The sequence below is a fragment of the Schistocerca americana genome, chromosome 2 (assembly GCF_021461395.2).
Source record: "Schistocerca americana isolate TAMUIC-IGC-003095 chromosome 2, iqSchAmer2.1, whole genome shotgun sequence".
Classification (NCBI taxonomy): domain Eukaryota; kingdom Metazoa; phylum Arthropoda; class Insecta; order Orthoptera; family Acrididae; genus Schistocerca; species Schistocerca americana.
Genome location: NC_060120.1, coordinates 1015044776 through 1015116864, shown reverse-complemented (window position 1 = coordinate 1015116864; position 72089 = coordinate 1015044776). Strand labels below are relative to the sequence as shown.

Sequence of the window (72089 nt, the reverse complement as noted above, 5' to 3'; positions counted from 1 at the left end):
GTTGTTGCCTCCACCACGGCCGCCATCTACACCCTGACATGGCTTCACCAGCTTCCTCCAAATGGAAGAGGAATGCCGTGTACCTCCGGTGCCTGATTTTCAAGCACACCCGCCACACAGTGATGCCCAGCGGGTTGCCGTCCCACCAGACTTCTGCAGCCGGCGCTGTTCGACTTACAGGGTGTTTCAAAAATGACCGGTATATTTGAAACGGCAATAGAAACTAAACGAGCAGCCATAGAAATACACCGTTTGTTGCAATATGCTTGGGACAACAGTACATTTTCAGGCAGACAAACTTTCGAAATTACAGTAGTTACAATTTTCAACAACAGATGGCGCTGCGGTCTGGGAAACTCTATAGTACGATATTTTCCACATATCCACCATGCGTAGCAATATAGTCTCTGAATGAAATTACCCGAAACCTTTGACAACGTGTCTGGCGGAATGGCTTCACATGCAGATGAGATGTACTGCTTCAGCTGTTCAATTGTTTCTGGATTCTGGCGGTACACCTGGTCTTTCAAGTGTCCCCACAGAAAGAAGTCACAGGGGTTCATGTCTGGCGAATAGGGAGGCCAATCCACGCCGCCTCCTGTATGTTTCGGATAGCCCAAAGCAATCACACGATCATCGAAATATTCATTCAGGAAATTAAAGACGTCGGCCGTGCGATGTGGCCGGGCACCACCTTGCATAAACCACGAGGTGTTCGCAGTGTCGTCTAAGGCAGTTTGTACCGCCACAAATTCCCGAAGAATGTCCAGATAGCGTGATGCAGTAATCGTTTCGGATCTGAAAAATGGGCCAATGATTCCTTTGGAAGAAATGGCGGCCCAGACCAGTACTTTCTGAGGATGCAGGGACGATGGGACTGCAACATGGGGCTTTTCGGTTCCCCATATGCGCCAGTTCTGTTTATTGACGAAGCCGTCCAGGTAAAAATAAGCTTCGTCAGTAAACCAAATGCTGCCCACATGCATATCGCCGTCATCAATCCTGTGCACTATATCGTTAGCGAATGTCTCTCGTGCAGCAATGGTAGCGGCGCTGAGGGGTTGCCGCGTTTGTATTTTGTATGGATAGAGGTGTAAACTCTGGCACATGAGACAATACGTGGACGTTGGCGTCATTTGGACCGCAGCTGCAACACGGCGAGCGGAAACCCGAGGCCGCTGTTGGATCACCTGCTGCACTAGCTGCGCGTTGCCCTCTGTGGTTGCCATACGCGGTCGCCCTACCTTTCCAGCACGTTCATCCGTCACGTTCCCAGTCCGTTGAAATTTTTCAAACAGATCCTTTATTGTATCGCTTTTCGGTCCTTTGGTTACATTAAACCTCCGTTGAAAACTTCGTCTTGTTGCAACAACACTGTGTTCTAGGCGGTGGAATTCCAACACCAGGAAAATCCTCTGTTCTAAGGAATAAACCATGTTGTCTACAGCACACTTGCACGTTGTGAACAGCACACGCTTACAGCAGAAAGACGACGTATAGAATGGCGCACCCACAGACTGCGTTGTCTTCTATATCTTTCACATCACTTGCAGCGCCATCTGTTGTTGAAAATTGTAACTACTGTAATTTCGAAAGTTTGTCTGCCTGAAAATGTACTGTTGTCCCAAGCATATTGCAACAAACGGTGTATTTCTATCGCTGCTCGTTTAGTTTTTATTGCCGTTTCAAATATACCGGTCATTTTTGAAACACCCTGTACCTGCGCCATACGCTGCAGTATGGAGAGCGCCACATCACTGGACACTATTTCTCATCAGCGTAGCCACGTGACGCCGGCCTTTTCTGGTATCCCTTCGCCGGGCGGCCTGTATAGTAGAGTGTGCCGCCGAGTAAACGACGAGTCGCGATACAGCGCCACCGGAAGAAGACAACACCACTGTGCCACAACCGATTCCGACCTTTGAAAGTAATTGGCGGTGACAACGTGTCTACTCTCTCTTGTACCTTCTTAGAACTGTAGTCATAGTTATTCTTATCAGGTCAGGACGATCTGTGTGGCGCCTTTCTACTGATCTCAGGTTTCGATAATCGGACGGCTGTATAGAAGCTGTCGTGGTTGATCACACTGGTTTTGGCCTTCGAACGTTGGGGGTTCTGGGGCTCCGATTAAGGTGCCGTCGGGCGTTGTGGTTGTCCCTTTTAAACCTTACGGCAACGTCGTCGCTCACGATGCTGAAATGTGGAAGACGTCCGAAACCTACCGTGTTCTCTGTGGCGTCCGTCACATAAAAAACTGAACATGCTCTCCAACCAGCTGCAGGGCTGTCGTCATGTATGATGGCCAGCCGCGCACTTGTCCAGGCTGTGGCCAGGAAGGCTACGTCCATTCTGAATGTTTCCGTCTTAGACTGGTTCAGACGCTGACTAGAGACGTCGCTCTCCCTGAGGCGCCCACTATGTTACCTCTGTGTTACGCGTCCATTGGAGGAGGGGGGGGGGGGGGGAGGCTTCCTGTTGCGCCCACAATGAATCAGTCAGCACCGGCGTCGGCTCGTCTCGACGACGCGATGGACGTTTTGTCTGTCTCTCCTACTTTGCCACCAGAGGCAGTACCAACGGGCGATGGCCTTCATTAGCCCCAAGTTCGCTGTCCAGACTCCGTGGTTGTTGAAGCTGTATCGACCTCCTCTTTTCTGCCATGTGGCCGCTTGTAGGGCGTTACCGATCCGCCATCCAACACGGAACAATATGTTAGGAAACAACCGTCGCCGAGGAAACGGAAGAGACACAGCATAACTATCCTCCTACTCGTGACTCGCTGTCCTCTGACGCCCTGGCACCTAAGGACACGTCGTCTCTCCGCGCCACCATATCCTGCCAGCATCCACCTACCGACGTCGACCTTCCCCCGCCTGTGTCTGATGTGGTGGCCCCCACTGTCTGTTTCTGACGCTACCTGTGGGCCACCTCTTATAGTGTTCCACTGATTCGGCCCGCTGAGACGTCTGACTCCTGGGCGCACGAAGTCGATGCTGAGGATGGAGATAGGGTCGGCTCCCTCCCCGTCGCAGTGATGTGCCCCTCCACAAGAGCCTAACGGGGAGCTCCTTATGAATCCTCTGTGTTTGCATCACCCCCACCCTCCTGGTGATGGCAGCTTTTCAATCTTACCGCACAGCTTCAGTCCACGGGTCTTTCGTATGTCAAATTAGAAGTAAGGTTTGCTATCAGCGGCTTTATTTGAATCAAGGGGCTTCTTAGACTTTTTCTTACGTAACAATTCTTACGTAACACCACTTTACTTTTCTTTAATCTGTTTCTTTGTGCTTGTTACCAAGTACATGACAGGATCTGTCACATGTGAAAACCAAAAAACGTTTACAGAAAAGGAGTCATGTCAGACGAACAGCTTCTGATGACCCCAGCATGTCTGCCTTTTTAAATTAAAATTTGAAACATCCTGGCACATTAAAACTGTGTGCTGGACCGAGAATCGAACTCGGCACCTTTGCCTTTCGCGGGCAAGAGCTCTATCAACTGAGCTACCCAAGCACGACTCACTCCCCGTCCTCACAGCTTACTTCTGCCAGTATCTCGTCTTCTAAATTAAAATTTATTTGAACTGGCCATGAACAATTTTCATGTTGTTGTTGTTGTTGTGGTCTTCAGTCCTGAGACTGGTTTGATGCAGCACTCCATGCTAATCTATCCTGTGCAAGCTCCTTCATCTCCCAGTACCTACTGCAACCTACATCCTTCTGAATCTGCTTAGTGTATTCATCTCTTGGTCTCCCTCTAGGATTTTTACCCTCCACGCTGCCCTCCAATGCTAAATTTGTGATCCCTTGATGCCTCAGGACATGTCCTACCAACCGATCCCTTCTTCTAGTCAAGTTGTGCCACAAATTTCTCTTCTCCAGAATCCTATTCAATACCTCCTCATTAGTTACGTGATCTACCCACCTAATCTTCATGCAGCTTTACAATTTTCATATTTCATATAAAATAACAAATTCCAGTTTTAAAGTAGAGAAAATTAAATAAAAGCATAATAACAACCAATGGAATAGAATATTATATGCAAAGTAGCAAGGGGATTTGTTTAAAGAGTTTCTAACGAACGTCCCTCTTGTTTCACAACTAATATATAAAACCAACGTACGTATCGTTAACGTCTTTACCGTCTGGGAGTCTTCAGCTTCTGGCAAATTTTGTGTTCGAGATTTTAGTATCCGAGATTTTAGCATCTGAGTCCTGAGTATTCGCATCTCTAAGTTCATGCGCAACTGCGTGAAATAGTTAACTTCATCGGAAGCCAGGCTAATTAACAGTAAATTTCTATTCGTTTAATTTATTGTCAAAAGTACGAAAACTGACAGAACTGAGATAAAGCTAAGATCCAGCGAACATCTCAATCGATAAAGGATCGATAGCATTAATTCAACTGTTGACGAAGCTACTATTCAGACATCGCGTCGAAACTTGACTTTCGATTATAGGCCCTGTTTGGACATTTATTATCGGGCTAACACGTGACCATTCATAGTAGTAAATCATATCAAAGAAAGTGTTAGCAAACGGAGTTAAGGAAAAACTGTAGTGTCCTACTGTTTTGAACAATCACGAGAAGTGAACAGTGTATTGCATTATCTCTGGACAATAATAATAATAATAATAATAATAATAATAATAATAATGATTCATTCCACCTTAATACTAAAGGGAATAATTTTCAACGGAGAAAATGTGTTAAATGAACCCTGTGACTTTTGAAGGAATCAATTCGGTGCACGTGTGCTACGCAAATCGAAGATACCAGTTCATTTTGGAACACGAATCGACCGTCTAGTAACTTTTAATGACCATCTTTGGCGGCAACGGTACAACAACGCAGCTAGCCGATAGTAATAATTTGAATCTAAACTTGTTGACGAAAGAGTCTGATACAAATTAGTACAAAGAGCGGACATAATCAAAAAAAAATTGAACGCAATAACAGATGGTGTTGCGTCGCCTCGCTTTCACGTACCTAGACGAGGCGAAGAATACTGGCTGTGCATAGAAAACGTCCATTTCACTTTCGTCGATCGTGGAAGTGTCAGGAGGCAGCAATAGGAGGCGGCACATCAGATGCGATAACGCTGTAGTCGACTAATACAGTCGGTACTGCGTACAGTCAATCCTCCGGCAGCAGCCACAGCGTCCGTGGTCGTGGTGTGCAAGTCACAGCACACAGCGCTGCGGTTGCGGGCACTATTGTACGTCCGCGCGATGGCCTTCTCACGTGATGCCGCACATGCGTCGTTCGACAGGCGTGTACTTAGGTCCAGGATGGGCTGGTTCCGTCTCGAGCTCCAAGCAACCAAAAACCGCATCAAGTCTCCGCGACAAGTCTTCGCTACGGACCCCGCCAGCCGCTGCCGCTACCGTTACCCGCCAAGGCGTCGTGCCTCCATCGCCCTGAGACACATCCGACGCTGTACTCCAGTCAGGAGGGCATCGCTTCACGGTATTCGTCGTGGCTGCCCACGAGCCCATCGCCTGCTCGAATCGTGGCGATATGGTATCACCTCACCAACTGACTACGTACGAACTCAACTCCGTAGCGCTTCGTAGGACCATGTCGTTACCAGCTACTGTCTACATGCTCCCAACCTCGTACTGCCTTATAGGACCATTCTTTCCCAGCTGACTGCCTACAAGATCCCGGCCTTGTAGGACCCGGTCGTCACCAAATTTGCTGCTCATGATACTGCCTACGATTTCCCAGCCTCGTGGCTGCTCTCCAAAACATTGCTGTTCCCAAGTCGTCTACACATTATTCTCAGAAATATTTAGTTTGGACCTTCGCAGAAGTATTTAGTTTGGTCCTCATAATAAATAGTTGTTACTGCAAAATGTGTGTCTCTCCTTAACAAGTCTCACTCCCCAAGTCTCACTCTGCTTAACGGTTAGAAACACGTCTTGTGTGAGGACGAAATGAGAAGACATGGATCCTCGCCGTGGCCGCCACGCAATCTACGAGGTTGGACGAGGAGGAACTTTTCAGTCAGAAATGTGGTGCGTTCTTTTTAGTAACTGTCAAGCACTATATATCAGAGATGTGGAAGGTAATCAAACAGTGTTGAGCACAGCTTCACACACAGCTCTAAGGAGAGGTAGACTACGGATTATTGTGGCAATTTTCGTTGTAGGAAAGCTGGACAGGAGCAGAAAATACCAGGGAACAAGTTAACACAATAAACAGAAGATTTGCTTAACATGTATTTCTCCAAAGTTACGAAGACTTATTGCAAATAATGCAGCAAGAATTACAGTCCAGTTCTAAATGTCAACACGGAAGAGGATATCTGAAGCACAAATTATGGTCTCTCAGCCGTGACTAGGAGCCTGCATAGCGTCGTGTAGCGAAGAGGTTGCAACTGCGAGTGGGTCGTGTGGCTGCCTCCAAGTGTCCTACATCTCGGTGGCAGAGAGCTCTTGTGGTACGGAGACACTGGAGGCGTGGCACAGCTGGCGCGCTCCACTGGGTCCGCTGGATCCCACACGACTGCTATCGGAGTCTGATGCAATTCTGTTGCCAAATTCGACAGTTGTGGGATGGTACTCATACGTGGTACCACAAACAGAATGGGTAATGTCTTGAAAAGATGTTAAATGTGAACATCAACGAAAGTAATGGAATGTGCTATAGTTAAATCAGGAGATGCTGGGAGAATTAGATTAGGAACTTAGATGATGAAGGTTTTCTATTTGGGGACCAAATAGCTGACGAATGTAGAAGTAAAGACTCTATAAAACCAAATTTACAACAGCAAGAAAACGAGTTTTTTTAACATCTATTATACGAGGGCCAATCAGACAGTAGGGAACGTTTCCGTCTGACGCCGCTAGGCGCGCGCCGATCGCGTATATTTTGATATGTGCGTGCTCGGCAGCTCAGTCTGCATCCATCCGTGACAGCGGGAATGTCTCTGCGCGTCTGGTTTTCTCGATATTCGAATTTGAAATGGGCGCTGCAATCGAAACTCCCGCCAGTTGTGAAGTGCGGTCTGTGATACGGTTTTTGTGGGCAAAAGACCTAAAACTTATAGAAATTTATCGTGAACTGTGCGAAGTGTACGGGAACAACGTAATGAATGAATGTTCCGTCCGAAAAGGGTGCATTCGGTTTAAAAATGGCCGAACCAAAGTTCATGATGAAGAGAAGAGTGGACGCCTGAGCATTGTGACTGACGATCTTGCCGCTAATGTTGATGACACCATTCGTGAAAACCTTCGCTTCACAATAACGGAGCTTTCGCTTTCTTTTCCACAAGTTTCACGAACTTTGTTGTTTGAAATTGTCACTCAAAAGCTAGGTTACCACAAATTTTGTGGACTATGGGTACCGAAAATGCTTACAGAGCACCATAGAGAACAGCGAATGGGGGCAACGTTGACATTTCTGGAGGTCTACCACAAACATTGCGTTTCATTACTGGATCGAATCGTAACCGGTGTCGAGGCTTGAGTGAAACACGTCAATTGCGAGACAAAATTACAGCTCCTGGATTGGGAGCACACAAGGTCCCCCCAAAAACCAAGAAAATGTTTGCAAACCTTGTCAGCAAGGAAGTTGATGGCGACAGTGTTTTGCGATAGGCTAGGTGTGCTTCTTATTGATTTTCTCGAACGTGGAGCAATAATAAATTCTGCCCGGTACTGTCAAACTTTGCACAGTCTTAGAAGAGCAGTTCAAAACAAATGCCGAGGAAAGCTGACGTCTAAAATTTTGATTTTGCACTACAATTCCCGACCTCAAACGGCAAACCGCACTAAAGAACTCCTTAATTCATTCAAATGGGAAATTCTCCCTCATCCACCCTACAGCCCCGATCTTGCACCAAGAGACTTCCACTTGTTTCGAAAGACGAAGAACTGGTTTGCAACGCAGCACTTTGATGCCGACGCGGAACTCCAGGAGGGCGCGACTCACTGGCGGCAGAATTTTACGGCGAAGGTCTTTCAGAGCTTGTCCATCGCTACTCAATGTGTTTGGTGACTATGTGGAAAGGTAGTATGTCAGTCGCTCTTTCAGATGTATATAATAAAATGTATTTATTCTACTTACTTTTTTTTAGTGCCAAAATGTTCCCTACTTTCTGAATAGCCCTCGCAAATTTGATTGCTACCAAATCTTTTCTGAAAATGTTTGCCCCGAGCATAGTAATGTATGGAAGTGAAACATGGACAACAAACAGTACAAAGAGGATTTTTTTTTCTTTATTGATTTTCAATTCCCCCCGAAGGGGGCGGGCTGGCAGCAGCTTACTACGCTGCTCTACAGCCTACAGACTTTTTTTAAAAAAAAGGAAGAAGAAAGAAACAAGAAAAAACAGGCGATAAAATGGTGATTTAAAGTGGAAAATGGCGTAAAAATGCGGAAAGTTAAAACAGAAAGCAAAAGGGGACGGCAATGTTGATAAAATACACAGGAATCAGACAAGTAACATAGTAGACACACAATTAAAAAAACATGGCGACAGTCTGGCTTCTGTTCGCAAGTGATAAAAAGCACACCCAGCGACAGTATGATGGCTGTTCGCTACACTCCCAAAAAGACACAACACGGAGCACACACTGGAAAAACACACTGTAAAACACTGCACGAAAAAGGTGGCACAAAGATGGCACTCCCGATCCAAGGCAGATGGGGGGGGGGGGACCTGGAGTAGGGGAAAAAATAAGGAGGGAGGAAAGGAAAAAACGAAAAGGGGGGGGGGGAACCAAGGAGGGAGAGGACTAATAAAGGGGGAGAAGGGCAGACGCGAGACGGAATGAGAGGAGGCAGAGGAGGGAAATGTAAAAGGACTCGGGGGAGTGAAGGGGGCAAAGAGAGGGGATACAAAGAGGAAGCGAAAAGAAACTTTTAAAATGAGGCGGCGGAGTAGAATTGTGCTGAGTAGATAACTGCTGAAGGGGTACGCCATCGACATGAGCGTAAAAAAAGTTTTATGACACAACTGTACTAAAGGAGGCACCGGTTGTTGGGACAGCTAGAGGTATGAAGAAATAATAGAGGAAGTGTTGTGTACATAGTCCCGCGAAGTCAGCGCGTACACAACTTTCCCAATAGAGCGCGCCCCGCTAAGCACAACAGCGCAGGCGCAGCGCTCGTCCGTCTCCGCACTACGAGATGGCGCTGTCTTAGAGACGGACAAAATTCTGCTTCCGCCGATCTGCGTATTAATATGTAACGCAGCCAATGAGATTGCTGCTAACATAGAACCTTTTCTCCTCGCGGATAACACTCGCGCAGTGATACCTGAACGCACGAGGTATTATAACGAGTGTACAAACCTCCGATTAGTCAGTCTGCATTTGTCTGCACCAGTCTGTACCAGTCTGGATTAGTCTGCATCAGTCTGCATTAGTCTGTAGTCAAGTTTCAGTCTGCGCCTAATAAGATTATCATATTCCAGTACATAGCCATGAAGAGAAATGTATAGACACTTTGTCAAGTATCAGAGATGTGAGAATAAGATTAACGTACCAAGACCCAAAGGAACTTCAGATTGTCAATTGTAAATAACATCTAGAACCAAGTTATTTTTATGCTTGTTATTATTTTAATATATGTGTGTGAAAATTAATCAAGTTCTGTTTAAAGTTGGTCACCGTCAATCTGCTACTCTAAGCGTGCAAGTGGCATTTCTATCGTCTGACCTAATCGCAAAAGATAAACACGCCACGATAAAACCACGAGACATATTTGCTGACACACGCCTACTCCGCTAGAGTGACAAGTCAAATAATCTGATGGTGTGTGTACCGAAGGTCTTACAGTACGCACACCACAGGAAGTAGACGGGAAGGGGGGGGGGATTAAATTGTGGAGGGAGACTATGCCTTGATTACTGTAAGAAGGTGCAGTGGCTTGCACGTTTGGCTAGGAGGAGGAGGTGCATCAAACTAGTCTACGGAATCAAGAACACAACATGTCTGAGTTTTCAGAATGAAATAAAAGCTTGTCGATTCATCGGAGTCTCCCACAAAATCCATATTTAATCTGCAAAATCAGAGAATCTTGCTTGATCTAAAAGAGTTTATATTAAGTAGTTAGATAACGGGAGCTGGAGGTCTGCATTTGGAAGGGTCAGCACTCTGGTGTGCACCGTAGTGTAGAACGACCGCGAATATAAGTCCAGTTCGTTCAGATCACATTCAGTAATCGATATAGCTTTTTTCACAACTCTTCTCGCGATGTAACTTTGTGCATCTGTCCAGCGCACCGCGTTTTGACGCAATTTTCGCAAAGGGATGAGACTCTTTTTTTTTCACGTCTGCCATCAGACGAAGGATTCTAGACGTTTTTCGCTGTTGGCTGTCAGTAAAGTTAAGGTAGGTGGGTAAAGTCGAAATTATGTACAACAGCTCATACGCGCTGGTGATTGCAGCGGTCGCCGTCATGTGACGCTGTCGGAAGTGGGATAGCCTCGACGAGGGCTCATCACACTGCAGCACGAGGCACTTTAGAGACAGGAATGAACTATCGGCAGAAGTCGTGGGTCTGGTGCAGCGCAGCACTGCCTGCAGTTCCACCCGCCTACGCGACGTCACTCACTCCAAACGGTTCCTTCACACCAACGCCCCTTTTTTGTAAAGTTGTTTCGGCTGGTCCCGGCGGAGGTTCGAGTCCTCCCTCGGGCATGGGTGTGTGTGTGTTTGTCCTCAGGATAATTTAGGTTAAGTAGTGTGTAAGCTTAGGGACTGATGACCTTAGCAGTTAAGTCCCATAAGATTTCACACAGATATGAACATTTTTTTGTAAAGTTGTTTGGTATGCAAGCCATTGAAAAAAAACTAGAATGTTTTACGTAAGATTCTCTACGATTGGTACAATGAAAGAGACAAACTGGCGACTCTGATAACAACTCGTAGAAGCGTTCTCTGTTGATCCATTGTGGTCATGGGACACCGGCTGACCAAGTATTTAACACTGAAATTCACCAACAGCCTGCAATCAAGTCTTCGAAGGAAGCACTTGGGATACGTTTTAGAATACACAACATCTAGCCACATATGGCCCAGTACGCCAATGTCATTTATTTTTGAGACATGCATATGAGGCCTGAAGATGGCGCCTGAAGATGTCATAATGGAATACTGAAAGTGATAGTAAAAATAAAAATAAATTAAAATAACACCTCAACTACATGGCTGTTGGTGAATTTCATTGTTAAAAACGTACAAGCGTTTGTCGGTTACGTGAATTTGGGGGTCTGATTATGTAGTGGCTTTCAAAGTGCCGGTTCCTTTATAGCCTTGGCGCTGCCATTTCATTTACACCCTGTTCCATAGCTATGGCCCTTTTCCAAATCAACTAGTAGCTCAGAAATATGACAAAAGTAGCAGAGTACCCGGTGTTGTCCTGGTACGTATTTATTTCAGTTCTATTAGTCCATCTCCTCCTTCTCCATCTCTCTGTCCATCTCCTTCTCCCTCGTGTCTCTGTGTCATCAGTGAATCGTATAATTGATACCCTTTTACCATGAATTTTAATTCCACTCTTGAACCTTTCTTTTATTTCCATCATTGCTTCTTCGATGTACAGATTGAACAATAGGGCGAAAGACTATATCCCTGTCTTACATTCTTTTTAATGCGAGCATTCCTTACATGGTCGTCCAATCTTATTATTCCTTCTTGGTTCTTGTACATATTGTATATTACTCGTCTCTCCCTATAGCTTACCCTATTTGTCTCAGAATTTCGAACATTTTGCGCCATTTTACATTGTCAAACGCTTTTTCCAGGTCGACAAATCCTATGAAAGTGTCTCGATTTTTCTTTAGTCTTGCTTCCATTATCAACCGCAATGTCAGAATTGCCTCTCTGGTGCCTTTTCCTTTCCTAAAGCCAATCTAATCTTACATATCCTCAATTTTCTTTTCCATTCTTCTGTATATTATTCATGTCAGCAACTTGGATGCATGAGCTGTTAAGATGACTGTGTGATAATTCTGGCACTTGTCTTCTCTTGAAATTGCCTATAACAATAATAGATCTTCTCATTTAAATTTCATGACGATATGGGAGAAATGACGGCGAAAATTCAACTGCTGCCACATCTGAAGCAGGTGCTTCACTTTTCAGAGGAGATGTTTGGTAACATCTTCATCCAGCACCGAAAAACTGTCTTACAGAGTGATCGCTAGGTAAGATACAGACAGACTTCTTTTTCTGAAAACACGAGAAGTGTGTAACCGAGACCCCAGTCAACATCCCAATGATGTCTCTCCTTGCTTTGATTTTTCTGACTTCAAAGAGTGCATAGCTATAGATCATTCTCGGACGCTAGAACGAGTGTGGTCGTCCACAGTTTATCGTGAACATCAGATGGCATAGACCACGATCCTCACTGATAATATGTGGATGAATGTACCTTTTTATGGATGATAGCATAAATTATGTCTGCTATGTTAATCAGTACGTTATTTCTGTCACTTTTCAAACCGAAAGACACTTAGCGTCCCGAAGATGTAAGGAAATGTGATGTTCTGAAAATTTGGGACGTGGTTAACTTTGGTGTGTGCTCTTTTCGTTATAGTTGATCAGGTACAGCAGACGCGTCTGAAGAATATCATACGGCTGCTGACTCGCTACCGACAGCCACCGCTATATGAAGACATGGCTGCCACTGCCGGAAACTACACCCTCCAGCCCGAAAACTACCAGGTAATTGTACAGAAACATAACAATAGTCGGCGAATTCAAAGCAGTGTTTCCACTACAGTTCCGCAATTGTTCCATGGATACGACTGTCGTTCACATTGGAAGAAACATCGACTGTTAAAACCTGAAATATGAATACGCTGTGGTCTAGTTGTAATATCTTCGACTACAAATATAAATATCCGGCTTAGATTTAGAATAAAAATCACGAGAAACAACGAAGAAGACATCCGCGATTAGGAATGATAACGCGCGTTCAAAATCCTCTGTGACTCTAGATATTGCGATAAGGAAAACAACAGAAGGTAGCTGAGTTGAGGAGGAAAGCGGGAAATACGAAAATTTTAAGGAAAAATAAAAGTGTTGCAACGTAAGTCACTTAGAAATGGAATAAATTGGGCGCCAAAGAAAGGAAGGATTCAACATACAAAAAAGTCAAAATAAATTTTAGAGAAAATTTAGAGTAAAGGCATTAAATTAGCGTGAATTCCACAGTAAGTCGGGGATGAGAGAGGTGTTTCTTGGAAAGAGTACATTGACGGCAGAAATACACTGAACAGCCAGAACATCGTGACCACCTGCCTAACAGCAAGTATATCTACCTTCGGTACGGATAACAGCGACGACACGTCGTGGCATGGAAACAATGAGGCCTTGGTAGGTCGTTGGACGCAATTGCCACCAAATCGGCAAACGCAGGTCACCCAATCACATCCCAGATGTGTTCGATTGGGTTCACATCTGGCGAGTGGGGGGCCAGCACATAAACTGGAATTTACCACCGTGTTCCTCGAACCACTCCATCATACTTCTGGTTTTGTGATATGGCACATAATATTGTTGAGACTACCACTGCCGTCTGGAAACATTATTGTCTTGAACGGGTGTACTTCGTCTGCAACCAGTGTACCATACTCCTTGGCCATCATGGTGCCCTGCACGAGCTCCAGTGGTCCCATGAACGCCCACATGTATGTTCACCTGAGCATAATGGAGCCGCCGCCAGCTTGTCTCCATCCCTTAGTACAGGAGTCAAGGCCGGTGTGGCCGTGCGGTTAAAGGCGCTTCAGTCTGGAACCGCGTGACCGCTACGGTCGCAGGTTCGAATCCTGCTTCGGGCATGGATGTGTGTGATGTCCTTAGGTTAGTTAGGCTTAAGTAGTTCTAAGTTCTAGGGGACTGATGACCACAGACGTTAAGTCCCATAGTGCTCAGAGCCATTTGAATCATTTTTTAACAGGAGTCAAGGAGCTGATCCCGTGGAAGACGACGGATTCGCACCCTCCCATTGACGATAAGATATTATCGCGATTCATCAGACCATGCAACACTCTGTCATGCGTCAGCGTCCAGTGCCGATGCTCACATGTCTATTCCAGTCGTAGTTTCCAATGTCGTGGTGTTAACATTGGCACATGCATGGGTCGTCTGCTGCAGAGGCCCAACGTTGCACTTTGTGTTCAGACAAACTTGTACTCTGCCCAGGATAAAAGCCTGATGTTAGTTCCGGCGCAGGTCGCCACTTGTCTTGTTTCACCAGTCTGCCCAGCCTACAACATCCGACTTCTGTAAAGACGGGGGGCCGCCCAACCCACGACGTCTGGACGTGGTTTCACCTTGGTTTCGCCAAGTGCTGAAGACACAGTAGTCCCGCCCTCGACACCTGAAAAATCGTGCAGTTTCCGAAATGCTCGAGCCGAGCCTCTGGGCCATAACAATGTGCCTTCGGTCACACTCAGACAGATCGCGCGCCTTCCTCATTCTACACACGCACAGCACGCTCACTAATACTACATGCACCGTACGTTTACCGGACTGGCAGTAATTCCTCGCCAGGTGAAGTTACTATAGGCTGGACCGGTTTATATCGCTAGTACTGCGAGCTAACATCCCAAAGATATTCGGGCTCACATGCGGTTCCTCTTCGTCGACATGTCTTCGCTGAAACTCATCTAGGGATTGAAGCGCACGCATCGCATTACAAGCCCTAAATTAGACACTTGAAGCCCTTTTGTTAAATTGTCTGGCTGATGGCAAGTTTGCGAAATACAGAGTTAATATAACATATAATAACAGCAATAATAATATCGGGAACTAAATTAGCGACCCATAAATGACATAGGCCACATAGTTGTGATTAGGTTAGAGTAATGTTTATTCAGAAAGCAAACTAGTAGCCAAAGTGCTCGTATTTAGAGTTATTGTTACACTCGAGCGCATATCCATTTGATAGAGTTCGATCATTCACAATCTCATCGCGAATTACAAGTCCAGTACTTCACCTCGTCAACTATGCGAAAAGTTAAGAGTTCACACCAGGCGCGCGGCTGCTCACCACTCAGAGACTAAGTCCCTCGATAGCACACAACGCGAAATTTCTAAGTCGTTTCACTTCCTAGCTGCCTAAAGACCGAACCGTCCGCTTTCGCGTCTCCACCAACACTGTACCCTTTGGTGTCTAGACCAGAACTGCCTCTCTGCCCGTCTTCGTCCGCGTCCCCCGCGTGCCGTACATCTTCGCTCAACTGACTAGGGCAGTTTCCTTTCCTGAAGCCGTCCATCTGATTGGCTACAGCTTATTCTGCATTATTTTACATTTTAACATATTTAAATAATCATAGCTTGACCACTTTCACGTTCTAAATAAAGTAACAATAACATCCATTACATAATAAACGTTAAATTCGTTTACATAAAACCAATACAATTTCCTTCTTAACGTTGAATGCCACGGTCAGTAGCCTTGCACCAGTGTGCTTTCTGATAAATAACTAATTATGCACTAAACTTTGCAGCAAATATTCTATTACCTAATGATTCAATAAAGTGTGATGCTGTCATCGTTCAATGTGTTTTGTGTACATGAAATGATGATCTGATGCTCAACTGAAAATACTGATAGTTTAAATTTACTATATCTTTTAAATTAATAAAGTTACAGAGTCGATATTTACGTTTCGCATTTTAATGATGCGATTTAATGATGTGAAATATCGATCGTTAAGATCGACCAAAGCTTTCAGATTTTAGCATTCGGGTCTTTGTTACAAAACTTGTTAATTTCACTTTAACAGCAAATTCTGAACTATTATAGATATAATCAATATTCAAGTTTTATTGGGATCACCATGAAAATTTGTGAAGGATGGTAGATTAAAATTACTGTGGCTTCATTCCATCAATTACTACAGAATTAAATGGTTTTCATAAATGTTTTCCTTTATGGCCGATCTTAGTTCCGCTCCGCCATATTTAACACTGCTACATCTCCCTGGCCACAAGCGGCTTCTACGGGGTTTACCTATGACGTAGGTTCTCGTCTGTCTCACTCGCACACTGCAACGCTTAGGCCTCATTGAGCACAATAGATGCCTGTGAATTTCCCTATCTCGCAGCGAATATGCGCTCTTTGTGGCACACGGTCCTGGACGACAGGGTTAGTTTCACAATTCCTGAAGGCTGACTGCATCGGACATATACAGGGTTATTACAAATGAATGAAGCGATTTGACAGCTGTACAATAACTTTATTATTTGAGATATTTTCACAATGCTTTGCACACACATACAAAAACTCAAAAAGTTTTTTTAGGCATTCACAAATGTTCGATATGTGCCCCTTTAGTGATTCGGCAGACATCAAGCCGATAATCAAGATCCTCCCACACTCGGCGCAGCATGTCCCCATCAATGAGTTCGAAAGCATCGTTGATGCGAGCTCGCAGTTCTGGCACGTTTCTTGGTAGAGGAGGTTTAAACACTGAATCTTTCACATAACCCCAGAGAAAGAAATCGCATGGGGTTAAGTCGGGAGAGCGTGGAGGCCATGACATGAATTGCTGATCATGATCTCCACCACGACCGATCCATCGGTTTTCCAATCTCCTGTTTAAGAAATGCCGAACATCCTGATGGAAGTGCGGTGGAGCACTATCCTGTTGAAAGATGAAGTCGGCGCTGTCGGTCTCCAGTTGTGGCATGAGCCAATTTTCCACCATGTCCAGATACACGTGTCCTGTAACGTTTTTTTCGCAGAAGAAAAAGGGGCCGTAAACTTTAAACCGTGAGATTGCACAAAATACGTTAACTTTTGGTGAATTGCGAATTTGCTGCACGAACGAGTGAGGATTCTCTACCGCCCAGATTCGCACATTGTGTCTGTTCACTTCACCATTAAGAAAAAATGTTGCTTCATCACTGAAAACAAGTTTCGCACTGAACGCATCCTCTTCCATGAGCTGTTGCAACCGCGCCGAAAATTCAAAGCGTTTGACTTTGTCATCGGGTGTCAGGGCTTGTAGCAATTGTAAACGGTAAGGCTTCTGCTTTAGCCTTTTCCGTACGATTTTCCAAACCGTCGGCTGCGGTACGTTTAGCTCCCTGCTTGCTTTATTCGTCGACTTCCGCGGGCTACGCGTGAAACTTGCCTGCACGCGTTCAACCGTTTCTTCGCTCACTGCAGGCCAACCCGTTGATTTCCCCTTACAGAGGCATCCAGAAGCTTTAAACTGCGCATACCATCGCCGAATGGAGTTAGCAGTTGGTGGATCTTTGTTGAACTTCGTCCTGAAGTGTCATTGCACTGTTATGACTGACTGATGTGAGTGCATTTCAAGCACGACATACGCTTTCTCGGCTCCTGTCGCCATTTTGTCTCACTGCGCTCTCGAGCGCTCTGACGGCAGAAACCTGAAGTGCGGCTTCAGCCGAACAAAACTTTATGAGTTTTTCTACGTATCTGTAGTGTGTCGTGACCATATGTCAATGAATGGAGCTACAGTGAATTTATGAAATCGCTTCAATCATTTGTAATAGCCCCGTACTTAAATGAGAGCGAAATGCTCGTTAACTCTACATAGGTGGTCATAATGTTCTGGCTGATCGGTGTATGGCTATTAATGGCGCAGGTGAAGTGGGAGTCGATTTGAATGATATTGTTGGGGTTTTACAGAGTTGTGTATGACTTGCAGTCAAACAAGGGCGGACAAAGGGACCGATAAAATTCTTTCGGAATTTGTAAAATCACTGGGAAAATGCCAACTTCACAATTATTATATAGACTAGGCAGTTAAATGAAAAAAAAAGACAGGAAAAATTGAGTGCTGATTATTTAAAAAGTAATCGCCTAACTCCAGAATGAGATTTTCACTCTGCAGCGGAGTGTGCGCTGAATTGAAACTTCCTGGCAGATTAAAACTGTGTGCCCGACCGAGACTCGAACTCGGGAACTTTGCCTTTCGCGGGCAAGTGCTCCACCATCCGAGCTACCGAAGCACGACTCACGCCCGGTCCTCACAGCTTTACTTCTGCCAGTATCTCGTCTCCTACCTTCCAAACTTTACAGAAGCTCTAGTTCTGCAAGGTTCGCAGGAGAGCACTGCGTAGGATCCTACGGTCTTGGCGTGCATCCGTGCGTCGCTGCGGTCCGGTCCCAGGTCGACGGGCACGTGCACCTTCCGCCGACCACTGGCGACAACATCGATGTACTGTGGAGACCTCACGCCCCACGTATTGAGCAATTCGGCGGTACGTCCACCCGGCCTCCCGCATGCCCACTATACGCCCTCGCTCAAAGTCCGTCAACTGCACATACGGTTCACGTCCACGCTGTCGCGGCATGCTACCAGTGTTAAAGACTGCGATGGAGCTCCGTATGCCACGGCAAACTGGCTGACACTGACGGCGGCGGTGCACAAATGCTGCGCAGCTAGCGCCATTCGACGGCCAACACCGCGGTTCCTGGTGTGTCCGCTGTGCCGTGCGTGTGATCATTGCTTGTACAGCCCTCTCGCAGTGTCCGGAGCAAGTATGGTGGGTCTGACACACCGGTGTCAATGTGTTCTTTTTTCCATTTCCAGGAGTGTATTTCTGCATTCCTGATTTTCCCGGAACATGTTTGTACTTCCTCCTTTCATCAATCAACTGAAGTATTTCTTCTGTTACCCATGGTTTCTTCGCAGCTACCTTCGTTGTACCTATGTTTTCCTTCCCAACTCCTGTGATGGCCCTTTTTAGAGATGTCTATTCCTCCTCAACTGTACTGCCTACTGCGCTATTCCTTATTGCTGTATCTATAGCGTTAGAGAACTTCAAACGTATTTCGTCATTCCTTAGTACTTCCGTATCCCACTTCTTTGCGTATTGATTCTTCCTGACTAATGTCTTGAACTTCAGCCTACTCTTAATCACTACTATATTGTGATCTGAGTCTATATATGCTCCTGGGTACGCCTTACAATCCAGTATCTGATTTCGGCATCTCTGTCTGACCATGATGTAAGCCGGCCGCGGTGGTCTCGCGGTTCTAGGCGCGCAGTCCGGAACCGTGCGACTGCTACGGTCGCAGGTTCGAATCCTGCCTCGGGAATGGATGTGTGTGATGTCGTTAGGTTAGTTAGGTTTAAGTAGTTCTAAGTTCTAGGGGACTAATGACCACAGCAGTTGAGTCCCATAGTGCTCAGAGCCATTTGAACCATTTTGAACCATGATGTAATCTAATTGAAATCTTCCCGCATCTCCCGGCCTTTTCCAAGTATACCTCCTCCTCTTGTGATTCTTGAACAGGGTATTCGCTATTACTAGCTGAAACTTGTTACAGAACTCAATTAGTCTTTCTCCTCTTTAATTCCTCGTCCCAAGCCTATATTCTCCTGCAACCTTTTCTTCTACTCCTTCCCCTGCAACTGCATTCCAGTCGCCCATGACTATTAGATTTTCGTCCCCCTTTACATACTGCATTACCCTTTCAATATCCTCATACACTTTCTCTATCTGTTCATCTTCAGCTTGCGACGTCGGCATGTATACCTGAACTATCGTTGTCGGTGTTGGTCTGCTGTCGATTCTGATTAGAACAGCCCGGTCACTGAACTGTTCACAGTAACACACCCTACCTTCCTATTCATAACGAATCCTACACCTGTTATACCATTTTCTGCTGCTGTTGATATTACCCGATACTCATCTGACCAGAAAACCTTGTCTTCCTTCCACTTCACTTCACTGACCCCTACTATATCTAGATTGAGCCTTTGCATTTCCCTTTTCAGATTTTCTAGTTTCCCTAGCACGTTCAAGCTTCTGACATTCCACGCCCCGACTCGTAGAACGTTGTCCTTTCGTTGATTATTCAATCTTTTTCTCATGGTAACCTCCCCCTTGGCAGTCCCCTCCCGGAGATTCGAATGGGGAACTATTCCGGAATCTTTTGCCAATGGAGAGATCATCATGACACTTCTTCAATTACAGGCCACATGTCCTGTGGATACACGTTACGTGTCTTTAATGCAGTGGTTTCCATTGCCTTCTGCATCCTCATGTCGCTGTCATAACAATACCAACACTCAAACTCTGGCTTGGCCATTACTACAAGAACCACGACATTTAGATGCTGCTTGCTATCACTGTTTTCTCTGAGACCTGGAAACAGGGACTAGTTAAGTCACTACCAAAGGAGGACGATGCGCACCATCTGCATTCTTCGTGCACTGTCCAGAGCCTTAGAACACAGGGTGAGTCACGTAACGTTACCGCTGGATATATTTCGTAAACCACATCAAATACTGACGAACCGATTCCACAGACCGAACGTGAGGAGAGGGGCTAGTGTAATTGTTTAATACAAACCATACAAAAATGCACGGAAGTATGTTTTTTAACACATACCTACGTTTTTTTAAATGGAAACACGTTAGTTTTGTTAGCACATCAGAACATATAAACAAATACGTAATCATTGCCGTTTGTTGCATTGTAAAATGTTAATTACATCCGGAGATATTGTAACCTAAAGTTGACGCTTGAAACCTCCGACGTTCAGTTGCGTGTTGTAACAAACACGGGCCACGGTCGGCGAGCAGCATCTGCAGGGACATGTTTACGATGACGACCGTATTTACGAGTGTTGTGGTTTGGTCTAGCTGTCGCAGTGTGTGCATGTAGCGCTTGCTGCTTTTGTTATTCTGCATTCGTCTCCGCACGCAGACCAACTGTAGTGCACCGTGTTACCAGACGTCTGTGATAGTGTAGTGTTGTAGGAACTGTGACCATGGTGTATTCGAACTCTGAAAAGGCGGAGATGATACTCATCTGTGGCGAGTGTCGACGAAATGCAGCTGAAGCCTGCAGGGTGTATGCAGAACGGTACCCGGACAGAGAGCATCCAACGTGCCGCACACTGCAAAACATCTACCGCCAACTGAAAGCAACAGGTATGGTCGTAGCACGCAAACGGGTCCGTAACAGGCCCGTCACAGGAGAAGCGGGTGCAGTTGGTGTGTTAGCTGCTGTTGCCATCAACCCACACATGAGTACACGGGACATTGCGAGAGCCGGTGGACTGAGTCAAAGTAGTGTCATGCGCATACTACAACTTCACCGCTTTCACCCGTTTCATGTGTCGCTACATCAGCCATTATATGGTGATGACTTTAATCATCGAGTGCAATTCTGTCAATGGGCATTAACAGAGAATGCGTTGCAGTTCTACCTGTTTACCGATGAAGCGGGTTTCACAAACCACTGGTCTACGGAACATGCATTACTGATCCGTGGACAATCCTCGCTGGCTCGGACAGGTAGAGCGACAGCGACCGTGGACTGTAAATGTATGATGCGGAATCATTGGCGACCACCTCATTGGTTCTCATTTCATTGCAGGAGCCCAAACAGCTGCAACATACATCGCGTTTCTACAGAATGATCTGCCAACGTTGCTCGAAAATGTCCCACTGGACACGCGTCGACGTATGTGGTATCAGCATGATGGTGCACCTGCACATTCCGCAATTAACACTAGGCTGACCCTTGACAGGATGTTTGACGGGCTTTTCATAGGACGTGGAGGACGCATAAATTGGCCAACCCGTTCTCTTGGTCTTACACCTCCGGACTTCTTCCTGTGAGGTACGTTAAAGGAGAATGTGTACCGTGATGTGCCTACAACCCCAGAGGATATGAAACAACGTATTGTGGCAGCCTGCGGCGACATTACACCACATGTACTGCGGTGTGTTCGACATTCATTACGCCAGAGATTGAAATTGTGTGCAGCAAACGATGGCCACCACATTGAACATCTATTGGCCTGACATGTCGGGACACACTCTATTCCACTCCGTAATTGAAAACGGAAACCACGTGTGTACGTGTACCTCACCCCTCATGGTAATGTACATGTGCGTCAGTGAAAAAGACCAATAAAAAGGTGTTAGCATGTGGACGTAATTTGCTGTTCCAGTCTCTTCTGTACCTAAGGTCCATCACCGTTCCCTTTGGATCCCTACGTAATTCAGTGCTCTCCGATACACACGATCGAACAGCGGAGGATTGGTACTCAAGCTTCAACTTTAAGTTACAATATCTCCGTATGTAATTAACATTTTACAATGCAACAAACGGCACTGATTACGTATTTGTTTATATGTTCAGATGTGCTAAGAAAACTAACGGGGTTCCATTTAAAAAAACGTAGGTTTGTGTTAGAAAACATACTTCCGTGCATTTTTGTATGGTTTGTATTAACCAATTACACGAGCCCCTCTCCTCAGGTTCGGTCTGTGGAATCGGTTCGTCAGTATTTGATGTGGTTTACGAAATATATCCAGCGGTAATGTTAGGTGACTCACCCTGTATAGTTCCTTGTTGTTGTTGTGGTCTTCAGTCCAGAGACTGGTTTGATAGAGGTCTCCATGCTACTCTACCCTGTTCAAGCTTTTTCAACTCCCAGTACCAACTGCAACCTACATCCTGCTGAATCTGCTTAGAGTACTCATCTCTACGATTTTTACCATCCACGCTGCCCTCCAATACTAAACTGGTGATCTCTTGATGCCTCAGAACGTGTCCTACCAACCGACCGCTTGTTCTAGTCAAGTTGGGCCACAAATTTCCCTTCTCCCAAACTCTAGTCACTACCTCCTCATTAATTATGTGATCTACCGATCTAATCTTCAGCATTCTTCTGTAGCACCACATTTCGAAAGTTTCTGTTCTATTCCTGTCTAAACTATTTGTGGTCCAAGTTTCACTTCCATACATGGCTACACTCCATATAAATACTTTCAGGAACGACTTCCTGACAAATCTACACTCCATGTTAACAAATTTCTCTTCGTCAGAAACGCTTTCCTTGCCGGTCTACATTTTATATCCTCTCTTCTTCGACCATCATCAGTAATTTTGCTCCCCAAATAGCAAAACTCCTTTACTACTTTAAGTGTCTCATTTCCTAATCTAATTCCGTCAGCATCACCTGATTTAATTCGACTACATTCCCTTATCCTCGTTTTGATTTTGTTGATGTTCATCTTATATCCTCCTTTCAAGACACTGTCTATTCCGTTCAACAGCTCTTCCAAGTCCTTTGCTGTCTGACAGAATTACAATGTCATCGGCGAACCTCAAAGTTTTTATTTCTTCTCCATGGATTTTAATACCTACTTCGAATTTTTCTTTTGTTTCCCTTACTGCTTGCTCAATATACAGATTGAATAACATCGGGGAGAGGCTACAATCCTGTCTCACTCCCTTCCAGACCACTGCTTCCCTTTCGTGTACCGAGCGGGGTGGCGCAGTGGTTAGACACTGGAGTCGCATTCGGGAGGACGACGGTTCAATCCCGCGTCCGGCCATCCTGATTTAGGTTTTCCGTGATTTCCCTAAATCACTCCAGGCAAATGCCGGGATGGTTCCTCTGAAAGGGCACGGCCGACTTCCTTCCCAATGCTTCCCTAATCCGATGAGACCGATGACCACGCTGTCTGGTCTCCTTCCCCAAAACCAACCAACCAACCAACCCTTTTGTGCCCCTCGAATCTTATAACTGCCATATGGTTTCTGTACAAATTGTAAGTAGCCTTACGCTCCCTGTATTTTACCCCTGCCACCTTCAGAATTTGAAAGAGTGTATTCCAGTCAACATTGTGAAAAGTTTTCTCTAAGTCTACAAACACTAGAAAGGTGGGTTTGCCTTTCCTTAATCTATCTTCTAAGATAAGTCGTAGTGTCAGTATTGCCCCACGTGTTCCAACATTTGTACGGAATCCAAACTGATCTTCCCCGAGGTCGGCTTCTACCAGCTTTGCCATTCGTCTGTAAAGAATTTGTGTTAGTATTTTGCAACCGTGACTTATTAAACTGAGAGTTGGGTAATTTTCACATCTGTCAACACATGCTTTCTTTGGGATTGGAATTATTATATTCTTCTGGAAGTCTGAGGGTAATTTAGCCTGTCTCATATATCTTGATCACCAGATGGTAGAGTTTTGTCAGGGCTGGCTGCCCCGAGGCTATCAGTAATATTGTCTACTCCGGGCGCCTTATTTCGTTTTAGGTTTTGCAGTGCTCTGTCAAACTCTTCACGCAGTATCATATCTTCCATTTCATCTTCATCTACATCATCTTCCATTTTCATAATATTGTCCTCAAGTAAATCACCCTTTGTATAGACCCTCTATATACTCTTCCCACCTTTCTGCTTTCCCTTCTTTGCGTAGAACTGGGTTACCATGTGAGCTCTTGATAGTCATACAAGTGGTTCTCTTTTCTCCAAAGGTCTCTTTAATTTTACTGTAAGCAATATCTATCTTACCCCTAGTGATATATGCCTATGCATCTTTACATTTGTGCTCTGGCCATCGCTGCTTAGCCATTTTGCACTTCCTGTCGATCTCATTTTCGAGACGTTTGTATTTCTTTTTGCCTGCTTCATTTACTGCATTTTTGTATTTTCTCCTTTCATCAATTAAATTCAATATATCTTCTGTTACTCAAGTATTTCTACTAGCCCTCGTATTTTTACCTGCTTGATCCTCTGCTGCCTTCACTATTTCATCTCTCAAGGCTACCCATTCTTCTACTACTGTATTTCTTTCCCCCATTCGTGTCAATGGTTCCCTACTGATCTCCCTGAAACTCTCTACAACCTATGGTTCTGTCAGCTTATCCAGGCCCCATCTCCTTGAATTCCCACCTTTTTGCAGTTTCTTCAGTTTTAATCTACAGTTCGTGGTCAGACTCCACATCTGCCCCCGGAAATGTCTTATAATTTAAAACCTGGTTCCTAAATCTCTGTCTTACCATTATGTAATATATCTGAAACCCAGTATCTCCAGGCCACTTTCATGTTTACAACCTTCTTTCATGAATTTTAAACCAAGTGTTAGCAATGATTAAGTTATGCTCTATGCCAAATTCTACCAGGCGGCTTCCTGTTTCATTCCTTACCCCCATTCCATATTCACCTACTACGTTTCTTTCTCTTCCTTTAGCAACTATAAAATTCCAGTCACCCATGACTATTAAATTTTCGTCTCCCTTTACTATCTGAATAATTTCCTTTATCTCATCATACATTTCATCAATCTCTTCGTCATCTTCGGAGCTAGTTGGAATATAAACTTGTACTGGTAGGCGTGGGCTTCGTGTCTATCTTGGCCACAATAATGCGTTGACTATGCTGTTTTTAGTAGCTTACCAGTGCTCCTATTTTTTAATTCATTATTGAACCTACTCCTGCATTACCCCTATTTGATTTTGTATTTATAACCCTGTTTTCACCTGACCAGAAGTCTTGTGGCTCCTGCCACCGAACTTCACTAATTCCCACTGTATCTAACTTTAACCTATCCTTTTCCCATTTTAAATTTTCTATCCTGCCTGCCCGATTAAGGGATCTGACATTCCAAGCTCCGATTCGTAGAACGCCAGTTTTATGTCTCCTTACATGAGCAATTTAAGTAATGATAGCAGTACCCAGTGTCTTGAAAGGAGGATATAAGATGAACATCAACAAAAGCAAAACGAGGATAATGGAATGTAGTCAAATTAAATCGGGTGATGCTGAGGGGATTAGATTAGGAAATGAGACACTTAAAGTAGTAAAGGAGTTTTGCTATTTAGGGAGTAAAATAACTGATGATGGTCGAAGTGGAGAGGATATAAAATGTAGACTGGCAATGGCAAGGAAATCGTTTCTGAAGAAGAGAAATTTGTTAACATCGAGTATAGATTAAAGTGTCAGGAAGTCGTTTCTGAAAGTATTTGTATGGAGTGTAGCCATGTATGGGAGTGAAATATGGACGATAACCAGTTTGGACAAGAAGAGAATAGAAGCTTTCGAAATGTGGTGCTACAGAAGAATGCTGAAGATAAGGTGCGTAGATCACGTAACTAATGAGGAGGTATTGAATAGGATTGGGGAGAAGAGTAGTTTGTGGCACAACTTGACTAGAAGAAGGGATCGGTTGGTAGGACATGTTTTGAGGCATCAAGGGATCACAAATTTAGCATTAGAGGGCAGCGTGGAGGGTAAAAATCGTAGAGGGAGACCAAGAGATGAATACACTTATCAGATTCAGAAGGATGTAGGTTGCAGTAGGTACTGGGAGATGAAGAAGCTTGCACAGGATAGAGTAGCATGGAGAGCTGCATCAAACCAGTCTCAGGACTGAAGACCACAACAACAACAGCAGTACCCAGGAGAGCTTTCCAAACTGTTGGAAAATGGCAGAAGACATTATAGATAGAGGAGAAGAAAGAGATCCCATACGTCTCAAATCACACCGGCTCATTTACCTAATAAATGTTGTGGGTAAGATTTTACATAAAGTGCTGATAAATATATTAAACTTCCACGGGATTCTAATAGTACTAAAGAACCCTCAGTATGGATTGCAAGAAGGGTAAATGTAGTGAGGATGCAATTAATGAAGCGAAAAACTTAGTATAAGCTACAGACACAAAATGATAGTAGGTATGGTTATAGACTTATCTGACGCGTTTGACAACTGAAGACACCCTTCATTATTTAAAAGACTAAGGTAAACAGGCTGTGGAAGAATGTTCTACTACTGCATATTGGATAACAGCAAAGACCGACATGTGACACGGTCAATTCTCACATTATCAGTTACTAATTGTGTTCTGAAAGAATACCTTTGGGGCTCTGTCTGCGGTCCCGAATTCTGCCGCGTTAACTTGGAACCACTACTCGTTTGATTACAAAGCAGTCAGGAATTGTTAGGAGTTGTTGCATATACTGATAATTTGTTACTTTAAGTGCACGTCAACAGTCAACATTCTCTAGAAAATAGATTTAGCGTACCTCTTGAAATCTCGCAGGTGCGACTCAAGGTAGCTCCGAAAAAATCGGTATTATCTTACTTAATGGAAGACTTAATGAGGATCCACCGACTAAAATACATCGGGAGATAATTCGAAGGCATACATCTCTAAAATTGGCAGTCACAGAAGCTGGGGAGAGAAACGTAGGTACAAGGAAAGTAAATGCGAAGAAACCATGGGTAACAGAAGAAATACTTCACGTGACTGACGAAAGAAGGAAGTACAGTAATGTTCACGGAAATTCACGAATACAGACATACAAGTAACTTAGGAATGAAATAAACAGGAAGTGCAGGGGAACTAAGGCGAAATGACTACATAAAAAATTTGAAGAAATTGGCAAAGAGATGATTGTCGGAAGGACTGACTCAGCATATAGAAAAGACAATACAAGCATCGGTGAAATTAAAAGCAAGGGTGGTACCATTAAGACTGCAACTGGAATTCCGCCGTTAAATTCAGAGGAGAGAGCCGATAGCTGGAATGAGTACATTGAGGATGTCTATGAGGGGGAGAACTTATCTGACGACGTCACAGAAGAAGAAGCAGGATTTGACTGGGAAGAGATAGGAGATCCAGTATTGGAATTGGTATTTAGAAGAGTTTTGAAAGACATAACATCGAGTAAGTCAGAAATGATAGATAACATTCCATCAGAATTTTTAAAATCGTTGGAGGAGGCGACGATAAAATGACTATTCACTTTGGTGTTTAGAATGTAAGAGTCTGGCGACATACCGTTTGACTTTCGGAAAAATATCATCCACACAATTAAGAAGACTGCAAGAGCTGACATGTTCGAGAATAATCGCACAACCAGCTTGACAACTCATGCATCCAAGTTTCTGGCAAGAATATTATACAGAAGAATGGAAAAGAAAATTGATGATCTGTTATATGACGATCAGTTTGGCTGTAGGAAAGGTAAAGGCACCAGAGAGGCAGTTCTGTCGTTGCGGTTGGTAATGGAAGCACGACTGAAGAAAAATCAAGACACATTCATAGAATTTGTCGACCTGGAAAAAGAGTTCGTTAGTGCCAAGTGGTGCAAGATGTTCAATATCCTCAGAAAAATAGGTATACGCTACAGGGAAAGGCGGGCAATATATGATGTGTATAAGAACCAAGAGGGAATAATAAGAGTGGAAGAAAAAGAACGGAGAGCACGGATTAAAAAGAATGTACGATTGGGAAGTGATCTTTCGCTCTTACTGCTGAATCTATACGTCGAAGAAGCAATGACACAAATAAAAGAAAGGTTCAAGAATGAGATTAAAATTCTGGATTAAGATACGCTGGTGACATTGCTGATCTCAATGAAAGCGAAGAAGAATTGCATGGAATAACTAGTCTAATGAGTGCAGAATTAGGACTGGTTCTTTATCGAAGAAAGAGGAAAGGAATGAGATATAGCAGAAACGAGAAAACGAGAACAGCGAGAAACTTCACATCATGCACAGTGGTTAGCACACTGGACTCTCTTTCGGAACGACGACGGTTTAAACCCGCGTCCGGCCATCCAGGTTTAGGTTTTCCGCGATTTCCCTAAATCGCTCCAAGCAAATAACGGGATGGCTCCTTTGAAAGGGCACGGCCGATTTCCTTCCTCATCCTTGACACAATGAGAACCTGTACTCCCTCTCTAATGACTCGATGTCGTCGGGACGTTAAACCCAATCTTCCTCCCTTCCCTTTTAATTAACATCGTAACTGGTGATCACAAAAAACTCCTACATCTGCAAATCACACTTAAGTGCCTAGCAAAGGTTTCATCAAACAACCTTCACAATAATTCTCTATTATTTCACTTTTGAACAGCGCGCGGAAAAAAGGAATAACTATGTCTTTCTGTGTGAACTCTGATTTCCCTTATTTTATTACGATCATCATTTCTCGCTATGTAGGTCGAGGTCATCAAAATATTTTCGCAGGAGAAACTTGGTGATTGAAACTTCATGACAAGATCCCGGCGCAGCGACAAAAACCTTTGTATTAATAATGTCCACCGCAAATCCTGCATCATGTCCGTGACACTCTCTCCCATATTTCTTGATAGTACAAAACGTGGTGCCCTTCTTTGAACTTTTTCGGTGTACTCCGTCAGTCCTATCTGGTAAGAATCCCTCACCAGGAAGTAGTACTCCAAAAAAGGAGATATAAGAGTCTCCTTAGTAGATCCGTTGCATCTTCTAACTGTTCTGCCAATGAAACGCAGTCACTGGTTCGCCTTCCTTGCAATATTTTTCGAAGCTAAGTTGTTTCTTAATTATAATTCCGAGGAATTTTATTGAATTTACGGACTTCAGATGTGACTGACTTATCGTGTAACGGAAGTTTAGCGGATTTCTTTTAACACTCACGTGGATGATCTCACATTTTTCATTACTGAAGGTCAAATGCCAGTTTTTACGCCGTGCAGATATCTTTTCAAAATGCTTTTGGAATTTGTTTTGATCTTCCGATGAATTTACTGGAACAGCATCACCTGCAAGCAACCAACGACCGCTGCTCAGATTATATCCTAAATCGTTTATATAAAAAAGGAACAGCAGAGGGCCTACAACACTTCATTGGGGAACACCAGAAATCACTTCTGTTTTATTCGATGACTTTCCGCCAGTTACTATGGACTGTGACCTCCCTGACAGGAAATCATGAATACAGTAGCTTAATTGGACGATATTCCATAAGCACGCAATTTCATTACAAGATGAGAGGTACGGTGTCAAAGCCCTTCTAGAATCAATTTGAAATCCCTTGCCGATACTCTCAACACAGTAAAGAGCTAGTTGTGCTTCACAAGAACGATGTTTTCTAAATTCGTGTTGACTGTGTGTCAATAGACAGTTGTGTTAGAGGTAAATCGTTATGTTCAAACACAATATATGTTCCAAAATCCTGCTGCATATCGACGTTAATGATATGGGCCTGTAATTACTTCTATAGCTTTTCTTGAGTATTGGTGCGACCTGTGCAACTTTCCAGTCTTTGGGTACGGATCTTTCTTCGATCGAGTGGTTGTATACGATTGTTAAGTATGGTTCAAAAATGGCTCTGCGCACTATGCGACTTAACTTCTGAGGTCATCAGTCGCCTAGAACTTAGAACTAATTAAACCTAACTAACCTAAGGACATGCAGGATTCGAACCTGCGACCGTAGCGGTCGCTCGGCTCCAGACTGTAGCGCCTAGAACCGCACGGCCACTCCTGCTGTTAAGTATGGAGCTATTACATCCACATACTCTGAAAGGAGCCTAGTTGGAACAGAGTCTGCACCGGAAGACTTGTTGTTATTAAGCGATATGAATTGCTTCACTACTCCGAGAATATTTGCTTTTACGTTACTGATGTTGGCGCTGTTCTTGATTCGAGTTCTGGAATATTTAATTCATCTTGTCTGGTGAAGGAATTTCGGAAGGCTGTGTTTGGTAAATCCGATTTAATAGCACTGTCATCGATAGTATGTCCATTGCTATCGCGCAGAGAAGGCATTGATTATGACTTGCCGCCAGCATACTGTACGTACGACCAGAATCTGTTTGGATGAAGTAGACGAATTTAAGGAATTTTGCTAAAAAGTGGTTCAAATGTCTCTAAGCACTAAGATACTTAACATCTGAGGTCATCAGTCCCCTAGACTTAGAACCTAACTAAACTAAGGACATCACACACATCCACGTCCGAGGCAGGATTCGAACCTGCGAACGTAGCAGCAGCGCGCTTCCGGACTGAAGCGCCTAGAACCGCTCGGTCACAGCGGCCGGCGAATTTTGCTTTCTAGGCAGCAAAATAACCCAAGACGGACAGAGCAGGGAGAAGATGAAAAGCAGACGAGCACTGGCAAAAAGGACATTCCTGGCCAAGAGAAATCTGCTAGTATCAAACGTACGTCTTAATTTCTGGGAATGTGCGTTTGGAGCACAGCATTGAATGGCAGTGAGAAATGGATTGTGGGAGAACCTGAAGATGCCGTACTACAGAAGAATGTTGAAAATGCGGTGGACCGATGAGGTAAGGAACGAGGAGGTTCTCTACAGAACCGTCGAGGGAAGGAATATATGGAAAACACTGACAAGAAGCAGGGACAGGCTGCCAGGACCTTAAGACATCAGGGAATAGCTTGCACGCTACTAGATGGAGCTGTAGAGGGTAAAAACTGTAGAGGAAGACAGAGATTAGGACATATCCAGAAAACAACTGAGGACGTAGCTTGAAAGTGTTACTCTGAGATGAATTGGTTGGCACAGAAGAGGACATTATAGCAAGGAAAGGGAACTGCATACTGAATAACGTTACTAATATCGCACAAAGGATGTTTCGTTCGCCCCACATCTACAGACTTCCAGCTATAGTAATGGGCGTATGTTCCCTGGACCTACAAATAATAAAAAACGATGCCGTATGTTCACTGAAGAGAAAACAAAACGCACAGAATTCTCGGAGAACCGGCCACAAATCCAGTAGCTATAAGGAATTTAATACTTGCAGAATGGCAGCTTAACAGACACAGAAAGAAGAACATTTCAATTTCTTCCTGAGGTAACTGAAAAGCATCAGAAGACCCGTTTTGAGCCAAGTCGGGGACTGGTCCACTACCTTTTCGGACATGGGCCTTATCATGCGTATCTGAATAAAAAAATGGTTCAAATGGCTCTGAGCACTATGGGACTTAACTTCTGAGGTCATCAGTCCCCTAGAACTTAGAACTACTTAAACCTAACTAACCTAAGGACATCACACACATCCATGCCCGAGGCAGGATTCGAACCTGCGACCGTAGCGGTCGCGCGGTTCCAGACTGTAGCGCCCAGAACCGCTCGGCCACCACGGCTGGCCGTATCTGAATAGAACTAGTGGCTGTGACTCTGGCGATATCGGCACACAAGGTCATCTGAAATGTGAATGTCTTCTGCGACGACTGCTGGGATTGCTAGGCAGGTTTTAAGAGGTAATAATGTTATGACAAAATCAGAGTACAAGAGAATTTTGATACCTTAAGTGTTGTAGCTGACGCTGTCTGACGAAAAGCAAGGCGTAACCGTAGGCAACAGACACCACAGCAGAGACGAATAAGGCCTGTATACGATCCCAGGGAACGTGAATGAAGCCCTGCAACGGAATGGGTGGTCACAAGAGCACCCAAGACGACACAGGGGAATCAGTTAAGTATAAGGGATGCGCTCTGATACGTCGCCAAGCTGTGTGTAGACAGCAAAATACTGCTTGACCCAGCAGTCTGGCCAATCTGCTGCGGAACGTTGAGAGAAACTAGATACGTTTCAATAGTTCCAAATTGTGTGAGTGTGAGTATGTGTGTCTATCCCAGACTAAAATGAAGACAAAGAGTAATCATATTGATCATATGTAATCACAACAGAAATATTAAAATATTAGTATTAATGTTGATAATAGTAACATAATTTTCAGTAGGAGTAGCATTTATTGAAAAAAAAAATTCTAGGTGGTGGTAGTAGAATTAGCGATTTAAACATTGTTTGTTATTGTATTGCAACTGAAGCGCCAAAGAAACTGGTGTAGGCATGCGTATTCAAATACAGAAATATATAAATACGGCGCTGGAGTCGGCAAGAGGTGTCTGGCACAATTGTTGCTGCTGCCACAATGGCAGCTTATCGAGATTTCAACGAGTTTGAACTTGGTGTTGTAGTAAGCGCACGAGCAATGAAACACAGCATTTCCGATGTTGCGATGAAGTCCGGATTTCCCAGTACGACCATTTCACGAGTGTACCGTGAATATTACGAATCCCGTAAAACATCAAATGTGCGACATCACTGACGTCGGAGAAAGATCCTGCAAGAACGGGGATCACTGTAGAGAATCGTTCAACTTGACAGAAGTGCCACCCTTTCGCAAATTGCTGCAGATTTCAATGCTGGCCCATCAACGTGTCAACGTGCGACTCTGTAATGGTGCAGGGCGTGTGCAGTTGGAGTGATATGGGACCGCCGATATGTCTAGATACGATTCTGACAGGTGACACGTACGTAAGAATTCTGTCTGATAACCTGCATCCACTACTGTCCACTGAGCGTTCCAAAGGACTTGGGAAATCCCAGCAGGAACGATACGACAACCCACACGTCCAGAATTGCTACAGAGTGGCTCCAGAAGCACTTCTCTGAGCTTAAATGCTTCCGCTGGCCACCAAACTCCCCAGACATGAACATTATTGGGCATATTTGGGATACCTTGGAACGTGGTGTTCAGAAGATACCTTCACTCCCTCGTACCCTTATGGATTTATGGACAGCCCTGCAGGATTTATGGTGTCAATTCCCTCCAGCACTACTTCAGACATTAGTCGAGGCCATGTCACGTCGTGTTGCGGCACTTCTGCGTGCTCGCGGGAATCCTGCACGGAATTAGGTAGTTGTACCTGTTTCTTTGGATCTTCAGTGTAATAGCAGTAGATATAATGTTACTTGCAACCTAGTCAAGATAATTGGAAAAGGGCTGTCTTTCGGTCACAATAAAGGAAGACGAGATTTAAGGTGGACAGAGATGCCATAGGAAAACGACAGGTTGCTACCTGAATGTTAAAGTGGTGGCAGTAGAAGAACAAAGAGAAGGGAAGAAGTTTTATTGACAATATGAAATTAATTAATGTTCAGAACAGAAAAAAAGAGACAGGAAAACAAGTAGACCATCATGAAAATTCAAGAACGTGTACTTCTATATGTAACGGTCCTATGGTGTGATCAAGAAAGTGAATAAATATATCATTAAAATAAATATAGTAAGAAGTTAAGAATCTCTAGTAGCCTGCGGAAAGTTTTTACCACATATGAAAACCACAAGCTGTTAACTAGACACTGGAAAAATATAGGGTTTGATATACAGTAGAATGTTGAACAGTTATTATCGAAGATATCTGCCACTTTGATTACGTAGAAGCATAAAAAGGTAGAGGATATTAGTGGATGGCATCTAGATAGTAGACGTGTTGGTGTCAAAAAAGATACAACACGCATAATTAAAGAATCCTATGTTTTTTTGTCTGATTACTATCGACAAATTTTCTAGGTATGTGGTTCTGTCACATTTTTATTGAGGTACATCTGAGATTAAATTCATTTAGGATGATTTCTGTGCGTTGAAATCGCGCTCTAGTGTCTGTTAGAAACTGTCTCGACCTGTAGTCGCTGAGTTTTGGATCACTGAAAGACGATTTTGGGTTTCGCCTGATGACTGCATTATTCACTGAACGGAATTTTATCACCAATCGAGACTCTTTCAGTTTAATGCATTATGTAGATCTACGATGAACAAAAGCATTTCTTCTGTGATGTGATATGAAGTGATGTAAGCGAAATCCCCATTAAATTGTATGATATGAACTAGACGAGTTTGATCCAAGCATCTTCAAGTCGTATGATGTGTCTCTGAATCTCGAAGAATTAGATACTTCTTAGTGAGCTATTTCTTTGCTGGGTATGCATCTTTGCAACCAGGTACCATCATAAACAACGTGTTTTCGCAGTTAATGCATCGATGGCTGTTCTTGTTAAAGTGTAAGTTTAGTTATTTGTCGCTGGATACTGGATCATATTCTCATTACTGTGAGTTCTTATATTCCTTTATATGTATATGAAATCTCATTCCATGTTGAGAGGTAAGAGTGTTTCTGAAGGTAGTATTCGCTTTTGAGTAGAAAAGCGTTAAGATGTTCAGAGCAAAGCAATGATTGATGTATCCTTTACATTTTACGTTGACGTTAAGAGGTAACTGGAAATATGAATTTATACTGTAAGATACATGTAAGGGTTACTAGGCTAAGGGAAAGGCGTCAGAATAACTGTAGAGCGTGCTTCAACGAAATATAAAGCAAAATTAATTTTTATTCATAACAAGTTTAGATAAGTGATACAAAGTCGTTGGTCCGGCACGTAGCAGATTGAGATTCATTCTTGAGTTGAGACGCAGAGTATCTGGACATTTGACTTCAGCAGCGTTGGTGCAGATTGTTGTCGTCCGAGTGTTTGAGGAATGCTTTGAGGATGCTGGTCTCCTTGCTCTGAGTCAGGCGTTATGCGGCGTGTTCGGCGGAGGCGGTGTGGCTCAGACGCTGCCCTTGAATGTGATGGTGACGTCGCGCTGGTAGATGTTCTTCGTGAAGAAGCTGTCCTGGTCGATGCGGCGGTCGAAGGGGAAGCCCATGGGTTTGGCGTCTGGGTAGCGGTGGCCCAGGGTACCGCAGTAGCTCACAGAGCCGCCGTAGTCGTAGTCGAAGGGAAGGTCGTTCACCTGCAGGCAGACACAACACGTGGTCAACGAACGTCACCGTCCAAAACAAACCGCGAAGTGGTAAACAGAAGTAATGGATAAAAATGCCGTAAAATACTGAACAGAAATTAAGTCCTACAAAAAGATGCTGCGATTTACTCTTTAGCTCTGTTACGTTTTGTATACAGTGACTACCAAATTCAAATACCGCAACTCCGCGAAGAAATCTGCTGTTTAGATTACGCGGGAAGAAGTTTACATGCTATTCTTATCCACATCAAATTTCAGAATCACTTCCTTCGATGTATTTCTTGACTTTTACCCAGAAAATTTTCGTCTTACTCAAACAGTTATTCGTTCCATCAGACAATGGACGTGACAGTGATTAGAAACTACTAAAGAAACGACGAAGTCAATAATAACAATTATTATGCACTTTGGATAGTTACGAAAGCTTTATTATGAATATGTAAACTGCAAGACGTAGTTCGTTTACAGCATTTGTAGATTAAGACAAACTTTTGGCCAATGTCGACTGCAATATATTCCTTGAAATTCTGATGGTAGCTGGTATAAAATACAGGGAGCGAAAGATCATCTACGCCTAGAAAAGTAATCAGACTGCACTATTAAATAGTCGAAGAACATGAATGGAAAGAGTAGTTGACAAGGGAATGAGATACTACTGTTGCTTATCCCCAATGTCAGTCCATTCGTACACTGAGGAATCTATGAAGGAAACCGAGGAGAAATATGGAAATGGATTCAAAATTTAAGGAGACCAAAGAAATACTTTAATATTGGCCAGTGAGACTGTAATTACATCAGATACGGCGAGGGACTTGGAAGCTGAGCTGTCGGAATGATTAGTATGGTGAAAACAGGTTAAGGGGCGAATACAGTAACAACAAAACATGGGTAATGGTTCGTTGGTTGATATGGGGAAAGGGACCAAACAGCGAGGCCATCGGTCCCTTAGGATGAAGAAACGATGGGGAAGGAAGTCGGCCGTGCCATTTCAAAGGAACCATCATGGAATTTGCCTGAACCGATTTGGAAAACTTAAACCAGAATGGTCACACGCGGGTTTGAACCGTCGTCCTCCCGAATGCGAGTCCAATGTGGTAATCACTGCGCCACCTCCCTCGATCAAGGGTAATGAAATTTAGTCGAATTATACTAGGATGCCGTGGAAATGAGATAAAGCCTGAGATATCACAATCAGACATTTAAAGAACGTAGTAGAAGAATTTTGCTTTTTCGGAAGCACTAACCGACAATGACCAAAGTAGTGAGGACGTAAAATGGAGACTGGCAATAGCACCAAAACTATTTATGAGAAAGAGAAATGTGTTACTATCGGATATAAATTTAAGTGTCACCCAATCTTTCATCAAGGTAGCGTCGTGTCGAAATTATGAGTGGGTGATAAACAGTTCAGGCAAGAAGAGAATAGAAGCTTCCGAAATGTGCGGATGTAGGAAGATTAGGTGAACTGATTGGATAACGAAAAATTAGGAGGTACTGAATCGAACTAGGTATGAAAAAGACTTACCACTCGATTGAATATATATATATATATATATATATATATATATATATATATATATATATGCTGTGACTTGGCGAGACAGCCAACCCACTATGAGAGGAAGCCGAAAGGCACGCGTTTAGCTCACGCAGGCTGGCGTGAGCTCTGGAACAGGTCAAGGTCTTATAGTAGCAAAAATAGTACGTGATTTCTGGAATACTTAACTTTAATCCATAATTGGTGAACATCGGTCTGACGGTACATGCATCACAAGATAAATAGCAAATGATAATGGCGCCTTGCTAGGTCGTAGCAAATGACGTAGCTGAAGGCTATGCTAACTATCGTCTCGGCAAATGAGAGCGTAATTTGTCAGTGAACCCTCGCTAGCAAAGTCGGCTGTACAACTGGGGCGAGTGCTAGGACGTCTCTCTAGACCTGCCGTGTGGCGGCGCTCGGTCTGCAATCACTGATAGTGGCGACACGCGGGTCCGACGTATACTACCGGACAGCGGCCGATTTAAAGGCTACCACCTAGCAAGTGTGGTGTCTGGCGGTGACACCACAAAATATATATATATATATATATATATATATATATATATATATAATATGTACGATTCGACTGAAAGATGGGTATACGTTCGGTCGAATTCGAACTATCGGCCATATGTGGAGTCAATGTAGTTAACTACACCAACCGAATGTGTTGTGTCGTAGGCGAGCATTCATTGTACTTCGCACTCACTTCCTCGGCGCTCTGCACCGCATAGTTCATATCTGAATACGGCTTACCTCATGGAAGAAGTTGTTTTGCATTACAGAGTGGCGCAGGCGAGTCATGTATGGCGAATGACATGCCAATTGACAATTTAGTTTTGCGCTTTTCTCTGTAGATTCGCAATCCCCTCGCCAACTCTAGCTCTGTACATATTTATCAGGGTTATCGACAACGCTTTTGTTTAGAATTCAGAGCATTTGTCTTGTGATTTTTGTAAGCATATCCTCCATTAATAGTTACTGTATATTGTACACTCGTGAACTTCGACGACCTGCACATACTTAGCTTCTCTTAGACAGCAGACTGTACTGCGAGTGTTTCATAGTTCATTTACGAATCACTGTATGAAATGACGGCTACGAAAATATGATGGCAGAGTCCCACTGCGAAGTTCGATGAGAACGATTTTCGTGTTACACTAAACACAGACAAACTGCCGGTTATTTCTTCCACTGGAAGTCTACTATTCGTAACATCTACTACAGTGCCCAATCCATAGATAGACACTGAAAATAAACCACGAAATTCTGTGAGCCTAGGGAGCAGTCGATGATTCTTTTAAGAAAGGTACTTCTTGCGTTAGACACTAAATAAAGGACCCGTATGAAAATATCAATCTTAAGTCCCACTCTTGAGTTCTCGCATTCGCCTCTTTCGTGTCGCAGTGAGGGAGAAACGCATGTCATAAAAAGATTTCAGAAAGCGTACGACGCATCTCTGGTAGGTCGGTGTTTATGCGAAATTGCTCCTATATTTAGCTGTATATTAGCAAAGCACCAAATTACCTCGTTTAGTCCATCACTCGTCAAAGTTATTAACGTAGAAAACTATGTAAAACCCTGCTCCACCGTGTTACCGTTAGCATTATCTAGATACTTTTTTTTAAATGTCACTTAAGGCTATTGGCACTTAAAGCCTAATGACTTATCGATTTCACAGTACGAGATTAGTTCTCATTAAGTGTCGCCACGACAAGCAACTTTAGGTACGCTGAGGCTACGGACTCGAAAGCACACGAGCGTGCAACAGGAGCACGCAGCAGCAGTGGGAGAATGCGAGTGCGCGGGCGGTTTAGTCCCAGCGCTGGGAGGGTGCCAATGTGCGGGCAGTTAAGCCCCGAAGGGAGCCGCCCGCCAGCTCAAACACGTTTATGCTGGAGAAACAGTCGGCGGGGCCGCAGTGTACACGGCAGAACTGCTCCGTGTTTGCACAAGGATAGCATCGGGGCAGCTAGCTCTCCGTCCTGTGTCGACTAACTTGAGAGCCAAGAGAAGCAATGAAAGCTAATCGTTCTGCCGTCTTTGTCTGCGCTGCATCCATATTGTGGCTAGTCACAAAGTGTAAGGAACATAGACTGCGATTTACGACAAACAAAGCGTAATACCTTATATAATAGAGTCGTTCAGTGATAGTGGGTAATGTGTAATCAGAGAACTTCCGCATTTACAAAGGGCTTCGAGAGGTCTGTCCACTGACTCCTATGTTATTTAAAATTTATATGGGAGACTTTTTAAAGTCACACAGAAGCAGATAAAACCCGATGAGAACGTCAGCGGGCGATCATAGCCCGTACTGTCCCCTATCCGGTGTGCACCAGGTGAAAAGTGCCGAAGACAGTGCGCGACTCTACCTCCGTGCAGCGGAAGCTGTTTGAGGAATATAACAAGTGGAGTTTAAAAATAAACAAAAACAAAACTGAGTACGTGGTAGCGGGTGACCCAGTAATAAGAGTAAAAGAACATGAAAGGTGGGCAACAGCAGAGAAGAGAGTGAGACAGGGGCTTAGAATATCCTCCATATTATTCTGTCTGTAAGTTGGAAAATCAGCGAAGAAAGGCAGAGGGACATTTGGAAACGGGATTAAATATGGGACATAAAAACTAAAACTTTGAGATTTGATGGCTGCATCGCAATCCCGTCAGAGACAAGGAAGAACATGGTTGAGCAGTTGAGCGGAATAGTTAGTGTCTTCAAAAGTGGTTTTAAGATGGTTATCAACAAAATTAAAACAATGTTAACGGAATGAGGTGGAATTAAATCATGCGATTAGAGCATGAAATGAAACACTAAAAGTAGTACACGAATTCTGCAGCAGAACGAGATGACTGAGGAAGAGAGCATATAAACTGAAAACCGGCAATACCTAGAAAGGTGTTTCTGAAAAAGAGACAATTGGTACGTAATACAATTTAAGTGCCAACAGCCTTGTTACACCGGTAACACCCGTTCGCGAAGTTAAGCGCCGTTGGGTTTGGCTAGCACTTAGATGGGTGACCATCTGGGTTTGGCGAGCGCTGTTGGCAAGAAGGCCGCGCTCAGGCCTTGTGAGGCAGATTGAGGAACTAATTCACTGAGAGGTAGCAGTTACGGTCACGAAAGCTGACAATGGCCTGGAGAGCGATGTACTGATCACATGCCCCACCATATCCGCATCAAGTAACTCCTGTCGGATGAGTATGATACGGCGGTCTGAAGATACTGTTGGACCTTCCGAGGTTTGTTCGGATGTAGTTTACTTATAATTTAATTTAGAAAAAATTTGTTACGAAGCCTTTTCTGAATGTATTAGTCTATGATGTAGCCTTTTACGAAAATGAAAGGAGAATGACAAGCAGCTGGGTGGACAGTGGAAGTGATACGTGAGTGATAAGCAGTAGTGTGGACAATGGAAGCTTTTGAAGTGAGATGCTACAGAATAGCGCTGAAGATTAGATGGGTAGATAGCGCATCTGTGGAAAAGATCCTGAATCGAACTGAAAAGAATAAAATTTGTGGAACAATCTTACTGAAAGCAGCGATCGGTTGATAGGTTACATCTTTCTGCATCATGGGACGAACGGTTTGCTATCAGAATGTAGTGTGGAGGAGATAAAAATTATAGAAGAGGACCAGCGCTTGACTAGGGTAAGAAGGTTCAAGTGGACGGAAGGTTGCAGTAGTTATGCAGAAATGAGGAGGCTTGCGCTGGATGGACGAACGTGGAGAACTGCATGAAACCAATTTTCGGTCTGAAGGCGACAACAACAACAGGTGGAAACTCACCTTGTCCTTCTCGTAGTCGGTGAGGACGACAAACAACGTGAAGGGCATTCCGTCACGTCGGCCCTTGGGCAGCAGCAGGCGGTCTGGGTATCCGCAATGACGTACGTCCTGTAAAAAAAAAGAGAAACAACAACAACCGTTATTAAATTTCTTAACACGTATCTGCGACAAAGAAGTATTACAAAGTGTTTAACGCTGTAACGTGTGGGCCAAGGCTGTGAACTAGAGCGCGAGTTAGGTATCACACAGGACGGCCGAGTTGTCACACATCCCAGCTCAACTAACGTTGCTTAAACATTACGGCCATAACTTTAACAGAACAGTGACCTAATTTCTCAGCTAGTGACCAAGACATTACTGCACCGGTCACGCTATTTGTTCTTCTTCTATGTCCGCAGCTCGTGGTCGTGCGGTAGCGTTCTCGCTTCCCACGCCCGGGTTCCCGGGTTCGATTCCCGGCGGGGTGAGAGATTTTCTCTGCCTCGTGATGACTGGGTGTTGTGTGCTGTCCTTAGGTTAGTTAGGTTTAAGTAGTTCTGAGTTCTAGGGGACTGATGACCATAGATGTTAAGTCCCATAGTGCTCAGAGCCATTTTTTTCTTCTTCTATGGCCTCTCAGTGGTGTCACTGGGTGAAAGTTGTACCAGCCTCCCATCCAAGAAATATCTTATTGCTGGTCGTGATCGGAACCAGTTTTCCTTCTGGCAGTTTATATAATCGTTTTGTCTTGGAGACCGACGTCAATAGTACACTATTCTTGCCAAATCTGTGAAAATTTCAGGAAAAACGTTCTACATAAGGAAGTATATCCAGTAGACAAAGTATATGTTGTTGTGGTCTTCAGCCCTGAGACTGGTTTGATGCAGCTCTCCATGCTACTCTATCCTGTGCAAGCTTTTTCATCTCCCAGTACCTACTGCAGCCTACATCCTTCTCAATCTGGTTGGTGTATTCATCTCTTGGTCTCCCTCTGCGATTTTTACCCTCCACGCTGCCCTCCAGCACTAAATTGGTGATCCCTCGATGTCTCAGAACATGTCCTACCAACTGATCCCTTCTTCTAGTCAAGTTGTGCCACAAGCTCCTCTTCTCCCCAGTTCTATTCAATACCTCCTCATTAGTTATGTATAGTCATTTATGAAAAGTTACCTCCTGTGAATTGCGCCGAGTGTCTCTTACCACTGCCTGGAACGTATAACATAAATGCAAAGTGTGAACCTCACAGCTCATAAGTTGTCACAGGCTGTGGTCTGTACTTCTGTATTGAATTACAGTCTTGATCCTCCCCGGTTCTGAACCAATAAAGGTGTCGCATTGTGGAATCGTATACCTGCTGCACCGTCAACTGAACCAGGAGCACAGGATTCGAAATTCAGACACACCTAATGCAGTGCTACAGAAGAGCGGCGCATATCTGTGCTGACCCTTCTCGGATATCTCTCAGTCCTTTTGACCGAGCGAGCTGATGTGATAGTTAAGGCGCTGGTCACACGTTCAGTAGGGGCAGAGTTCAGACCTCCAAGAGTTCAAGGTCTGAAACGTCCATTCTTCCACTAAATAAGTTAAAAGTTCAGTTAAAAAGAACACAGCCCTTTAGTTGATTCGAGGATAAATACAATAAATACAGTACCAAACGCCTTTGGCAGTTCTATGATCTAAAGCGCAATAATATTTACCACGAAGTCAATGGATCTCATGCCTGAAGAGTCTCAAGCGATTTTGACTGTCCTTCGACAATGAACCCGTTGATCCGTTAGCCATAATCTCGACTGACGCTAGGTGTGCGATTTCTGGAGGAGTTGGCGGCCTACCTTGTTGACGGTGAGCTGGACCTTGCCGGCAATGGCGTCCTCCACCCTCTGGGTGAGCACCTTGGTGGTCTCCCGGTCAGGGATGGTGACGCTGGACTCGCTGGACTTGCGGGCGATGACGGTCTTGCCGGCGTTCACTGTAAACACACAGGCCACCCAACAGGTTGCATCAGGTCTATCCATCTCAGCCGTATAGGGGTGTTCAGTTCATCTGAAGGCATTGAAATACCACGAGAACTACATGTCGGAACCAAAAAATTAAAATTAAAATTTGTTCGTTTCAGAGGGGGACATCCAACGATACCAAACTTGACCCCCTCCTCACCCCATCGTGGGAGTGGGGGCAGAACGGCAACATTGAAATGTCAAATAGGAAGCTCTTATTTTCATTGCAGATTCGGATTCTACAAAAGAAAAGACATAATTTTCGCCATCCAATGATATTTGAATCAATCCCCCCCACCCCAACTACGCGGTGCGAGGGTAGGATAGTTAATTATTGCATAAATTTTAATAGGACTGCACTACCTGTTATGATTAGTCGCCACAGTGGTTTGTTGAGCAATCCCCTCTTCGTTTTGTCGAAGGAATACTACGTTGAGATTAGGGTTTCCCATTAAAAGTTATGAAATGAATTGTTATCCTACCTCAGCTGCGAGGAGGTATTATTGGATAGCATTTTGAAACACTATTGCTATCTATTTTGATTTTTCCGATTACTGGGCCACCTTTGGCGAAACAAAAAATGTTTCAGAGGAAACTTATAATTTTTTTTCCTTATAATCCGAATCTGCGATAAAAACGTGGGTCTGCATTTAAGATTTCGAAGTTGCCGCCCTGCTCCCGCAAACGCGGTGGGGTAGAGGGTCGAGTTTGACATCACTGAATGTCCCTATCTACGGCGAACAACTTTTAGCTGTAAATTGTTTGTGCAATTTTCGAGATATTTCACTGTTTCAGATAAATTGAACACCCTGTATATGACAAGTTCTATGAAAATGCTCTAAACAGTAAATATCTTAGCAACGTTAACAGCAGCAAATTTCCTTTCACTTGGCCAACATTTTCTAGATGAGAGGTTTATGATTCCGTGCCTGTAAAAAAGATGTAAATCCAAAATAACAATCAGAAGGTGATACATTATTGACTGATGTTTCGGCCCCATATGCGGGAAATTTCTTCACAAATAAAGCAGCAACTGCAAAATACCTGAAGATGTCTCGAGCAGTTGTGGAAGAAATATCTCTGAATAGCTTTATACATCAACCTCGGCGTTTCAACATAGAAATTTTAATCGAAGTAAACACGACACGTGGAATTCTTCGTTTATTAATAGAGAAAACAGTAAAAGGTTTCAAAATTGTGAGTTTCAATTTCTTATTTTATCTTTTAATTGCGATCTTTTGCTAATTTATTGCCATTATATTTGCATACACAGCCAGTCTAGACTCTTCATTAGGCTCTTCTCGGATGGTTATTCGTATAATTTGACTATGTGATACAAACTTTCTTGTGTTTGTTACCTTCACGTCTATTATTTTCATCTGCTGGACCGAAAGTTCGGAAGAAAATTATACAACGATAAATCCTGCGATGTGATGAACACCATGATATACGTATCCGAGAAAATTTCAAAATGGTGCTAAAATTGGCTACGCCCTTTGAATGCACTGAAACAAAAAACTGTGCACTTCAAGAAACGCAGTGACTGGAATATCTACAATTCGCAACTGGAATCAGTCAGTGCCTATAAAAACTTGGGTGTAACAATTTCTGCGAAAATGAAAAGGAGAATTATTTCACAGGCTCAGTCGATCCTGTAACGGAGACTGCCAGCACAATACGTATGCGGCATATTTGTCAAGTGTGAGGAACCCATACAAATTAGGACTAAGTGAGATGCTGAACGAAAACAAAGAAGGGCAGCACCAATGGTCCTCATTCGTGTGGCTCACGCGAGGGCCTGAGAAAGGTGTATTGGCAGGTGCTTTATTTGACACTAACTACATACAACATTTCAAGCGAAGAATGCACGAATATGCAAAGGCCCTCCACTCCAGTAGGGACCATAGAGACAAGACTTCCCGCGCATCATACGCGATTTCACAGTGCCCTGCGGAGCATGTGTGCAGGTGTAGACATCGCGATATCCTGGCGGAACTACGCTGTCTGACAAAGCGTATACTGATAGAAATTTTGGTGCAGATGAAGTCATAAACCAGTGCGTTAAGATTGAACCGCATTTCGTAACAAGTGTAGAGTCTTAAGCATTTCTCCTCTCTTTGCTGATACTTGGTGTTCGGTGCGGTGCCTACCTTTGGCGACGAACTTGTCAATCTCGACGATGTAGTGCCTCTTCTCGTTGATGGGGATCTCCTGGCCGAACCAGTCGTACTTGGGTCCCAGGAAGACGCGCACGGTGACGAATCGCTCGGCCTCGCTGTTGACCCTGACGCTGAAGACGAACGGCTTGTGGTTGAGGCGGCGCACGCGGGCGTGGATGCTGACGTCGGGCAGTTCCTCCGTGTCGTCCAGGGCGTTCAGCAGGTCCACGTCGAAGTACTCGAAGAACGTCTCCAGCGGGTCGATCTGGACTTCCTCGATGGACGTGCCTGGCAGCTCGAGCTGTGGGAGTAAGGTCGCGTCTGAGCAACATCTTCGTAGTGCCCAACACATACAGAAATGAGCAATGAAGAGAGTACATGATATCAGTCTTCGATAAGAGAAAGTTCAGAATGTGGTCTTTAAGTAAGATTTATGATAATGTTCTCTGTTCTTCTAAGCTGGTGATTACCTTTTGGTGATGGGTCAATGTGGTATATCTCGAGAAGATGGCGGAAATATACGGGCTGGACTGAATTTCTGCGTCTGAGAAACGACCAGTTGACACTGTCCTCAATAGAGCGGGCAGAGTGTAAAAACACATTAATGGAGGTACTAATATGCAGCAGTGTCAAATGGTCAGTTGGCGAGGAGGACGCGTGTGACTCGAAACATTTTTCAGGTTTGTGCTGGGGACATCAAAAGATGAAGACGGAGGAGTGAGCGGAAATACTCTCCCTCGGCATACTGGATGCCAGAGACGGATGTTGCTATGCTGCACAGATCAAGAATAATAGAAATGAGGGAAAGTCTTGTCCATGGTCTGAGTAAAGAGGGTTACCGAAGTTAACGAAGAGAATCTGTCTATAGCGATAAAAGTAACGTAATGGGTAATATTGGTGGTATATGGAAGTTTGTAGTCTCCCAAACGCTGATACATACCTACTCAATGCAAATATTTCAAACATGTTCCAAGTATTAAATTATTAATACTGGTATAAACGACAAATGTACATGTTATTTCTGCAATAGATGTAAAATACTGACGCCGTGTTGGAAGAAGAAGGTAGCGGATCCGTAGCTCCTTGTACTTAGACAGTAATCAGGAGCAAGCAAGAAATGTAGGAAATAAACTGACAGAAATATAGTTGACGGAAAATGTACTCAACTATTACTGTATCTGGCTGTATAAAGCAGAGGTGTGAGGTATGACTCGTTGCAAAATTTGCATGTGCAGTCATAAGAAACTATTCTGTAGGTGTACAAAGGACGTAAGTGGTTGTTTGATATTGTAGGCAGGCCATGGAAGCCATGAGGATGTGACAGGTACGGAAGAGAGATTGACTTCTACAATCAACAATTAAGTAGTTAAAATGTGGTTGTCTAACGTTGCAGGCAGGCCACGAAAGGCATGCGGATGCGACAGATATGGAAGAGTGCATGGCTTCTGAAGTATGGCGAAAGTGGTACATTTAGAGAAGCACGTGGTCAATACTGCAAAGAGCCAGTGTAACCCTGTCACAACGTAGTTACCTTTGTAAAGCATCAGAGTAGTACATTAACCTGTACCCCCCCCGTATAGAAACAACATTAGCTGCCTCCTTTCTAGTCACTACGAAGGTCACTGGTCAGAAAACTTCCTAGACCCTTGAGAACACTGCTATGGTTATTAGCAACTATCATAACTGATTGCACTTAGCATATAGGCACTCTCCAGCTATCGCACCCCCCCCCCCTCCCCGTCCTCTTTACGTGCTGTGAATCAAACGGGAAGAGGAGCAAGTGATACCTTGCCTAATACGCTACGCAGTTGCTGCTTAATATAAATACAGTTGCGAAAGGCTTACACAGGTATGGCAAGAAGACTTGAGTAGCTCCACTGTAGAACACGAAGATCATTCGATATCTTATTTATGTTTGCTGTCAGCTGTTCTGAATATCGAACTGTTTTGCAGTGAAAGCATCTGTTAGATTGGGCGATGAGTGTGTTTTGGGAATTACGAAGCAGTTAGGAGCAGAATTTGCAACAGATGAGGTAGGTTAGGCACGGGGCAGAATAGGAGCTGAGTACTGTACCTCCTCCGAGGTGTAGCGCGGCAGCAGGTCCTTGTGCTCGTAGAAGAGGTTGTCGATGTACTTGTGCAGCCGGAAGAAGGCGGGGTCCCTCGTGGCGGTTTCGAAGTGCTCCATCACTCCAGGTGGCATCTGCAAACGGACAGAGAAGCGTCATTAGTGACATCTCAGAGGTCTTAAGAGTAGAAGTCATCCGCCGTGTTGCTTATGTTTCGTTACGATTAATGTCAATTTCGTTCTAATCATCTGTCACCATTTTTCGAGTCAAAGGTATCGATTTCTTACCAATTTTATTTCTGCTTTCATTATTTTCGTCTTGTTGATGACACACAGAAACTGATGCTGAAGTGCAAATCCTGACATCCTTTATTTGCACTTGACTTATTTCTAGCCCTTCCACATTCACATTGTTACACATGTCTAAAAACTTCCAGTATGCTGGAATAGCTGCGGGTCAGCAACGTCTGTTGATCAGTGCTACGAGAAACCAGTCCAAAGCTGCAAACTTCACTTTTTTGTTATTAATTCGATGACTAGTTTTGGGCCGGGGCTCATTTTAAAAACATCAGAACATAGTCAAAAATGTTTTTTGCATTTCTGGAAATACGATTTTTGACTATGTCACGATGATTTGAAAATGAGTCCCGTCCCAAAACAACTCATCGAGCGAATAAAAAAAGTGAAATTTGTTACTTTGGACTGGTTTTCCGTTGTACTGGTTACACATATTCCCTACAACTTTTCTGTGCCTTTTCTATGCTACAGTTTAACGGTGATTCTAGTTGGAGTTAGGAAACGTACTCTTATTCTCTTTGTAGAAAGTTTGTCCAATTACAAATTTGTCTCAAATATATCTTTTATACCTTATTTCAGCTTAAAAAAGTATAAAAGAAAATCTCTACTCTCTATCCACACGACAACTAACACCGTAGTTACTTGGTGGTAATGCCCTACTTATTTAGTTGCAGTTTCACCCTGTAGAACAGCCCTGAATTCAATGGAAAGAACCTGACCACGTTTGAAAAGCTTCCTCGGGAATTGCAAACTTGTACCGGTATATTAAAATGGCTCTGAGCACTATGGGACTTAACTGCTGTGGTCATCAGTCCCCTAGAACTTAGAACTAGTTAAACCTAACTAACCTAAGGACATCACACACACCCATGCCCGAGGCAGGATTCGAACCTGCGACCGTAGCGGTCACGCGGTTCCAGACTGTAGCGCCTTTAACCGCACGGCCACTCCGGCCGGCGTACCGGTATATTATCCTTATCTCATAGTCAAGATGTAGCTTACACTCACTCATTACCTTTTTGCTTCAGTATGTAGCATTTCTGCATAAATCTATGTTTGTGATACCAATTTGTGCAATGTCAGGAAACTAGACTTTTGGCATCTTTGCCGAACTAGCTGTCGTTCTCGTTATTCACTATCTTTTTACCCTCCTTGTAGCTCTATAGCACAAAGACCTATTCAGGTCGAAGTATACAGGCTTATAATTCAAGTGAAGATATGTACCGGCTGATGCACTGGATAAGTATTGGACAGGACGGGTTTCCGTAATCGGTGTCGCAGTTGCGTCGTTTGGGCAGTCAACTTTATAGGAGAATCACAGTTTCTCCAACTAACATTCGGACTGCCGTGTCGATGACGCGACAAACTGCTGTGAACGGTGCCTGCACGGAAAGACGTGTCGAGAATGGTATTTAATGTCCTTCTACCATGCACATCGAAATTCTTCGGTGTTTCTGACATGTGGTAGACGTGTCGTCAGAATTCGAACAAACATTTCAAGACAACTGGAAGACTACTGAGTTGTTTAACATTTAGTTCTCTCTCGTGTTTGCTGCAAAGCCCTACTGGGATGTGGAGAGTGCGTAAGACTTGTTGACGAGCAGGTGTGGGGTACTCACGTTGAACTTGCGCTTGGGGTCTGTGATCTGTCCCAGCATAATGTGGCCGTAGTTGTGGAGCGCGCCGTAGTACTCTCGGTGCTTCGATCCGGTGGACGGCTCAATCAGTTCTCCAAGGACGTTGATGCCCTCCGGGCTGCTGATGTTGTACAGGTCGCCGGTTTCCTGCGGGACAGAGCAGAAATTCAAAAGTGAATCACCCGCTGCATCAGTAGCGGTGTGATAGACGCAACAATCAACTGCCACGCTTGTGGCTGTTTAGAAGTTTAAAATTGACCAACCATAGTAACTTTACATTTAGAAAGCAGATTAATGAATGAAACTATCTACAAGGGCCACAAAAAAGAACCCCTAAACTATAGTTATATATGTGAATGAGATTTTACACAAATCTTCTGCAATACTCGGAAAAAATAAGAAACATGAGGCTATTGCACAGCACAATATCATCGGACCAAGTCGTGCAGTCCTGACAGGCTCAACATTTAACTATTATCGTATGGGTTTTGTGAAATTCAACGAGTGTTGTTCTTTAAAAACGTGTACCGTGTTACTGGGTGTATCGTTGCAACACATTAATATGGACACGAGAACCATAACCATAAGGAAGATATGGTAACCTATACAACAATGTAAAGAAAATCCTAAGATTCTAGAGATTAATACCTCAATAAAAGTACTCACTAATGATAGCATAATGTGCCGAAACAAGTTTGCGTAGTGAAAAGATAAGTTGTTTTCACAATAGGCTACCTAAATTTCCGTAATTCGTCATTTAAGCAGGCTGTGAACGGCCAGTTCCGTCGATACTTAATGTTTGATTTCACAGACAAGAAACAGGAGAGCGAGCTGACAATCCCTTTCCTACCAGTGATAAAGAGATGGGGAGAGTGTAGCTGCTGGGTTTTACGTGTAACAGTATACCCTCACAAAGCAGGAGGTTAAAAGTACTGTTAACGGAACTGAAGTGTTCTTGGGAAGAAGGGCCGATTTTGCACAAGCGATCACTGCGACGGCAGGTAATGTATTGTTCGTGTAACGTGCTCTGCTAAATTCCCGTTTTCAAGCCTTAATTGTACAACGAAATATGAGCTGTTAGCAGAAGATCGTAATGATAAACTCGTTCACAGAAAACTTGTTCACAGAGCGCGTAAGCGAATATATAGTCCCTCACCTCTGAGGTAGCAGTTGGCTGTCGTACATCGTTATCCAACGCCAAGGGTACCTGGTAGTTGTGCTATGATGTAGTCTTATCATGGAACTGTCCGGGAGTGCCTAATGAAGTCTGTGAATAACGGAGTAGAGAACTAGACAGTACAAGACCAGCAAATGAGGATTCTCTCGTCGATGATGTGGACTGAAGATTGTTCACGGTACCGAACTACCCACTGCGACACAAATTCGAAATCTAGCTCACATATATCTCACGTTACACCCTGAAAGTAATGGTTGAAAGCAGCGTGGTTTTAGCCGTTCTTCTTGATTATCGACAAGCAACCGACTCAATACCACACAATGCTATAAAATGAAGTTTGCAACTGAACTGAGGGTTTCCTGGAAGGGAGGATGCAGAATGTCATCTTGGATATGCAGGTGTCTACAGACGTATACGTAATTTCAAGCGTGCCCCAGGAGAGTTTGTTGGTTCCTCGTTATTCATCTTGTGTGTTAATGAGCTACCAGGGAATATTATTAGTAACCTCAGATTTTTTTTAGATGATGGGATTGTTTATAATGAAGTACTGTCTGAAAAAGTCCGTGTATAAATTGGTGCAAAGATTGACTACTAGCTGTTAATGTGTGTAATATAAAACTCTGCAGTCCACAAAACGAAACAATTTAGTAACATATGAATACAATACCAATGAGTCTTAATTACAGTCAATCGACTGATAGTTGATACTTGGGTAAAATAATATGTAGAGATATGAAATGGAATGGTCACGTAGGCTCCAGGCGTTGTAAAGCAGGTGGCAGATATCGTTTGACTGCTATGAATCTGGGAAAATGCAATTAATCTACAAAAGGTATTGCTTACAACAAACTTGAGCGAGACAATTGCTGAAGTGTGTGTGACCCATAGAAAATAGGACTAACATGTGATATTAAACGTTTAGAAAGTAGGGAAGCACCATGAGTGGCCACAGGTTTGTTTGACCCACGAGGGAGCACTATGGAGATTCTGAGAAAGTTGGACTGGCAAGAACTTGAAGATAGTTGGTAAGAGTTTATGAAGGTCAAATTATACTAACTACAGAGGATTTGAGTAATCATTTTTCCCGAATTCCTTACACTAATGGACTGGGAAGAAGCCCTAATAAATGGTACAGTGGGAAGTACGCTCTGCCGAGCACTTCACCGTACTCTACAGAGTACAGTTATTCATGTCGGTAATTGCAGTATGACGTCGAGCAGGATTTGTTATGAGGGGAACACAATGTGTTGGTAATTGAGAATCAAACCATCGGGACTTGAGTTACGCCTATAATTCCATCAAATGTAAGAGCAACTCTATGCAAGCGTAACTGGAACCTGTGCACTCGGTACAGGCGAGCCATGCACTTGCGCGGCTGACCACACCTACCGTGATCACGGCCTGCTGGGAGATGCACTCGCGGACGCGTCGCGTGTAGTCGATCATCTGCTGGACCTTGATGTTCTGCAGGTCGTGGAAGGCGAAGTTGTCGGGCCTGGCGGGGAACTCCCCTCCGACGCGGTAGGTGGTCTGCGGGTAGAAGCCGTCCTTGATGCGCTCTGTCCAGTATAGGGGCTCGACGAAGGGCAGGTCGTTGGACAGGCGCTCGAGGTCGAAGCGGGCGATCAGCTGGTGGTGCATGTAGTAGAAGAGCTCGCCCTTGCGCTCCTTCCTGATGCCGTACTCGTCCTCCTTCCACCAGAACGGGAAGTCCATGTGCCACTGCGAGTGGTGCGAGTTCATCCCCAAGTCCTCTCCCAGGTAGGCCACGCGCTGCTCCGGGTTGCGGATCGTTCCTACAATATTGAAAGGGTTTGTTTTATTTTATTGGTCTCTAGGTACACGAACACAGCCAGTTCAGACTTACAGGGATGCACTTTTTATACTTGGGATTCACAGTCATGTAGAACTTCATAAAAGACATCATATTTACGTCACTGACTATAACACTTTCTTTATTTCACGATTGAAATTTCGGCCTTAAGCCATTATTGAGTGAAGATGTTATGGATATTAAGCCATGTCAATCTAAAATGTGTCGCTGTCATTACTATTAAATACATTGTTGGCGCTGTTATATAGTGCGAGCACACATATCCATATGCCATAAAACAACATAGTCTGTAGACACTCGTGTTCATTAGCCCATCACTAGTCACATATGCACTAAACTGCAGTGGCAGATTACTGTTTACAGGCTACTGATAGCCGTTTTGGCGCGTAAACGAATTATTGCAGACCGACGGACAAGATCGCATATTGTGTCTAATATGGGACGAACCAATTTTATTCTTTTAAAATATATTTACGGTGGCACTTGGGAGCTACGCTTTCTGCCAGTACGTCACTTTTGCTTGGTAGTCTGGAAATAATAAGATAATAGAAAATAATGGAAATAATGGGACAACAGAAAAAATGTTGAATGGATGATCGAATTACTTTACTTCTTAATGCGGGCATTAGAATATTCCTAGCAAGCCCAGTTAGCTAGTATGGAAAGTTCCTGGAAAACTGCTCTATGCCATGTTAAGGACGATATTTCACAGTGTCCTGTCAACCTTAGAAACTTGTGAATTAGAGAGACTGACATAAACGATAACGCTTCAGTAAGTCCAGTGGCCAAGAAGCTTCTGCATCTTTCGGTGATAAAGTAAATTCTAAATAACTAAGGTAAACACGTTAGTACGTCCTCTCTCTCTCTCTCTCTCTCTCTCTCTCTCTCTCTCTCTCTCTCTCTCTCTCTCTCTCTCACACACACACACACACACACACGTTGACGCATTATATTTTAATGCGAACTATTAAGAAGAATGTTACTAGCAATTTATAAATATTTATACTCCCCGTGGTCAACAGTGTCGAAAAGTTGTAGGAAGGCACTACTTTAATTTTAATCATTTCCATAGGTATCCAGTCTAATTTCCTTCTGTATCTAGCCAGCGAATGCATATGCGGTTGACATTATGAATCTCACACAGTCCCAATGTGGTAATGGCATAACGTGAATTCTATGGTGTGTGTTTTGGTAGGAGTAGTGGCTGATTTCGAGTCTGCAACCGGTCATTACGAATCACTTCTTGGTCCCTATGCCAGCAGAGCTATGTTTCAAATTCTACATTTCAGTGTAACTTTCTGCCTCTAGATGGATTTGTCCATACAGAGGGATCTCCAGCTGTAATGCATTTCTCATGGACTCCATTCTCCATGCTAGATACAAAAACGAAACAAAAATGTGGGAGTATAAGTATAAAGACCACATTACAGAGAAAAGTTATCATCTACGGTGAGAAAGTCCCGTATGCAATATAAGGACTGTGCCTCAAGGTAACCTTTCAACTTACTTTTGAATACTTGCGATCTAGCACTCATTTTCTTTTTCCAGTTCAGATGGAAGCTTGTTGAAAATGAAATCTACTGATAACGTACACATTGTGATCAATGTTAAGGAAGTGCCATCGTAGCGTATATAGTTTTTTTGTCTCATTTTCACTGAATGAACGCTGTAGTTTTTTCTAATTGAGTCAGTACTGCCATCAACAAATTCATTGAAGGAGTATAAATATGTACAGGGACGACAGAGCTTATGTGTTTTACGGTCGTAAATTAAATGCTGGCACACAAATATTTGGTAGTAACGTGCTATAGCCTGATGTTATTAATCACAAAGGCAGACCTTTTGAGATATGATAGCACGAATACTTATTTGTTCCTTTAAAGTTGTCTGATCACTGCGTAAAACTGTTTACGCTCTTGTCCCCCAAGGAATGAGGTTTTTCAAATAATTGCTTGACGTAGCTGTGTTCTTCCTAAATGCCTACTAATAGGCACGTACTCATGACTTTTATAATTATACAGTCTATTTCGAAGATATCGTCAGTCCGGTCGTAGGTTCGAATCCTGCCTCGGGCATGGATGTGTGTGATGTCCTTAGGTTAGTTAGGTTTAATTAGTTCTAAGTTCTAGGCGACTGATGACATCAGAAGTTAAGTCGTATAGTGGTCAGAGCCATTTGAACCATTTGATATCGTCAGCTGGTGAGTTTCTTCCGTTTCCACGAGTGTGGTGCATTACTTCGTGATTCCGTTAGTAAACAATGTAAGCGGAAGGTCTGTGGTGGTTACGAGAGGAAGAAAAGTTTGAACACGCATAAATAGAAAATCAGCACTCCAAGTTGAGGACGTAACTCTTAGAAGCATTAGAAGAAGAAATAAAGAAAGAATGTCTCCTAATAATAGTGGCTGAGCTCCTTGGCTGTGGATTGAATTAGTTGTAAAAATACAGCAATCATCCACTTTTTATAAAGCTTTACTTATGTCAACACTCTTTTCGGCATCTCACTCATCTTCAAGTGACGAAGATGTATATGTATTTCGCCACTGAGGGATATACGAAAGCCTGAAACGCATCTTGCTGTAAATAAAGAACTATAAAAATGGCTAGTTGCTGTGCTTCTTCAAGTAATTCAAGTAAAAAAACTTAGCTAGTTAGTCTTTGCCCTGAGGAAGGCCATTGGAACACGACCGAAACGTCGCTTTACTTTAGTATTTGAAGCATTTTGAACATATAAATAACGATTTCAGTATGAAATAATACATGAGAGGTGAGATTTTAACGTAACCAAAGGGGCATGCTGCGTGAAATATCCCCGGGAGGAACGTTACAAGTATTTACGTCCGAGTACCCCTGAAAAACTGGAACGTAGGAATAGCTGGGGCGCTTATCATGCCTTGCTTAATTAATGGGGTTAGCCCTTGTCGTTGGGGCGACTGACCTGTGAAGTTCATGTGCACGACGGCGGGCTCCTGCCTCATCTTGGCCTTGTAGGCGGCGTGTATGACCTCGGAGTTGACGAAGAGGTGGGGGTAGATCTCGTAGGGCGGCGGCAATACCACGCCGCGCGTGTCCTCGCGGTGCAGCACGGCCACGCACAGCGCGTACACGAACTGGCCCTCGTTGACGCGGTCGCGCGCCCACGCCGCCGTGCGCAGGAACGTCTCCCAGTCGTTGGCGTACAGCAGCGACTCGAACAGCAGGATCATCTGCTCGCGGTGCGTGTCGTCGAACAGCGTGAAGATGGCGCCGCGCGGCAGCAGCGAACCGGCGCGGTACAGGCGCACCAGCTGCTTCACTGGGGCCGGGTTCTGCGGGCGGCAGATCACAACACCCCACCCTCAGTAACTTGAGACAAACAAGCATCTGCACAAATATTCTTCACCGGCAAACACTACAAGCATTCTCGTACAAGATTTTGCAATACGCTTAACTTCCGAAAAACCGATTTGCTTATTTTGGCAGGCTTTGCCTTCGAGTTATGAAAGCAGCGAACGAGGAAATGTAAGATGCGGGGTAAACGCCGGGTAGTAAAACGAAAAGCTTATTCTAACATTAAGATACCCTGAGAGTTGAAGATGTAACCCTATTACTGGTATAAAAACTTCAGGATCAATGGACAAAAAATATAAACTCCTGTCGCTCGTAACACTATTGATTACAAATCAGGATAGGAGGGCTATCAAGAAAGTAAGTTCCGATCGGCCGGGAAATGGAAACCACTGTAAAAATCCGATGAAGCTTTGCACAGATCTTTTGGGCAGTGTCTGTAGAACGCCCGTCGGTCGCGTCACAACGCTCTTTTCAGTTCTGAGCGCACAGTGAGCACGTGAATGTACCTAGAAAATAGTGTCTCCCGCCAAGTACGAGGGCCTGGTGGGAAATTTCGCCTGGAGATGTGCAGCCCACGTAACACAACTGTCACGCCGTTCCTTCTTCGTGAGAATTCTCAGCTGCACTATGCAGGGGCAATGAAGATCCTCCTACAGCGTTTTCAGTGGGAAGTGTTTGATCACCCACAATACAGACCGCAATTGACCGCCTGAGTTTCATCTTTGCTCGCACGTACCGCTGACTATGAAGGCAACATTTTGGCACAGACAACGAGCTGTAGACCTGCGTAGAGAATTAGTGGAGAGCACTGGTGGCTGCCTTCTATGACAAGGGTATTGAAAATTGGTACAACGCCCCGACAAATGTCTAAGTCGGAGCGGTAATTATTTAGATAATTAGCTGGGAGTTGTGGCTAGCTGTTACAAATAAAACATTTTTGATTTTTACAGTAGCGCCCATTTCGCGGACGATCGGAACTTACTTTCTGGATAGCCCTCGTACAATCGTGAGAGAAGCTACAAAACTCCGCGGAAGACCGACAGCAATATTACGATTTCTCGCAAGCTAGGTCAACCTCCGTAGCCGAATGCTGTGGGAACTAACCTGGTTCGATTCCCAGTACTGCCAGGGATTTTTTCTTCGTGGAAGGACTGGTACGGCGTGCAGTCAGCCTCGCGAGGCGCACTGGAGATTCTCCACCGATTAGCAGGGGCTCCAATGTCAAGAAAGCCGAGAACGAGGGGGAAGCGGTGTTTTGACCACATGGCCCTCTATACCGCATCCGATGATACAATCGGTAAAAGGTGATGTGGCGGTAGGTCGGTCATGACTGGCCCATTTAGAGCCAGAACCTGGAACTTTACCTTACCTCGTAAGCTAAAGGCAAAATGAGACCTTACATACGCCTCTATACACATCTGTAATGCGCGAGTGTCAGTTTTTGTATCTTATCTCTTCCTGCCCCCACACTGATGCCTTCCATTTTCTTATTTTTCCCCTATGGGAGAATTTATCTATTTAATCACAAACTATTTGTCTCTGACACTGTCACTTGCTTTGTAATTTGTCAAAAGTACGACGAACGGAACTTCCCTCTTAGACAGGCTTTCAAATTAATGGTCCTGAAGCAAGAAGAGATCCTAGCTTTCACGTACTCGAATAAATTTTTGCAGCAATGTTCAAGTAATTTATTTCACGTCGCTCGAAATAATGCCAATACGAAGATTTCCTGGCAGTTGATGTTTACCAGTATTAGCGTGCACGCTTATCGAACTTCCACTGTTGGTAATGCACCGGACAGACATTCCTTTACCCGACCGACCATGCTGACTGGTGCTTCTTTACATAATTTCAGACAAATACCGGCTAGTTTCGTTGAGCAACCAAGACCCTACTTTCTCATTCTCGTCCAACAGAGCTAGTGGTCTAGTGATTCCGATATCAGCGGGGTGGTACACTCTGATCTTGCCTGTTAGTGGAAAGTACTTCCAGTGGAAAATGTCCCTACATAGTCTAACAAGTAAGCAATTTTCATAGTGGTTTTAACGCACCCGAGACCGCGAGCCAACTTATGAGGATGGAAATTCGTAAGTATTTGAACAGTACGTGCGAGGTTCCCATGAGAACATCGTCGAAAAGGACACATGAACTTGCTTCTTGCACAGAACCGTCGACCTCGTCGAAGCCACCAGTTCTTCTGATTCTCTAATTTGGCATATGGATTTGAGATGTAGGAATACTAGAAGTCCGTATGATTCACTAGTGCCTCTGCTCTCCACAGATAGCTACTACAATACTCACACTGTAGTATACGGGAGAGACAGTTAATTTTATACTATAGGAAGACAGATACGCGAGGAGAGCTTACCCTGTAGCGAGGCAGGCTGTTGAGAGGCTCATAGGCATTGCCCAGCTCGACCTGTTCCTTGTAGCGGTTGGGCTCGTGGACCTTGTTGAACAGTCGTAGGACTTCCCGCTGCTTCATCAGGAAGGGCTTGTCCGCTGCGGAAAACAAGGAGAAAAGCGGTCAGACTCGCTGGCCTGCGTTACAGGACGACAACATCCGATATACCACCCGAAACCACACTACCTCTCGAATGAGGGGATGGTCTTCACTCTCTGCATAATGATCGACATGCTTTATGACATTGTAACTGAAAACGAAAAGAAAAAAAATATGAAGAGGGAGCAAGGAGAACAAGTTTCAGGTAGGTAGGTGAGATGAAGACAAAGGAAAGAACAACTGAAGGAATAGCTGACAATTTATTACGATTTTTATTCTGCTGTAGACAGTAAACATGAGAAGTATTATACTCTTTCCATAGCGAGAGCTATGCTATCGAATGTTCGCACTCTCTGCATAATGATCGACAAGCTTTATGACAACGTAACTGCTTAACACACAAGTTAAGGAAAAGAAAAAAAGCATGAAAGGGGAGCAAGGAGACAAAGTTTCAGGAATGTAGATAAGATGAAGAGAAGACAAAAGAAAGAGCAACTGAAGGTATAGGTGACAATTTATTACGACTTTTCTTGTGCAGTACGTAGTAAACATGAGAAGTGTTATACTCATTCCATAGTGAGATCTACGCTTTCGAATGTTCGATTACTACCTTTACGTGCACACTTGTGGTGATTTAATAGTTCTCTCAAGCTAAACAGTAAAAATGCTTATATATGCTTACAATCAGCTTAAAATTTAAGCATAAAAGTGAAAATGAATGAATTCAGCACTGAAGTTTTGGCTGAGTATCTAAAGAACAGCCATGTTCAAAAAAATAAATTTATTGATGTCAGACATGAGTCCCTAATTGGAAATCAGTTTTTTGGAGGGCATCATAGCAAAGAAGCATAAACAGTGACCATGTACGAAAGATATATGCACAAATAGAGTATGAAATGAATAGCTAAAATTAAACAGAAGGTAAAGAGTCTTCTAGCAAATATCTACTACGAAAAATAAATAACTCGGTGCTACATTTCCTAAGTCACGGATTAATAATAAATTTGATAATGAACGGTTCATTATGGGGTACTGATTGTAATAGGTAATAAAGACTGTAAAGATAAACATATCGCAGAGAATCGAAGCCAGTGGACGTAAAAGATACGAATAGGAGGCTGGGTTATAAAATGGTACCGAAGTAGTAGAACAAGTAATGACTATAAGAAACAAATTTGCCTTAAGCTCGCGAAGACTGCAGAAGCTCTTCAGTGCTGACTGCTCTCGACGAACAAGAATGGTACATGGAACAATAAATTATAGTGAAAATACTCTGTGCAACAATTACAAAACTGCACAGCGAGGGAATGGTCGAGTATACCTGCCAGCGCTATTTACTCATAATTCAGTCTTATTTACTCAAAACGACTTAGGGTGAAAGTAGCAGGTTAGACAACAATACTCTTATCGAACGGAATAGGGACCTTTTACATTACAAACAGTGACACAATTCTCCCGACTAAGCAAATAGAAACTTTTGTGTTACGAACTGAAACTTCAGAACTTCGGTTCAGTTTTATCTTTTATGGAAAGCCAGAATTACAGAGTTGCATTGGAAAAATTTAGAGGGTAAACATCAACATTCATTATAACGTCAGAGGCAATAATGCTGAGCTTATTCCAAAATCACAAAAGACAACACATAGCCTCTGGTAGCCCGGAGAAAGTTGGGTTGGATTGTTTGTGGAAGGAGACCAGACAGCGAGGTCATCGGTCTCATCGGATTAGGGAAGGACGGAGAAGGAAGTCGGCCGTGCCCTTTCAAAGGAACCATCCCGACATTTGCCTGGAGCGATTTAGGGAAATCACAGAAAACCTAAATCCGGATGGCCGGACGCGGGATTGAACCGTCGTCCTCCCGAATGCGAGTCCAGTGTCTAACCACTGCGCCACCTCGCTCGGTGAGAAAGTAAAGTCATCAGTGTCAGAGAGGAGTTGCGACAAATGGGTTTGGGAGTTGAGAGCAGAAGCTAACGAATAAGGCTTCTATTCAAACAAAGCAGACATTAACTGATGCTTGTCAAATCTAAGCAGAAAGCAAGACATAAATGATGAAAGTGACTGTGGCGTTAACACAGATTTATAGTGACACAATTGTAGACAAAAAAGAGGAAAAGGGAGAGAATCAACACTGATAATGTCCTCTGGAAGAGACAGATCTATTGCCAGAACTGTTGGATATATTTAATGTTAGTTTACTCTTCGATATTATAAATCTTCTGGTTTCCTTTGCTCCTGAGCTGTTTCCTAAAGGAATTCGCAATCACAGTTTAGTAATTTCAGTGGAAGGGTGTAAATGCATATCATTCAAGTCAGGGAAATGCTGTGATGTCTATCGGGTGAGGCGAAATAACATTAAAGCTTTAATCAGGAGTCATCATCTGGACTACACTGAGCTATGATTGTAAGGGCTGATTTATTTAATTTTTTATCCCGATTTGTAGTTGCATTTAGGCCTTACTAAAGAAAAGTTTTGTGCATTCAACTGATGAGAATCCAATGACGTGCTTTTTACGAAACGAATTAAAATAAAATCGTTTCAATGCAAGTGCAGTGACCATCTACAGCGATGTGCTCCTTGATTCGAAACGTTAGTTAATTTTCTAATTGCATTCCATTATGGCGGACGCTTGCCATTAAACTCGGAAGGAGTTTATGGGAGATGTAGGAGATGTTATGTGCACTCCGAGGCAGGTGACTTACCCGGTACGTCGCCGATCCCGGCTTGGGCGCTCCCTAGCGCCACGGCCACCACGAGCACCGCTAGCCACATGAGCCTCATGCTGCTGATGCTGCTGTTGCTGCTGCTGTTGGCCGGAGCCAGCGATGCCTTTCCGCTGGACGGAGGCGTATTTAAGGTGGGCCACGCCGCACGGGTCTCTGTCCAGCCACCGTGCGCAACTCGGGTGCAGCGCCGGGCGCAAGTGTTACCGCCTGGAAGGCAGACTACACGTCACGCACCTGCTGATGCTACGCTGGGTAGGCGTGTGCTGCGCAAGAGGAGTGCACTGTGGCTGAAAGTGTCGCCAGATTTCTCGATAGCTGTTACACTCGCGAGTTGCTGTGGTCGTTCGTAAGAGTGGTGCTTCAGTTTACGAGGTGGTCTGGAGGTATCGAGTTCGACATGAGTTTCTTTTGGCGAATTTCCATCTATCGAAGACAGCTTTTGCAATAGTTTAAATCGTTTGATACCACCTGGAGTGTTACGTTTTCTTTGTGTGTTGTTTATTCCGATCTTAGACCACTGTCAAAGATGCTGGTAAAGGGAAGGGATGAGAATTCAGTGCATTAACAATCAGTTAAAACTTAATTACAGTAACAAAACAGATCATAAAATGTGATTGGAGTGGTAAAAACTTCTTCTGCTTCTATACGTATCAGGCCGATTGTGGCCTGTTGAGGTTCCCATCACGTCTCGATCTGACAGGATCTCTTTTTCTCCTTTGGTTTAAAGTTATTTGTCGGACGTTGTAGTCTCTACGGATCTACTTGTTGTAGATGTTCATTCGATTTCTTTTTGTTTTCATCAAATTCTTCTTTCACGCTGCAGATTTTCAATTCGTTTGGAATATCTTCCTCCCGTATTTTATTTCTTCTTTTACACTCTTTCACCGCTCAAAGAAATCCATTTCTATTCCTTGTATTTGTTCTTCTTCTCTTTTATTGAATACCCACGATTCATTTATATACAAGAGACACCAATGACACTGTTTTATAACATTTCAATCGTGTTCCTTTCCATGTTTTATGCTTTAAAGTTCTAGTAATTGTTCGACAGATACTTCCAAATTATTCAGCTTAATCTGCATGTTTTCTTCGTAATCATACGAAATTTTACATGCAAGCCAACTCAAATGTTTTACCTATTCAGTAGTTTATCCTTTAACTACTGTCTAACATCTCGATGAATATTTTCCAAACAATCCATTGACTTAAATGTACTATAACTTAGAGGTACTATAAGATATTTTCATATAATATCTTGTACGTATTTCATTTAGTTCATAAATTCCCTTTTGTAACTAATATTTTGTTCAAAAAATCAGTGTACGATAATCAGAATATAGGAGTGATTTTAGCTTTATCGAAATCTTTAGTTGTACGCCTTGTGTATTCTAGAATTCCGTCTACCAACTACAGCGGCAGTGTAGGTGTAGATCACTGTGGAGGATAAACTATAACCTTGTCTCATGCTTTTATTTATTTTTATCGGTTATGCGTACATGCCTTCTATATTTAGTGATGCTTTCTTAAACAGACTTTTGGTTGGTTATGTAAGTTGTATAAGACAACCTCTGTGCTTCATTATTCTCCGTAGCTTTTCTCGAATTGCATCACCTTAATATCTATAAAAGAAATACGTGTCTTTTTGTTAAGCTCTCTCTCTGCTTTTCAATAAGCTTTCGTAAAATAAAAACTACATCAGGTGACGATTGTTCTATTCTAAATCAGAACTGTTTTCCCAGCAGCAAAGATTTTGCTTTCGTGTTTAGTGCTGTGTTTAAATTCCTTGCATAAAGTTTATACGCAACTAAGCTTATCCCTCCGTAGTTTTCACGCATATTATTTCTCCTTAGTTATATATATAACTTACTGCCCGAAAATTTACAGACGACACATTAAGCCAAATCACCCTCTGCACATGCTATATGTGAATGGCGTCCAGTGTCATTGTGCATTGAGTGTAAATGATGTTGTAGCAGCCATAAAACCAGTACCTCACGTACGGCCAATACTGGTGTAAGTCAAAATGTAAAATTACAGATATATCCGCACGCCATTATACTCGATTTACTTGTTACGAACGCTCTTTAGTTAATGTGAATATTGCATTACGGAAAATGCTGTTACAAAGCATTTACGATAAATTACAGAGCGGTCATAACATGTGAGTCGAGTGTGATGGAACGTGGAAATACATGTAATTTTTAAAATTATGGCATGAAACCATATTAACGGTGGTACTGGTACTAGTTTTATGACAACGACAGCATGCCACTGGACACCATTATCATGTAACATGTGTAGAAACTGTTTAACTTCTGACCGACTTTTAATGCACCTAATGAGTGTAACTTCCGTTTATGAGGATACCTGAAAGCGGTCTAAGACCGCAATTGTGCAATTGTTCAGCGAATAAAGAAAAAATGACAGCTGTAGACGGTATCAAATCATTTAAAAAAATTTATCGCACAAGCAGACCGAATTTTAATGAGGATTATTTTATTTTAAAAGTAAGGGTTACGGAGTTTCGTTAAGCCATTAGAATTTGGTGGCTTAGGAGCATTACGTGCTAGCAGTCTGCTTTGTGAATGTAAGAGAACGTGTGAGTCCTTGTGGCGGATCACTGATACATACACTATTTTGCTGATTAAAGTTATTTAAAAACCGGCTTTGCAACTAAAAGGATGCTTATACGCGTTTCATTTTATTAATTTAAAACATAACGTATCGTAACATATCTGATGATTTCCGCTTATATGTGAAAGTGACATATGCTCACACATTTTACAGGTTTTCAAGCCCTTTGGCACAGACTTTTATAGCCTAACATCAGGTAGGTTTGCAACATTATACATTTATTGACCTGCATTAGGACGTTAATACACAACCGCAACACTTCTGCGTTCATGTTCCCCAGGCTAAACGTGGTCTCGTGCTTGCACATTACCTAGGTATTCCAGGTATTGCGGTATTACACATTGTCCTCGTATTGCCGCATTAACGTGAAATTAACCAAAAACAGCGGCGCCAAACGCAGGAACATCTGAGTAATGTGCACGCAGACGGTACCTCCACCTGAAAGTTGAAGCTATGCAAAAACGTTACCACTGATGATGTTTTAAATAAATGAAGCGAAATGAGCGTCGTAATATAAATAATCATTTTATTAGTTAAAAAATGGACTGTAAATAGCCTTATTAACTGTAAAGTAGCTGCGGACAATATGGCCATACGAATGAAGATCTTCTACACATTTACTGCTTTCGTCTTGCAGTCCTGTTGCTCTTGTCATCGCTTTTGATGTTACGCCTGTGGTTATTAATCTTAACCGAATCGTCTTTTTTTTATCTCTGTCGTTCCTTAGTTGCTTATAGATTATTATTAATACCGTCTTGGAGACGCAATTAAATACGATACGCTTTCCACTTTATTATTTGTAAAGTATCCCCAGTGGCGACTCTTTGGGATCCCAAAAAATCGGCACTGAGAATGCTTCGCAAATAACAATAAGCGAAACGCATGTGACATAAAATCTTCACCAGACGTTTGTAGCTATTTTTTCTTTTCCTATTTTGTTTCCGAAATTTCGAAATTATCTTGTCCTTTTATGATGAACAAGGTTCCCAGACTATGATACGACTCAGATGAAAAATTCTTACGTACAAGCGTTTTCTGGTATATTTTCAGCGTCAAAAGATCTGCATGGCTGAAGAGATAGTGATGTTACTTAGTTGCTGACGCAATTATTAAGACAATAGACTCCTTTTCTGAAGACATAAAATTCAAATCTTTATTCTGAGCCTCCCAGTTGAGAATTTCTGTTGCTTTCTTTGACCAAAGCGACTGCTGGAATGCTTCATTCAATAAGGCCACGGTGGTCTCCGCCCCTACACTACCTTACGAAATCAAGTCATGATTTTGACGTCGATGAGTTGTTAAAAACTTCCCCTCCCTCCAATTTAGTGGAAAAAGTGACTAAATTGGAGTGCTTGAATTAGCCAACTTGAGACAATCATTGTTATGCTTCTTCATTTAATAAAAAATGAAGAAAAAATAGCACAGGTTTTAGCTACTCCCCTTATAAAGAACTTCGTCTAAACCCTACAAGCGTGCAATATCGAATGTGTTAGACGCCTAACCAGTTTGCTGTTACAGTTAAAATGTGAACTCTTCTGTATGCATGACGGATCTCTTGCACAGCGTTTGCAAACTTCGTGCATTATGACGACGGCACGTATCAAGAATCAAAAACTATGAAAAATTTTCTTTTAGCTCTCTAAGAACTGGCTTAAGATTATAGGAAGAATGCTTCTGGAATGATACTGGACCGAGGTAGTGTGTCTTCGCAATGAACTCTTCAGGCAGACAAGGTAACGTAATTTGACAATCCTGGTTTTAGACATTCTTCTTAGTAACTAAATAGGAAACATAAGGCTTATATATCCGGTTGAAATACAGGGTGCTTTAAAGAGTTTCACTAAATTTTACAAAAGTGTATCTTCAGCATGAGTGAGTTATAAACTTGGGGTGTATTCGGTCGCTCAATTATGTAAATCACGTACCTTCACATGTTGGGCTGTAGCATTTATCAAAATTGCGGGAACATGGTGAGAATATCATTTTTTAACAGGGTAGAGTACCCCGCAGTGACACCTCGGTCTAAGATCATTTTATGACAATGTTATGCCTCGGCGATAGACAGCTCTTAAGGGTCGAAAGCAAATAACGTTCACTGTTGGTCTCCAAGGTAATCTGACCTCCAGACGGATTTGTGCAGGACTCCATCTACGTGCCATCTCTCTTACAACGTCTGTGGAGCAACTGGGACGCCTCATAGAAAGAGCAGTGAAACCAGTAAGACTAGACATGATCTCATGAGTGTGAACCGAATCTGAATATCGTCTGGATGTCGTTCATTTGTGAAAGGTAAATGAAAACTTTGATCCTATACGTAATTCGAAAAAGTACCTAGCGGTTGCATGGGTAGCATGTAGAAGATATACCCTTGTAAAACTGGATGTTTCTATTTGAAAATAAGGACTTCGTAGTCCTAAGCGTAATTTAAAATCCACCCCAAGTTTTCGTCTTCGTTCTTATGTAGAAGACACAGTGTTTCCAGATGGGATGAAACTTTTTGCAACTCCCTACACATGAAAATAGTAAAGAGCAGCTACGTAAAAATGTGGACGTTAATTCTTTGGACCAAATATTTGCAATGCACGATAAAACCGAAAAAGTGCGAGTAGCACTTGCGCTCCAAGGGTTCGGTACAAACTATGTATTCGATAGCAGACTGTTGGGCTAAGTGTGAATTTTAGGAGCTGAATCTTCGTGTCTCAAACGTTAAATCCAGAGAACGCTCCACTGTGGAGAGGAATATTTCATTCGGCAAGTAGCGGTAGACGATCGGCACGATGTTTCCGTCGCCCTCTTTGTAAAAGCATTCGTATTCGATACTGTACGGGTAAAGCTACAGTTTAACAGTACGAAGACACTGCTGTCATTAGGAAGACTCAACTGGAAGCGATTTATCGAAAATGCCGTGAACTTGAGAGTTAGTGGACAGATTTTGCAGAATATTAGTCCATTGCATGACCTCACTAAGGGGACAATATGAGATAGTTTCTTACTTTTTGAAATGTTATATTTTTCCGCTAGTGACTGTCAGTAACTTGACTATCATATAAGTTACTTGGAAGTCTAGAAGCTATGTCATTTTCGAGCAGGCAACTGGCGTAAACTAGTACGCTGCACATCTGAGCATGATAAATTATAGAAAACATTAAAAATAAATTCAAGATATGAAGTCCGTCAATGAGTACAGCGATCGTCGTTTGACACTGAGGTTGTAAAGGTCCGACATGATGATACAAGTTGTAAAATTCACAATTACCAGTTTCGGCTTATGCCTTCTTGTAATCCATAGTGGTCTGACAAACTCAGTTCTGTTATGTGATGCTAATTGTACAAAAGACCTAGGAATACACAAGCAGTAACAAATAAAAAATAATAACATAACTAATAGCCATGTATACCATAAAAATATTATGATGTAAGTATCACTGTCAATATCTGTAAACCTAACTACATTGTGCTGGTGATGGTCTGAGGCGTCTCATACTATACAAGTAGATGCAGCCAGCAGAGAGCAGTAGTGCTAGGATACATGAGTATTCAGTAAATAAAATAATTGAAATGCAATATATGTAGTCCTTAACTAGAATTATTTCATAATGCAGAAGCTTCTTACAGAAAGGCCACGCGGAGGCGTCAGGTAGATTCTGCTCCGAATGTGTTATCGTCTGTCGAGACTTTAAGTAATAATCATTCTCTTGTTAACCATCTTCCACTTAGGTAATGCTTAATTGTTTTGTTATTTTTGGACCTTTTATTCTGATTTTATTTATTTATTTTTGTTACTGCACCACGCTAGGAACTAACGAACTATCTGTTCTTACACTTTTATATGTATTTTAAATATCGAAATTATTTCCATGTATTATATGTCAAGGCATGCTTTACTGTCAGACTCTAATTTTATCATACAAAGTAATTTTGATTAAGGACTACACATATTGCATTTTAACTGTTGAAATCAGGGTACTAACTCTCATGTATCCTAACACTAATGCCCTCTGTTGGTCGCAGTTATTTTGTATTGGTCATTCCAAGGTTATCACGGGCACTTACTAGGTGTGTAGATATTATGGTTTACATGGCTGTTAGTTATGATATTACTTTTTATTTGTTATTCCTGGTATATTCCTAGGTCTTTTGCACATTTAGCATCAGATAATTGAACTGAGTTTGTCACACCACTGTTTTTCTATTTGTAGCAGATCTGAGGATGACAATATCCGAAGCCGGTAATCGTATATTGTACAACCTACATGATGAAGACAGATCTTAACAAATCAAGAAAGATTAAAAACCGCGCCACATGCTTACAGCATTATTAGACTACGGAACATTGCAAATGAAACGCAACACACTATTTTTCAGTCTGCATGCGGGCGGCCACAAGGGTACCGTTTGATTTTGTTCTGTTGTTTGATACCTTGGTGTACGATATATCTTCGATGCTTACACATAATTCCCATAATTCATAATACAAAAGTATGTAGCACAGGAGTATATGTCGATTTTCTCCTTGAGAGCAACATAACGCTCAAAAATGACCAACAGCACGTACGTCAATGAGGCACCCTCCATGAGCATAATGAAGAAGTTGTTTGCCATAGATCTTGAAAGCTTCTAAAGCATTATCAGTTATCCTATTTAGTGGAGTACTTTTTCCGAATGGCAGGTATTTGGATTCGGGTCCATTCCGAAAACACAGCAATAGTGTGCATCAAACTTTCGTAAGATAACCCTGTTCGAGTCATCTTGTTCTTTCAAGAGTTCGGTTGCTGTTCTGCGGTTTGAGCGTTCGATGGCTACCCTAAACCACCCGAGGTAGATTCCAGGATCGTTCATTTAAAAAGAGCAAGGATGATATCCTTCCCCATCCTAAGCTAATCGGCGTCTCTGCTCCGTCTCTAACCATCTAGTTTTCGACGGGAGATTTAAATTTTTTTGGTTCATTCGTTTCTGGAGCGAGACTGTACAATGAACTATAGAAATGAATATTAAATAGAGATCAATTAAGGTTACGGGTTGGTAAAATAAGTTTCACACAAACTCTCGGCTCTTGAACATGGCTTTTTTTTTTGTTAAAGGTCTCTTCTCTCTGTCATTAAAATCGGACTTCGTAATAAGACAGCACCCGAAGACGATGATGGATCAAGCTGGACGACTTTTTGCTCAAAAGTACGGAACCCTTTGCCATGCTAACTCACCCAACAATCTTACAACGACTAAAGATACAAAACAAAACATACATAGGTTAGTAATAACAGTATATTCTGAAATAATTATGATTATGCAATTACGAGTACCGTTTGGTTGGAACTCATGAATGTATTAATAAAATAATGTAGCATTAATGGCGGTGTGCCAAAATACGTCCGATCTGGACAAGACCTAGAAAACAAGAAGTGCCTCTTCTTCTGCTAATGATATGACGTTCAAAAATCTTCAAATTTTTCCCGCGGCTGCATATAATATTTATACAGCCGTGGACTGTATCTATGGCTCAAATTATTTCTTTATTTGACTACTTATAATTATATTTTCTGCTAATAAGAGCTCAGCATGCAAAAATGCCTTTAAACTGCCCCCTGGGTTGCGAGGCGAAAGGACGCACTTGCAGGCGAGCAACTCACTCCGAAGCACATTGCATACATAAGTCTACAAATGCACATACATACCATATGTAACATACGTATCATAACATAATATTTACAGAAAACAGATTTTCAATGTTTGAATGTGGCGCGTGCGCCTGTAACAGTTTTATGTTGGAATTGCACCTAACGCGCATGAGCAGTAGCGTAAAGTTCAGTACCATCGCCGACATAGTTTATACACAGTCCGTGTGTTCATGTGCACAAGACGTCGCAGAGACAACATTTATGATCATGAATTTCACAAATGTGTATTAACGTTTAAAACAGGTATAAAATCCTAAAGTTACATCATTCGTTAACATGAAATTACAAATTCTTGTTGCTGATAGTCCCTTTCGCACAGTATTGCCCTTTGAATGTCTTTTTGTTTCAGATATAACGTCCTTTCATGACGTGTCGTCATTCACAGTTCCATGAACTGACAAAATACGATAACATTATAAAAGTGAGCATTGTTTATGACAGTTAAATGTCACAGTTGGCAGTTAAAACTGCGAACTGTGACATTAAACTGTGTGCGTGATCACAAGTAGCACAATTTATATATTTTTTAACTGGTTACACTATTTATTTAGACTGGCGTCAATTTTTTTGCCCTAGGTCGTACATCGCCTGATAGAAGGCTTGTGGACTGCCATTCCACAGCGTAATTTCTTGAGGGCATGGAAGCAGGACCTCGGACGGCACGTCGTCGTCATCGTCATCGCCTAGACCAGGTAAGAGTGTCCGTCACTTCCGAGGACATTTTGCTCCCTAATGGCCCGTCCAAAATTCCTCACCCGTCGAATGGTCTTCATCGTTTTGGAGCAAAGCGATCGTAGGTGCAGTAGTGAACCAGCTCTTGCTATTGAGATTTGCATAGATATAGAGATGCAGCGCAACAAATGTCAATCTGCGATGCACACAAAAGTGTCGGAGCACTTCGCTATGACAGTTTTTTCACGTACTCAGTTTGTCAGGCGATATACAAATATTCGTACACAAGTAGTTGTGACGTAGACAAATGTCAGTTGACAAGTCTTTATGCAAACAATACGTAACACGACTTTACATTAATAGTTTGTGAACAAATTTCAAACATAAATAGTTAATCACGTCTATATACTTATCAGTGTATCATGAACAGATTTTTTTCAATTATGCGATTTTGCACACCAGTTTCCTCGTAGTTACAAGTTCAGTGACGTATAGTAAATGTCCACAAATAGTTTCAGATTATGTAAGTCTCATAACTTTTCCCATATGGGCACATGTAACCAGTACAGATAACATATACAAGTGAGCATATATCATTTAGCTTCACCTAAATCCAGATAAACACGTAGAAACATGTTACATATAGGTTTTTGCATAGGTACAAATACATACAAGTATATTACATATTGGCTTTAGATGAACACAGGAACATATTTCTCTTGTCTTCCCGCAAGTATGATTGGTCACATAGAAATATTTTTCATATAGTTTTACATACGTTTACAATATTTACAGTATTTACAGTCATTACAAGTTTAGATCTATGTTGTGCTTTTGCAAATGATGTCACCTGAAAAAGTGGAGTATTAGACACGAAACCCCACACCAGAAATAAGACCAAGCAATGAACTAAAATCAAACACAAAAAATGATTGCGACACGAGTGTAAGTGTGCAGTGTAAGCATGGCCTTAGTTACTCGTGTGTGTGTTTGTTCAGTGATGAGATGCGCATCCAATCAGTTTCAAGGTGAAAGTGTAAGGGTATAGAATGATTAGGTATTCACGTCAATCAGTAGTTAGTAGTCGAAGACTGACGGTGCAGATATTCAAATTAGAGCTGAAAATATATTCTTCACACCTGTATAAAAGTTAATGTAAAATTTGATTTAAAATTTTAAGTAGCTGCTCTAAGCACTCGGAGAAGACGAATCTCTTCTTTCTCCTTCTGCTGCTGACAAGAAGAGCTGAATTGAAACTTTTATACTACGCAACTTCTCTGTAGAGGTATGTGAGGTACGTGTATTTGATAACTGTGTGTAACTTAAGTATGATCCATAGATGTTTTTATTGTTGAGCATATAGTCCAATAATTCGGTGCTGCACCAGGATGCGGAATGCTGACAATAACATAAGGACCATCCCACAGCAGACGCCACTTCGCATTGAACCGTTGAAGAGCAGACAACATATAGTGAGTACGCAAACGCACTATCATACCAGCTTTAAATTCCTGATTCCTCTTGACGGTGCGCGCATAAGTTTTGTTCCTAATTTTGGCTTCCGCAGTCCGCTTCGTGTGTTGTTTGCTGAAAAAAAAGTTTTGGTAACGGCGTTGACCAATCGTTGTCTTCTTTGCGATCGAACATGAGCGCATTAGGAGTGTACGGAATTTCATAAACATTGAAACTTTTATATACCTCTTCAAATAAAGACAAATATATTACCCAATTGGTATGTTTGGTAGAAAGGTAGGTTCTCATAAATCTGTTAACCTCATGGAACACACGTTCAGGGGGACTTCAATGCGGACTATACCTTGAGATAAAAATACTCTTAATACTACTGTGTTTGAGAAATTTACGCCGCTTGTACCTAGTATAGTATGCAGCAATGTCGGATAAAGTAACTTTTGGTTTTCCCACGTGAGGAATGTAGTCACATGAGGAACGACGAATGATGGCAGTGGCAGCAGCAGATCTTATAGCATACAGTTTAAAATGTTTAGAGAATAGAGCGTAAAATGTAAGAATATATTTCACACAACCACTGCTTGTGTGATGTGGATCACTTACGTCAGAACTTACAATTTCCAGAGGTTTACTGGGTAGAATAGAAGGCAAATCAGTCTTCGCAGACAAGTTCAGCGGTTTAGATTTTTGACAAATCGCACATGTTTTGAGTACACTGTGAATCTTACGTCTCATAATGCTAAAGTAACAGTAGGTACTAAGCTTTCCTAGGCGCTTCTTGGTATCATAATGACCCCAAACAAAATGTGTGTGCCAAATTAGGTTGCGTTCAGAATTCTTAAGAAAACAAACACACCAAGTAGTGGCTTCAGGATGACGGCGATAAAGCAACACCTCATTATGTATCAAATATCGGTTAGTCAGAATTTGGTCAGTCTGGTTCGTGAGTAAAAATCTTGCCTTATTCCAGTGAGGATCAGATTTCTGAGGCGTTGACATATTTCTACATAAGACGATATAATACTGGTGATATATGGTAGTTTATCCTGCGTAAGAAGTATTCGATAATCATTCACATTTCCAGGTCAGAGTTATAGTCACTCAAACCTTGAGGCGGACGAGACAAAGTGTCGGCAATGATGTTGTATTTACCCTTAATATATACAATTTCAAAGGAACAGTGTTTCAAAGATAAAGCCCAGCTTGATAATCAGGGATGTACAAGATTACAAGTTAAAATAAATGTACGAGCTTGGTGGTCAGTTAAAATTTTAGTATGCTTACCACACAAATAATGATTGAATTTCTTAAAGGCCCACACAATAGAGTGTGTTTCAAGTTCCGTAGTTGAGTAAGTGCGTTCAAATCAACTAAGTGTGCGTCTTGCAAAACTAATAATTTTCATGTGTTCTTGTTCTCCATTCTTTACAACTTGAAGCAAACATCAGCCTAAGCCATAGGATGAGGTGTCACACATCATACGAAAATCTAAATTGAAACCAATGTGATCCAAAATGTTTGCGTTAA

The 72089-nt window shown here is 42.9% G+C and overlaps 1 protein-coding gene across 1 annotated transcript; it reads right to left on the bottom strand.

The window, feature by feature from the left end:
- Positions 1 to 34650: 34650 nt before the first annotated feature.
- LOC124596545 (hemocyanin A chain-like) lies at positions 34651 to 60181 on the bottom strand. The gene is made up of 10 exons (XM_047135724.1): positions 60088 to 60181; positions 57250 to 57383; positions 54490 to 54859; positions 51108 to 51514; positions 48524 to 48688; positions 46614 to 46742; positions 44531 to 44840; positions 42216 to 42352; positions 40405 to 40512; positions 34651 to 35071 (listed from the first exon to the last, which is right to left on the bottom strand). The coding sequence occupies exons 1-10, from the start codon at positions 60164 to 60166 to the stop codon at positions 34886 to 34888; spliced, it is 2025 nt and encodes a 674-aa protein (XP_046991680.1). The 5' UTR covers positions 60167 to 60181; the 3' UTR covers positions 34651 to 34885.
- Positions 60182 to 72089: the final 11908 nt, after the last annotated feature.

What these genes read in the sequence shown, in the direction of transcription:
- LOC124596545 (XM_047135724.1), bottom strand. Translation starts at nt 60,166, where the DNA reads ATGAGGCTCATGTGGCTAGCGGTGCTCGTGGTGGCCGTGGCGCTAGGG. An exon ending in TGACAAGTTCGTCGCCAAAG is followed by an intron (nt 42,353 to 44,530) that starts GTAGGCACCGCA and finishes GTGTGTTTACAG; the next exon opens with TGAACGCCGGCAAGACCGTC. An exon ending in TCCAGCTCACCGTCAACAAG is followed by an intron (nt 40,513 to 42,215) that starts GTAGGCCGCCAA and finishes TTTTTTTTACAG; the next exon opens with GACGTACGTCATTGCGGATA.